Source organism: Nelumbo nucifera, chromosome 8, assembly GCF_055504915.1.
Source record: "Nelumbo nucifera cultivar China Antique chromosome 8, China Antique-T2T, whole genome shotgun sequence".
Lineage (NCBI taxonomy): Eukaryota > Viridiplantae > Streptophyta > Magnoliopsida > Proteales > Nelumbonaceae > Nelumbo > Nelumbo nucifera.
The window spans coordinates 22746282-22797839 of record NC_142656.1 but is presented as its reverse complement, the minus strand read 5'-3'; the positions used below and the strand labels follow the sequence as shown (position 1 = coordinate 22797839).

At 42.1% G+C, this 51558-nt stretch overlaps 4 protein-coding genes across 5 annotated transcripts; 2 read left to right on the top strand and 2 right to left on the bottom strand.

Annotated features, from left to right (window-relative positions):
- Window positions 1–19384: 19384 nt before the first annotated feature.
- On the bottom strand, window positions 19385–24783 carry LOC104609203 (vacuolar protein sorting-associated protein 60.1-like). Its single transcript, XM_088893694.1, has 6 exons — window positions 24043–24783; window positions 22379–22472; window positions 21893–21964; window positions 21685–21796; window positions 21365–21517; window positions 19385–20229 (listed from the first exon to the last, which is right to left on the bottom strand). Exons 2-5 carry the CDS (start codon window positions 22451–22453, stop codon window positions 21513–21515), a joined length of 264 nt encoding a protein of 87 aa, XP_088749820.1. The 5' UTR covers window positions 22454–22472; window positions 24043–24783; the 3' UTR covers window positions 19385–20229; window positions 21365–21512.
- Window positions 24784–26063: 1280 nt separating this feature from the next.
- On the bottom strand, window positions 26064–29945 carry LOC104609202 (putative disease resistance protein RGA3). Of its 2 annotated transcripts, none has more exons than XM_010275457.3 (2): window positions 26990–29945; window positions 26064–26436 (listed from the first exon to the last, which is right to left on the bottom strand). In XM_010275457.3, exon 1 carries the CDS (start codon window positions 29718–29720, stop codon window positions 27057–27059), a length of 2664 nt encoding a protein of 887 aa, XP_010273759.3. In that variant the 5' UTR covers window positions 29721–29945; the 3' UTR covers window positions 26064–26436; window positions 26990–27056. The 2 variants fall into 2 exon arrangements, with proteins under 2 accessions (XP_010273759.3, XP_019055274.2); XM_019199729.2 differs by having other exon boundaries at window positions 26064–26432.
- A 3226-nt stretch (window positions 29946–33171) lies between these two features.
- Window positions 33172–35892, top strand: LOC104609201 (putative disease resistance protein RGA3). The gene has a single exon (XM_088893769.1). The coding sequence runs from the start codon at window positions 33172–33174 to the stop codon at window positions 35890–35892; it is 2721 nt and encodes a 906-aa protein (XP_088749895.1).
- A 1702-nt stretch (window positions 35893–37594) lies between these two features.
- Window positions 37595–38835, top strand: LOC148789738 (uncharacterized). Its single transcript, XM_088893768.1, has 2 exons — window positions 37595–37912; window positions 38008–38835. Exons 1-2 carry the CDS (start codon window positions 37595–37597, stop codon window positions 38833–38835), a joined length of 1146 nt encoding a protein of 381 aa, XP_088749894.1.
- The last annotated feature ends 12723 nt before the right edge of the window (window positions 38836–51558 follow it).

The following is a 51558-nucleotide window of genomic DNA, read 5'->3' as shown; positions in this document are numbered from 1 at the left end:
AGCTTAGGCCAAGATGGCTACCTACCAATAAAGGATGGAAAAGTAATACAACAACAAGGTTCAGGGAAGGAAATTCAAAGGAAACCTTGTACACTGAAAAGTCAAGCAATCGGAAAACAAATTCGCACCAAACTACAAGAGCTCCTATCGAGTCACAAAGGTGATCAACCTAGGCATTTATTAGTTAGAGATTTTGGAGGGAAAAGATGTCCCTTGCAGTTAGAACTCTTCTAGCTTTGAATGTATTAACAATAGAATTTACTTAGGTTATTTAATTAATAAAATTTGGTTTTCATTCCATCTTGGTTCTTCCTCTTAAGGCAAGATTGGGGAAATGCAATGTCCTATCTTATGCCCTAATTAGAGTTAGGTTCAATAGGGAATAGTGGGTGAATCGATCTCAATTGAAGGTCAACCAACCTTGACTCTATCAATCCACTAGTCAAACCGACCTCGGAGGGATAGTCATTCGTAAGGACCCAACTCGGTCACGAGGATAAGTGGTTCAATAGAGGAGCCAAATGGCTGAACCTCAAAGAAAATGTGATACTCGAACTTCCGCCTTTGGCAAATTGACCTTTCACCTCTACCACCTTCTCTTCAGCCTGCCGAGCCCCTGTCCTCAATGGCTTTAACCTTCACCTCTAACTCTTCCTATGCCACCAGGAGCTTTGCCCAAAGTCTTTTCTACTCAACGTATGTTGAGGGTCCACTCCCTCAACATTGTGGTATGCTGGTGAGTAGGGGTGATCATGGGTCGGGCTAGGCTGGGCTTTGCACTTATGATAAGGAATATAGCTTAGGCTCAAGTTCGACCCAATCCGGGGTTTCGAGTCTGAAAATAAGCCCTAGTGCAGATATACATTGGCCCGGGCTGGGTTGGGCCAGATTTTGAGCCAATGTCATTCATATGTAAAACATTACATATCTATAACATTTTATATTAAATGACATAACATGCATATAAACATATTTTATACATTATATAATATAAAATGTTACATATAGTATAAATTATACATGTAATATTATAATATTTATATATAAAATATAATATAATTTAAAATAACATATATACAAATGTATACACTATACACAAAATGTGTATGTTTAAATATATGCGGGGTGGCCCAAGCCTGGGCCAGGCTTGAAGTATTAAGCCCAAGCTCGGCCCTAAAATTTGCAGGCCTGATGTGGGCCCGAGCCCAGATTGGGCCTGAACACAAAACCCAGGCCCAAGCCCGGAATTTTCTGGGCTGGGCTTGTGCAGACCGAGCCGAAATGATCACCCCTACTGGTGAACATGTTGGTAATTCTCTTGTAGAGGGCATTGATGGCAAAGACCACTATAGGAGAAAAATAACTTAGCGTGGTGTAGCAAAGGAATAGTACTCAAGTTTTTAAATTTTGTAACGTATTGACATTCCAATGAGGGTCCACTATGTGCATGGAATACTACGAAACCGATTTATATTGGACTAATATGCCCTATTTCAGGTCGTTCCAGGTTTGTATCGGCAAGTACAAGCATGATATGAACTTTTTCTTTTTGAAAATAAATCAAAATGTACTACACACAACGGAGGGTAGTACGTCCCCAAAATTCAACAAAACAAATAAGAAGAAGAGAAGGGGGAAGAGATAAGATGCTAAAATCTAGAGAAGAAGAAGAAGAAAGAGCCTAATCAGCCAATTAGCCACCTGATTTGCTTCTCTATAGACATGTTAATAGTGAAGATCTCCTCCAAACAGATCACTCTTCCGTAAGCAGCTTGAGATACTACCTTCCAAACTCCAAGGAACCTCCACCTTTCTTTTGAGGCAAGAGATGACAAGAGATGAATCTCCTTCTATGATGATAGGAAACTCCCTGAAATTTGAAGCTTGGACATGGGCTTCCCATGCAATCCAACCTTTAGCCTGGTCAATGGAACAAATACCAAGTTTATATGCTTTGACCGCTAGCACCTTACTAAGATGGTTCTGAACTATACAGGCACTGAACATTTTCCTTCACTACTGTGAGAGGCATCAAAGTTTATTTTGATAAAACCATATTTTGAAGCAATCCAATTGATTTGCTTCCACCACTTGTAAGATGTGGTAGAGGTACTGAATTTATTCCCATCAAGAATTTCCGTGAACATATTTAGAACTCTATCTAATAGTATTAGAATGGGAGTAATACCATCATTAAAAGTTTTAGAGTTCCTATTTTTCCAGACCACCCATAAAACAAAGGCTACTTTTTCTTTAACTAAAACAATTTTACTTTCTTCTTTAGTGCACATTCTTATCCACTAGTCACTTAGATTTTCATTTTCCCTTGATCCTTCCAAGGGAGCGCTTAAAGTCAACCAAACTTGCCTTTACTAGGCAATCTATTACTAAACAGAAAAAAATTGAAATACTTTGATCTTTGGAGGGCATTTTAAGTTCCAGATGCTATTCAACCAATTAAAGTTGCTAGGAGAATTTGATACAAAGGAACATTTGAGTAAATAAGTTGATTTGATAGAAAAGGTCCCCTTAGGATTGCACCCTCAAACCCTTTTATCGTCCACGTTATTTGGGGCAATATGAATAGTCTTAATATTTTGCCAAACATTTTTAGAGACTCCACTTTTAATTTTGTCTTCCTTTTAGCAAATGCTCTCAAAATCAATCATTTCTGATACTTTGATATTAATATTTGTGATATTTTTAGGTTCGAAGTTTCAATTAAAGGTTTATCATATACCCAATTATCCAGTCAGAAATTTATAGAGCTTCCATCACCCACTTGCCTTTATTAGGTTTATCATGATATGAACTAATACTGTGTATCAGCCAATGCATTCAGATTTTTAATATTATTTAATGTTATTCCTTTTCTCTCTACTAACTCATATAATCATTCCCTATAACCACTATAACTACTACTCTCTCTAATAACTCTAATAAGCCTTACTATAGTTGTTTGTTATGCACATATGCATTTTTATTCATATGTATTTTTTTTATTCTTAAGGGGTTGTTTTTGCACTAAATACTAAAATTGATTGTTAAAATTTATATACTAATAAATATAACATGTTTATGTTGATTTATGAAAATTAAGACATAAATATAAACTTTAGTTCCTCCATCATTCTTTAATGATTGACAATTGTGTCACGATATCTCACAATGTATGTTAACCATTAAAGTATGGTTTTTTATGTTTAAATAATTCATTTATAATTATATAAAACTTATATATGCACATCTTGATTTCTTGTTTGCATCAATGCGTATGTAAAACATATTCCGATATCTCTTAAAATTGCTTTATTGATACATCTTATTTTTCCGATATTTTAAACTTTGATAATAAGTAAGCGCAGAGCCAAGTTAAAGGGTGGGGAGGTCCTTATTGCCCCCCTCCCCCCCCAAATTTTTGTAAAATCTAATAGAACTACTATGTTAGTGGGGCCTATGGGTGGAGCCACATGAAGTTTCCAGGCCCCCGAAATTTACGATTTGTAATATGTAGGAGACAGGTAATTGATGGTTGTTTTTGTATTTTTTTTTTTTGGAAAATCGTAGTTTTCTCTTGTTTAAAACTACCTTTCTGATATTAAATAATAAAATCATAAAATAAACAGACTTTCCCAAAATTAAAAAGAACGTCTTTCTTTTTATATATATATATATATAAAAAAAAAAAAACTTTTGTAATAGATCCAAACCCTCATGCCCTCTTTCTCCATTTTCCCCTCCAAATTCTGGCTCTAGTCCCTATCTCATCTCACTGTTCTTGTCAAAAAGACATCCCATGGAAAAAGAATACACATATAAAGTAGTCTAGTGTTTTCCCCCGGCCCCCGCCCGTCTGAATATAGAGGGTTTAATATAAAGTAATTAACTTTTTCATCAACCTTAGTAAAAAAATAAATAAATAATTACATGACTTGGCCCTTGAGAGAAAATCTTGGCTCAATAAAAAGAAAAGAATGCCAACACCCCCATGACCTTGGGATAAGAGTGGCTAAGGACTTTAGATGGATGAGACATGACGTTGAAGCGGTCAATGGGGCATGAACACTCGTCGAGTCAATATCTCATCCACGAGCCGTTCCCAGCGCTATTGCCCCGCCGTATATTGGAAATATCTCCTGATGATATCATCGGGAATGATCTCAATAAACGGCGGAGATATACTGTAGGACGTTGTGGGGGGCTGATTCGGTCTTAACTATGACCGACCACTCGGGAGTAAAGACCCGCCGATCATGGACCATGGGCATTGGGGCATCATCTAGTGTTCCTCCCATCACGCTATTCTCCTAGGCCACAAGGACCCAATCATCATTGAATGAGCGTTGACTTATATAATGTTCAACGAATAGGGGTTTTAGTGGTACGGGGTGTTAGGGTTTTTTATTTGTGAAGCCATTTGGCCTAAAAAAACCAAAAGGAAGACAATGCAAACAAATTAGGTCTTAGGTCCTGTTTGAGCATATAGAACTTTTTCAGTTTTTTGAGCATTTGAGAACTGTTATAGATGGATGGTATATTAGCAGTTTAGAACCAAGTGCAAAATTTGACTTGCATTAACAGATGGAAATCCAAAAATTGATCCAGATTGGCAAATAAATTACAGTCGTGAGTGATGAACATATTTGCTTCCAGTTGATTCCTGATAATGAGGAAGAACTTATTCTCTCTATTTGTTGTTTTCAAACATTTCATTGTTCCTTGCCAAGTACAACAGTGGCACTGACAGATTCTTTTAGATGCCGGAAACGAGAATGGTGCTTGAGATTTCCAGCTTCCTCAGGGAGTAATGCCCAAGACTTGTGCCGTAGTAATATGGTGAGAAACTCTGCATCCAACAGATAATCGGCATTTAGTCTCTGTAAGCCTTCAATACGGCACATTAAGGATTGAGTTTAGTATGAATAACTTGAAAAGAAAACCTTAATTTTGAAAACTTACTTCTGGTATATATTCACTATTCGTTGTACATTGGAAGACTCTGCTTAAGCTCCAGATTTCAAAATCGAGCTTGTTTTCCATTAACTTATACATGGAAGAAGATCACTATGAGGTCTTTTACCGGGAAAAAAAATGAAAATCAAAATGAGGTGGGATATCAACACATGTATGAAGGTTAAAAGAAGGAAAATGAATCCAAACACTTGAGGGTGCATTCTCCAATTTGAATTGCTTTTTCTTGTTGCAAGTTGTAAAAACAAATCAAAACATGTTCTTGGTTGCATATCTGTTTTTTTTATTCTTTTCAGAACTGGTTCCAATTCTATATGGTTTTAAAACCATTATTTTGATGGTGGAGGGGGTGATGTTGCAACCTATATACAAATGCAAAATCATTTATGTTGTACAGCAAGAACTGCTAGGAATTAATAAATAACTCTACTATATATAATAGAAAACTAAGGAGTGTTTGCCAGCATGTTTGATTTTGTTTTTGTATTGAAAAACAACACCAATTATGTTGCCTAACACCCCTTGAGTTGTGAAGGAACCTTTTCACAAAGTCTATTATACTAGATTGATTACTGTAAAGAATTGTGTGTCAACTGACTAACTCATAATATGGATAAGCCTAGCAACAAGAGGAAAGGTCCTCTGATATTCAAATCAAAAGCATAACTAACTCAAAATATGGATAAGCTAAGAAATAAGAATAAAATGTCCTGATACTAAAATCAAAAGCATTAAGTTACTCAAACTTCTTTTTGTTAATATTTTATTTAATAGGAACAAATTTTGTTGCATGAACAAATGAATTTTATTAACTTTTGAAGATGATGGTGTGCAATCCGGCCGATCTTAGCTGTCAACGACCTTGCCTTTGAACTGAGAAGCAGGGAACCTGAAACGGAGAAGATGAGGAAGCTCCGGGGGGAACCCGATGTAAAGGCTCCGAAGCTCAAGTTAGAATCCTTCAAAGACAAGATAAAACCAGATAGAGCAAAGTTTGCATACCTCTTCTTTGGGGGGGGGGGGTGGAGAGCCTTTTATAACCACCTCGCGCACTCACTCCTAGACTTCTGTCAGGTTGGGAATGATTACTTTCGTGCTTCTGCCAGTTCGGGTGTCATTGCCTCTGCTGGGGAAGAACCGTCATTGCTCTTTTTGTTGGAGCCGTCTCTGTAACTGGAGATGGCGGTGGCAGGTGACGGTGGCAGATGGCCGTTGAAGTGCGGCCGTCAAGCGTCAGATCCCAAGTCAGTCAGGTGCGCCGCCCCTGGATACGGACTCCTTCGGTGTCAGGTACAGTGTGGTTTGTCCAGTTCAATGCTCTGGAGGTGAAGTGCTTGGAGCGGTATGCGAGGCAAAATCTTGAGTTCGGATAGGGGGGTGTCTCGAACTGCCATGAGACGGGCCAGTTCGGGTCACTGCTTTGTGTGGCTCGGGGCCAAAGGGAGAGTTCGGGCTCCTCGTAGGGAGTTTGAGCTCTTAGTAGGGAGTTTGAGCTCTTAGTAGGGAGGTCGGGCTCCTTTTAGGGAGTTCGAGCTCTTAGGGAGTTGGTCTTCTCAAGGGGAGTTCAGTCTCCTCGAGGGGAGTTCGGACTACTGGTCTCTTCCCTTTGGTGTTTGCACCTAGGGTACGCTGCTTTAAGTGCCGAGCTACTTGTTTTTTGCCACGTGGCGTGTATGCGAGGTCGGGCCAAATCTTCCTTCATCAATTGCCCCCCACTCCTTGTGCTAAGGGTCTTGCCCTGGCGCGGGGAGTTCGCAAGGTGTCAGGTAGATTTGCCCTGCACTTTGAATCTTGGTTCTGACGGCGCAAGGTGCGTTGTCAGGGTTCCTTGGGTTTCTTCGAGCGTCCAAAAGGCGGGAAGCGCGCCAGCCTGCCTAAACGCTGATAGATGCGGCGACGCGCGCTTTATTTCGAAATTTCAAAAAAGCGCGCCACTTGGGAGGCGCGATAGCGGGCGTCTTTTCAAATTTGAAAAAGGCGTGCCGCTGCCGCTTTTATTGAGGAGACGTGCACTGGCGCTCCGTCAGTTTCGAAAAGATGTGCGCCGACGCTCTGTCAGTTTCAGAAAGACATGCGGTCAGTACGGCTGTTGGCCGTCGGATTGGCTTTGATCTAAGCCGTCGCTTTTCGGTCACTGTGAGTATAAATAGCGGGAGGGACCCCAGTTGTTGTCACTTCTGTATTTCTCTCGAGCTCGCATCTGAGTTTCAGCTCGCATCCAGTTCGCGTTCAAGGTCTTCTGCTCGTCCGAGCTCCTGTGGTCTACAGCCTTTTTCCGGGTGAGTACTTTCCTAGATCCCATCTCACTCCCCGATAGCTTGGATGGCTCAGATAGTCCTTTCAGCGGGTCTGATGCAGGTTCTACGAACCGAGTTGCATCCCCCGATAGCCCTAGCGAGCCGGAGGTAGAGCTCGAGGAAGAGTTCGAACTCGTAGGCCGAGGCACTTTGGGTAGTTTGGCGTCCACCTCTCGTCGGGGTCGGATGTTAGACAAGTTTGGTCCTTCGACCATGACACCCGAGGGGCTCCAATCCCTCATTACCTACTATAACTTGCCCGGGGAGTACGCTTATTTCATACATTCGGGTAGCTTTCCTTGGGAACATGGTCTTGATGAGATCGTGATATTCCAGGAGTAGCTTGCCGCAGGGCTGCGATTGCCTTTCCATCCCCTCCTTGTCGAAGTCTTGAACCACTTTGGTGTGATGGTCGGCCAGCTTCACCCGAACTCCATTCGAAATTGGGTGGGGACAATCTCCTTATTTTGCGAAGAGAGCTTTCCGTTGGACTTGGAGATTTTTTCTTCAATCTTGATGTTTAAGAAGCAAGCGGGTCCCCTCCCCGGGCGTAGGCGGGCATACTACCTGTCTCATCGCCCGGGTTTTAAGCTCTTACATGAACTCCCCAACAAGGTCCCAGCCTGGAAGCGGGACTATTTTGGGGTGCGAAGTGTGCTGGGGTGGCCGTTTCAGACCGGGTGGGGGATGGCCGCTCCTGACTCCGGGGTCACGCTTGACAAAGAGACGGCGAAGGGCCACCGGCAATGGGCGCGGTTTGGGCTGAAGTGTCAACAGTATCTGACGGAGGCCAAGCTCATTGCAGCCGGCCTGAGCTCGGGTAGGTTCTTTACTTAGAGATTCTGTCATGCTGCCTTTCTTGCTTTTTTTTGATGGCGAACTTCTTTTTGTAGGTGTGATGGATTCTCGAGGGACCCGGGGTGGGCACTTGTTCCAAGGCATGAAGAGGAGAAAGCGGGTTGCCAAGCGAACTCGCACCGAGATGCCCCGGGATGCGGAGCCCGAGGTGCCAGACTATCCACCAGAAGATCTGCCCAGGGAGCCCGAGATGGTTCCTCCAATGCAGGAGCCGGTAGGGGGCCCTTATGCTAAAACTACTTACACAGGGGCTCCCACATACTCCGGTGCTCCTGCTTATTCCGGGTCTGCTCATACGCGAGCCGGGCCCTCGGGCTCGGGGGCCCCGGGGGATTTCAGGAGTGTGCTGTCGCCGACCCATGCTCTTCAAAAGAGTAAGGAGGCTATTTTCCCCGAGGAGGTCGCGGCGTGGACTGATCTCCCTCTGCATCAAGTGGTCTGTCGTGCCATTACCCATGCCATGGTGGTAAGTGCTCCCTTTTTAGGAGTTCTTTGGCTTTCGTTTTGTTGGTTCTTTTGATCACTCGGTTCCTTTTGGTAGGTGAATTCTTCTATTCACGCCTTGGCGGCTCAGGTGGAGAGGAGCTCGAGGCAGGCGCGAGCTGCCGAAGAGGCTCGTCGCGCTGCCGAGGAGGCTGCCCGCGCTGCCGAGGAGGTTGCTCGTTTTTCACGGATCAAGCAGGCAAGATCTTAGAGAGATGTCGAGGCCATGGGAATGGTGGTGAAGCACATGGCGGACTTGAGGCTGGATCTGCAGCATCAGGTCGAGTACCTTCAGGAGGATATCAGGGAGAGGACGCAGATCTTTTCTCAAGGTATTAAAGATGCCAAGAAGAAGGCTGTCGATGAGTACATTGCTTCGCCGGGCTTTGATGATCTGATGGTGGATTCATACAGGAGGGGTTTTAAACTAAGCCGGTGGATGATCCGGAATACGTACCCCGAGCTCGATATTAGCGCCATATCCACTTTGCGCATAACTCAGGAGATGGCCAATGCTGCTGACGGTGAGCCAGACTCCGAGGGCGAGGCGGGGCCTTCGTGTATTGTTGAAGTGCCTTCTGATAATGAAGAAATAGCTCCAGGCTTGTAATCTTTTTTTATGTACTACCTTACTTTTGAAATGGAATGACTTTTGGTTAAGTGTTGGTTGTTCTTTCTCCCGAACTGAGCATATTTGTTGAACTAATCATACGTCCGATCTGTTTCCTGTCCAGGCTACCGCACTCGCGCGGCCTGTTTTGGTGGTGATTTAATCCACTTTGCTTTGCGGTCTATAGGTAGTATCGCCTTAGGTTGACGATGTTCCATGCTCGGGGTACTTGCTTACCCTCTAAGGTTTCGAGCTCGTATGCCCCCCCGAGTGCTTTCTTTACTCTGTAGGGTCCTTTCCAATTTGGTCCGAGTTTTCCCATGCCGGGTTCGGGAACCATGATCTTACGGAGAACCAGGTCGCCGACGCGGAAGCTCCTCTTCTTTACTCTGGCATTATAGTACCGAGCTACCTTTTGCTGGTAGGCTGCAGTTCGGATGTGCGCGAGGTCTCTTACCTCATCCAGTAGGTCGAGATTGGTGCGTAACTCGTCTCCGTTTGTCTGCTCGTCGTATGCTTCTAGTCGCAGTGTAGGTACTTCGATTTCCACCGGGATTACCGTGGTTCGGTTAAAGGGGGTCTCTCCCATAGCGGTTTTTTCCGTGGTTCGGTGAGCCCACAAGACACTTGGTAGCTCGTCCGCCCACAACCCTTTAGCTCGGTCTAGTCGTGCTTTCAGTCCGCGGAGGATGACTCTGTTCATTACTTCTGTCTGACCGTTTACCTGCGGGTGTGTGACCGACGTGAAGTTCTAACGAATTCCCATATTTTGGCACCATTCTTGGAACTTGATATCCTCGAACTGTTTGTCGTTGTCGGAGATCAGTACCCGAGGTAGCCCGAAGCGACATACTATGTTCTTCCAAAAGAAGTTCTGTATGTTTCGGGCTGTAACTGTTGCCAGAGGTTCAGCTTCTATCCACTTTGTGAAGTAATCTACTACCACCGCTAGGAACTTTCTCCCACTTGTTGCTGGCGGGAATGGCCCCAGAAGGTCGATGCCCCATTGTGCAAATGTTCATGGACTGGTGAGGTACTTGAGGTCGGCAACAGGCTGATGGTGGATATTGACATGCTTCTAACACTTGTCGCATTTTCTGACGAGCTCGACGGCCTCTGCCTTCATCGTTGGCCAGTAGTATCCTTGTCGAAGTGCCTTTTGAGCGAGGGCTTTGCCCCCCAGGTGTCCGCCGCACAAGCCTTCATGAGTGTCGCGGAGTATGAGCTCGGCTTCGGCAGGTCGCAAGCAACGCAGGTAGGGGAGCGTGTAGGATCGTCGGTACAACCGTTCGTCTATTATGACGTATTTGGCTGCCTGGCGCTGCACCCTCTTGGCTGCATTGCGGTCCGCAGGGAGGGCTCCATCTAGCAGGAAGCTCACGAGTGGGTCAATCCAGCTCGGCTCTACTTCAAGGACGGGAGCGACCTCTTCTGCCCCATCGAGAATGCTGGGCCGAGGTAAGTCCTCTATGTACACAGTTCTCATGGCGTTGTGACTCGTGCTGGCTAGCCGGGATAGGGCGTCGACCTCAATGTTCTTTGACCTCGGGATTTGCCTGATGAAGTGTGATTGGAAGTTGAGCAGAGCCTCCTTTACTTTTGCCAAGTATGCAATCATAGTGAGCTCGCGTGCTTCGTACTCACCTGTAACTTGGTTGACCATGAGCTGAGAATCACTGCAGATAACTACGTGCTTTGCTCCGACCTTGTGTGCTAGGTTCAGCCCGGCTATCAGTGCCTCGTACTCCACCTCGTTGTGGGATGCCGCGAACTCAAAGCGTAGTGCGTATTCCACTTTTGTTCCGCTCGGGCCGCGTAGCACTATTCCAGCCTTGCTGCCCTGCTGGTTCGAGGAGCCATCTACGTGAAGGATCCAGTGCTCCTCATCCCAGTTCGCGTTTGGCCTAACCAGGAGAGATGCTACACTGGCTGCTACTTCACGGGGTTCGGACTCTATTGGCTTGGGAGCTCCGAGCTCGCCTGAACTGGGGATCTCGGGCTCGACTAGCTCAGGGGCTTCGAGGCTAAACGTGCACTCGACGATAAAATCTGCCAAGGCTTGGGCCTTAATAGCAGTTCTTGGCTTGTACTGGAGGTCATACTCGCTGAGTTCGATGGCCCATTTCGCCAGTCGACCGGAAACCTCGAGTTTGAGTAAAACTTGCCTCAGAGGTTTGTCAGTCAGGACGATGACGGTGTGAGCCTAGAAGTATGGGCGGAGTTTCCGAGCTGCTATCACCAGTGCGTATGCTACCTTTTCTATCTGCGGGTACCTTGTCTCTACTCCTTGCAAAATTTTACTAACATAATAGATGGGTCGCTGGACCCGGTCTGCTTCTTTTATTAGTACCGAACTGACCACCTCGTCGTTTGCTGAGAGGTACAGTTCTAAGACCTCGCCCTCCTCGAGCCGGGCTAAGGTTGGCACACTAGCGAGGTAACTTTTTAGCTCGTCAAACGCGAGCTGGCAGTCTTGGGTCCATTCGAACCCTTTGCCTTTGATTGCTTTGAGGAAGGGTAGGCAGCGGTCTGCTGATTTGGAAGACATAATCTAAGTCTTGTATTAATTCCTATGAAAACTGTGTCTTTATGACCATGTCGTCTACATAACATTCTATTTTCGTGCCAATCAAGGGCCGAAATAGCCTATTTACAAGTTTTTGGAAGGTCGCCCCGGTATTTTTTAATCTGAAGGGCATGACCTTGTAGCAGTACAGGCCGAACTCGGTTATGAAGCTGGTTTTTTCCTCATCGGACTGGTCCATCCTGGTTTGGTTGTAGCCCGAGTAGGCGTCCAGGAAGCTTAGCAACTCATGTCCCGAGGTCGTGTCCACTAGGCGGTCAATTCTGGGGAGGGGGAAGCAATCTTTCGGGCAAGCTCGGTTCAGGTCGGTGTAGTCAATGCACATGCGCCACTTGCCGTTCACCTTTTTTACCAGCACTGGGTTGGCCACCCAGCTCGGGTAATGGACTTCCCTTATGAAGTCTTCTACGAGGAGCTTCTCGACCTCCTCGTCGACCGCCCTCCAGCGCTCTGGGGCTAAGTTGTGTTTCTTCTGTTTAACGGGTCTCACTACAGGGTCAGTATTAAGTTTGTGAGTTATCAGGCCGGGGATAATACCGGGCATGTCAGCCGCAGACCAGGCAAAGATATCTAAATTTTGAAGTAAAAAACTCACCAGTTCGGTTCGTAGGGGTTCCTCGACGGAAGCACCGATCTGGAGTGTGCGAGCCGGGTCCGTAGCCGAAGTCGGGACTGCGACCGTTTCCTCTGTGGGCGAAGCTCGTTCCTCGCCTTGCTCCGCAGGCCGCTCCAGTTCAAGGTTGTCGGCCACCTTGGTTTTTCCCTTCAGGGCGGCAACATAACACTTGCGGGACTCGAGCTGGTCGCCCCGCGCTACCCCCACACCGAAGTCCGTAGGGAACTTCATGGCCAAATAGTAGGTGGAGACCACCGCCCGTAGGATATGCGTGATTGGTCGCCCAATTATGGCATTGTATGGGGAGGGGGTCGCGACCACCAGGAAATCGTGGTTGAGTCTGACCGCACAAGGCCATATGCCGACTTCCACAGGTACTGTTATTTTTCCTAGGGGCCTGACTTCCTCTCCACTGAAACCCACCAGAGGAGTGTTCGCGGGGTTCAGCTCGCTCCTCTATAACTGTAGCTGGTCAAATGCTGATTTGAAGAGGATGTCCGCTGAGCTGCCCGAATCTACGAGTATGCGTCTGACCTCGAAGTCGCTGATCCTTAGTTTAATGACAAGCGCGTCATCATGGGGGTAGTGGACCCCTCGCGCATCATCTTCCATGAAGAAGATTGGTTATTCGGTCTTTGGTCTTTTTGGGGGGTTCCGTTCCTCGAGGGCCGCTTCGCGAACTAAAGTCCGGGCTGCTACCGAGGTACACCCTGCTACCACCAAACCTCCCACAATTACATGGACGGTTCCCCGAACTGGCCTCTCTTCCGGAGGCTGTCGCTGCAACGGTTCGGCGGGTCTGCTGCTAGATTCGGGGGCATCCTTTTCGTGCTCCTCTTGCCGACCTGCCTTATTGTTATTTTTGTTATGCTGTACAAAATTTCTTAAGTATCCGCGATAGATGAATCCCTCTATCTCGTCCCGGAGATTATTACACTACTCGGTACTATGACCGTGGTCTCTATGGAAACTACAATACAAATTCTTATTCCTCTCGTTCGGAACGACTGGTTCGGTTTCGGCTCCTGGGCCGGGTTTTTCCTGTCGACTGGGTTGGAGGGCTCGCCTTCCCTCTTTCTTTTCTCGTTTCCGCCTTCGGTTCGTTGGTTGATTTCTTCCTCTGTCCTCATGAACTTGTCCGCGAGCTTGAGGAATTCGGCCACGGTTGCGGGCTGGTTAGCTACCATGTGCCATTTGAACTCTTTGTGCGTTACTCCTCTTTTGGCCGCCGCGAGCTGCACCGCGGGGTCTAACTGCGGTATCTGCAAGCATGCTTCATTGAATCACTTGATGTAGCCCCGGATGGATTCTCCTTCCCTCCGGACAACTCCGAAGATGCTTTCCTCTGTTCTGGGGCACCGTTTGCTGGTGACAAAGTGTGCGGTGAAGACCTGCACGAACTGGGCCTAGCACTTTATCGACCCGGGGGCCAGGTTCCTGTACCAAGCATGGGCTACCCCTCTGAAGGTGGTGGTGAAGGCCACGCACATGCACGATTCGCTGGCCCTGGCGAGATGCATTTGGGACTGGAAAGCGTCAACGTGGTCGTTGGGGTCGAAGAACCCGTCATACTTGTCCAAAGGTGGGAGCTTGAAATCTCTGGGCAAGAGGACCGCCAGGAGTTCTGATGCGAGGGGGGAAGGAACTGAGAGAATCGGGGCAGCTCCTACCTCGTCCGAGCTCGTCTCTTTACCTCTGAGCTCTGACAAGACACAGGTGGCAGTTCGGCGACTTCGCCGGCGCCTTCGTTGTTGAGTGGGCCTGGTACTGGCGCTGCTGGCCTCCGTGTTGCCGAGCTCGATGGGCCCGGAATGCTGGTAGTCTGCTGCCTGGGCGCCGAATCGGTTTTCTGTGAGCGGGAACTCAGGCTTGGAGCGTCGAGGTGCTGATCTTGCGGGCGAGGTTCCCGACCCGCCTGCGAGCTGCGAGGCGGGGATGATTTTTCTCTCTCTTCGGCCTAGGGACGAGGCCTGGCTGTTAGGGGGGTTCTGGGGCTGGGAGGCCTTTCCTTGGTGGGGGCGTCCATCCTGCGGGGAGGCCTTAACCGGCCTCGGAGCAGGGTGCCGAGGTGGAAGTAGTGGTTGGTTCAGCGGTAGTTGGGGGAACTGCTGTTGATAGTGATACTGGGAGATGTTGTGCAGTACTTGATGCTGATGAAGCTGGTGTTGCTGGAACTGTTGCATTTGGGCTTGCATTGCCCGCATGCACTGCATCAGGTCGTCCAACCGGTTTTGGCTGGCTGCCAGGGGGACGACAGTTGGTTCAGTAAAGGTTGTGTCAATAGGGGGAGGAAAGGGGATGCTCGTGGCAGGAAGGTTTACGGGCACCACTGCTTGTGGCGCATTCAAGCTGGGGATCCCATCCACTGAAAGGGGGATGGTGAACTGTCCAACGCACACCACGGGGACTTGAAGTGGTTCCCCGATGGTGTTTGTCTCCGTGCCACGTCCGGCGTTGCTGGAAGAAGCCATGAGTGTTGGGGTTTTTGAAGAAAAGAGGTTATGAGAGTTTGGAGGGAGGCTTTTTGAAACTTTCCCACAGACGGCGCCAATTGATGGTGCGCAATCCGGCCGGTCTTAGCTATCAACGACCTTGCCTCTGAACTGAGAAGTAGGGAACCTGAAACGGAGAAGATGAGGAAGCTCCGGGGGGAACCCGGAACGGAGAAGATGAGGAAGCTCCGGGGGGAACCCGGTGTAAAGGCTCTTAAGCTCAAGTTAGAATCCTTCAAAGGCAAGATAAAACCAGATAGCGCAAAGTTTGCATACCTCTTCTTTGGGGGGGGGGGTGGAGAGCCTTTTATAACCACCTCGCGCACTCACTCCTAGACTTCTGTCAGGTCGGGAATGATTACTTCCGTGCTTCTGCCAGTTCGGGCGTCATTGCCTCTACTGGGGCAGAACCGTCACGGCTCTTTTTGTCGGAGCCATCTCTATAACTGGAGATGGTGGTGGCAGGTGGCCGTTGAAGTGCGGCCGTCAAGCGTCAGATCCCAAGTCAGTACGGTGTGGTTTGTCCAGTTCAATGCTCTAGAGGCGAAGTGCTTGGAGCGGTATGCGAGGCGAAATCTTGAGTTCGGATAGGGGGGTGTCCCGAACTGCCATGAAACGGGCCAGTTCGGGTCATTGCTTTGTGTGGCTCGGGGCCAAAGGGAGAGTTCGGGCTCCTCGTAGGGAGTTCGAGCTCTTAGTAGGGAGTTCGAGCTCTTAGTAGGGAGGCCGAGCTCCTTTTAGGGAGTTCGAGCTCTTAGGGAGTTGGTCTCCTCGAGGGGAGTTCGGACTACTGGTCTCTTCCCTTTGGTGTTTGCACCCTGGGTACGCTGCTTTAAGTGCCGAGCTACTTGTTTTTTGACACGTGGCGTGATTGCGAAGTCGGGCCAAATCTTCCTTCATCATAAGCCATCACTCTGAAGCATTTAAATATATACAACAAAATTAGCAAAAAGAAACCTCACTTTAAATATAAGAAAAATAACCCCCTTGTATTTCCGTGAAAAACATTTAATATTTCTTCCCACTACACATGTAATAACCAAACGAAACAAAATTAATGTGGTTGAGCAGGTAATTTAATTACCGAAAAAACTAAGTTTCCTTTTATGCAACATTTTTCTTCAATTCAAAGAAAGTAGAAAGAAAAAAATAGTATGGAAAAGAACAAATTAATTTAATTACCAAACCTTCAAACGAATTCATTCTATCTAAATGAAAATGCAAATCAAGTTAGAACAATCCATTTGACTTCTGAAATTCTCTTAGAAAGAGAGCAGTAAGTAGAAGGTGAAGAACCTGATCTGCTTTGATGTCAGTTGACGAGGCTCCCCTGTTTCGCAATCACCATGGAACTTGAGAGGTGGACAGAGCAGCAAATGCATGAAAAATCCTTTTTGCAGTGCTTGATTAATTGTGCAATCAACAAGTGATTGAAGCATGATCCACCAAATCCATATGTTTGTATATATATTTTCCATCTATGTCTATATTGGGGATGTGGTCTATCTTGGACCAGTCTCTACCTTTATTCTGTAGAAGAGGACCAATCTCCTCCTTCCCAATTATCCATACACTTTATTATCAATCTATAGAGTGAAGGTAGCTTTCCATGATGGGTAAACGGGATAGTTGTACATGATCGACATCTCTTCAGTCTCAAATCGATCAAATTGGACATGTCTACCAAGGAGCTAGGCCTCGGGAATCTTTCACCATTATACCCGTAGATATTGAGTTCAAGTAGCTTTGCACGAGATGGATGAAAACAATGCCTATGTTTTCAGGTAACCCATCTAACCAAGGCAAGCCTTCAAGTAACAATGTCTGCAAATGGTAGAGTCTGCAAACTGATTTTGGTAGCCTTCTAATTTTAGTGTAAGAAAGATCGAGGTATCTTAACAGTTTTAAGTTACCAATGGAGTCTGGCAACGCACAACCGTCTAGATCAAAACCATGCAAGCTCAACACACATAAGCATCTCCATATATCAAATATATAATCAAGCTTTTCTATGTTCCATCGGATATAAGAGTTGCCACTTATATGAGAAGCATCATCTAGCAGAAATGTGTGTGGTGAATCACTCATACTCTTAACTAATTGGTCAAAGGAATTACGTCTATAATCAAGTGATCAGTACTGACCAACATTCTTTATAAAACAACGACAAACGACGAGCCTTGATATTATTTTATTTTTATTCATACACTTATCATCGTGTGCCACTTGTAGTCTGAAACATGTCTCCTTTGAAACAGATTGTGCTAAATCATGAATTAAGTCGTGCATTACAAACAAAGATTCGTTGTTTCCAGAATGTTGGAAAAATTACCTGAAATATAGCTCATCACAATACCCATTCCCTTTACGTTCCATTTCATTGGAATGTTCAATAAATCCTTCCTCCATCCATAATAAGACCAAGTGTTCCCTACTGAACTCATAGTCTTTGGGAAAAATGGAACAATAAGCAAAGCAACGCTTCAGATTTGCTGGGAGATGGTGGTAACTCAATCTCAGTGTTGGCATTATTCCTTCTTTATCTGCTAACTCACTTGCAAGCACGTACTCAATCTCTTCATTATTTCCTTACCAATCACTTCCATATTTGGATTTGCTTTCAAAACATCATCGTCTACGGCTGCCCGCTGCTTTAATAATGACCAACAATGTTTATCTTCTAACCCACCTAGACGATGGGCAAGAAGGGTACCCATGATTGATGAAATTCTTTCACTTCGGGTGGTCACTATAATTCTACTCACTTTTTCTCACATTGGAATGGTTTCCGCAGTTGTTCCCAGTCCTCCAGTCTCTCGTTCCAAACATCATCTAAAACGATTAAAAATTTCTTCCCACGTAATTTGTCCTCAAGTTTGACTTGGAGTGGTTGTAGAACGTCGAGCTGACAAGCTTCTCCAGTGGCAGACTGTGTTATGGATAATGAAAACCAAGAGTCCTCTGGAGATCCGGATCTATATATCCTCCTAGGATAATCCCTACTTAGGATAATCTCTATCCTAATCCTACTGTAACCCATCCATCTTGTGATTATCCTCTTATTTATACAATCTCTCAATTCTTGTAGAATTCCACTCTAATGTAAACATCCCATCTATAAATACCATACGTCTGATGGTATCAAATACACCATCGACAGTATTCTTACTTCCATTATTTTCTTGTTTTTTCAGTTCTATTTTTCTAACTTGGTATCAGAGCCATGGCTCACAACAGTGTGCACTCGGCAGCAAGCTCAAACACAGGAAGCTCCAATCAGTTCCTGAGTTTTGTGTTGGGAACACCAGTGATCAACGTCCCCAACATCTCTCATTCACTTCCCATCAAGTTGAGTCACAACAACTACTTACCTTGGCGGGCGCAGATGATTCCACTCCTTAGAACTCACAAGTTGCTGGGTCTCGTAGGAGGAACCATGCAGGCTCCTCCAACCTACATCGATGGCCTTGATGTACAAAGAGTGGTGAACCCAGAATATGATAACTGTGTGCAACTAGATCAACTTGTGCTCGGGTGGATCATCTGTTCTCTCACTGAGAGTGTGGTGATTGAAGTGATCGGCTTAACCACATCAGCCGAAGTCTAGAAGGCCTTATCTACAACCTACTCGCGATCTCAAGGTCGAGAGCACTCCATCTGAAACGACAGCTACAGAGCATCAAGAAAGGGTCAGAATCAATAACTAAGTATGTCAAAGAGCCAAGGTAATTACCGACAGCTGAGCAGCTTTTTCTGAACCGGTAGGCAAAGAAAACCTTATACTGTGCATTCTTTCTGGACTTTGGGACCGAGTATGAGTCCATAGTCATTGTGATCACCAATAGGGCTGATTTTGATTTTCTTACTATTAATGATGTATTGGGACTTCTCATAAATCATGAGGCATGGTTAGAACAACTCAACCTGCTCGCCACTGATAACCTTCCTTCAGCAAATTTTGCTGCACATGGCAAAAATAAAAGTAATTGGAAGTCCAAAAATACAAACCATGGAGGTGGTTCTTCTCCCGGTAATGGCAGAGGTCGCGGCGGTGGTCGCAACTGTGGTGGTTATCCTAACCAGTATAATAGCGGAAAAAATAATTGTGGTGGTCATGGGAAAGGTAATTTTTCCCAAATCATCTACCAAGTTTGCAACAAACCAAGCCATCGTGCTCTTACCTGCAAGAGGCACTATGACTTGTCGTATCAAGGAGAACAGTAGACTCCCCCAGACACTGTTGCGTATCAAACAAGTGTTGGGAATGAAGTTGTTCCCACGTGGTATCCAGATTCTAGCGCCACTCATCATCTCACTCCAGATGTAGACAATTTGCAAAATTGGTTCGAGTACATGGGTTCGGACCATGTTATAATTGGTAATGGATCAAGTTTGTAAATTTTACATTCCAGATCTTCATCATTGACACATAATAATCATATTGCTCCCAACTCTATTTATCATGTTCCACACATCACCAAGAATCTGCTTTCTGTGAGCAAGTTTACCAAAGATAATGATATTTATCTTGAGTTCCATTGTGATTTCTTTCTTGTGAAGGATTATACGGGGAGAGTTCTCATTAGAGGAACCAATAGAGATAGACTCTATCAATTTTCTGGAGGGACTCAATTCAATAATAAAGCAACTGCCTTCGTTGGAGAACACACTACCTTTTCAGAATGGCATCAACGGCTAGGTCATGCTACATTCAAAGTAGTGAGTCAGGTTATCTCCAAATTTGGTTTACACCTTGTCAGAGCCGTACTAGTAGTACTGTGTGTGAGCCATGTCAAATGGGCAAGAGTCATAGACAGCATATTCCAGTTTCACATTTTACTACAACACATCCTTTAGAAGTCGTTTATTCTGATGTATGGGGATCAACCCCAACTATTTCTAGTAAAGGTTTCAGATATTATGTTATTTTTGTGGATGGTTTTTCGAAATTTACTTGGCTGTACCCACTCAAAAAGAAATCTAAAGTTATGGATGCTTTTCTAAGCTTCAAATGGCATGTGGAATATTTGTTGTCCACAAAAATAAAAATCTTTCAATCTGACTGGGAAGGGGAATTTCACTCTCTCTCATGGTACCTTGACTCTGAATGGATTCATCATCGGCTGGCGTGCCCACACACTCACAAACAGAATGGTACAATTGAAAGTAAGCATCGAAACATTATTGAGTCCGCATTATCTCTATTGGCTTCCACCTTTCTCCCATTTTCCTTCTAGACTGACGCCGCACATATGGCAGTGTACCTGATCAATCGTCTTCCCACTCTAGCACTTCGTAATCGTTCTCCATATGAGGTACTGTTTCAAAGAATCCCGGATTACACATTTCTCAAAATTTTTGGTTGTGCCTGTTATATATATATATTGAACTTCATATAGTTGAACAGGTAATTACCCTTTTTCCTTGAAAGCCTTCTGGGATTAATCCATACGCATATCAAGAAAAAGGTTGTCATGCTTGTGTTTCTCAACATTTTAAACTTGAGACTTCTTGGATGAGAGGGTGGTCAAAAAGGGAAGAATACGATAAAAAGAAAGCAATTGGGGAAGGGGAGGTGTGAGAGGAAGGAGAAGGGTGGGAAGAATGAATGGAATTGCTTGAAAGCTAATAAGGGAGGGGTGGGGTGTTTGAAGGTGAAAATGAAATTAATGTCTTGGAATGTAAGGGAATTGTAAGAAAGAGAAGAGTTCCAGTGAGGTTTATGCTGACATGCATAAGCTAGACATTTGTGACTTTAGTATGAAGAATGAAATTTGGGGTTTTAGTAATGGGGAGTGGGTGGCGGTGGCCAGTGAGCACAGAGGGCCTATAGGGTGGGTTGGTGGTTACAAAGATAAAGCTTGGAACAAGGAAGGTTAGGGGCAGCTATTGGTAAATCTGCATCAGTTTGGGTCCTATAGTGCCAGAATTTGGCTAAGTAAACAAGGACCTAGGGAACAGTTTTGGGGAAAGTCTTAGGGTTACAAATATGTAATTTGGATGATTTGTTCTGAATTGGTGCTTCTCATTTTGCTGTTATGTTTGTAGGTGTTGCCTTAACACTTACCCTGATTGTACTTTTTTTTTTCTTTTAATGAATTTTTTTATATTTACTTATCGAAAAAATAAAAACAAATACCCAACAATCAAAAACAAGCTAACTAGCATCCATATCATATAAACAAAAAAGACAAAACAAAATATCTGACTGGTAATCAGATATTGTAGGAACTATTGGATAGGCACAACCATATAAAATTAAATAGCAAAGAAAACAATGGTTTGCTTCTTTCTCAAGGATTAATTGTGTTCTGGGGTGCCATGTGAAATAGAATCATTTCACTTCAGTCTTGCATGGTACTTGATCCCACATTGTTGTCATATGAAATAGATTTGAGGGAAGTTCATTTTCAGAAATCTTTAAGTTCTTACTTAATGTTTACACAGATGTACCTGGGCTCTATTAGGTGGGACTGCCACATGTCCAGATGGTGCTGAAGGCAAGTTGAGTTCCTCTTCCGCATCATGTTCCTTCTCAGGTTGAAGATAACTGGGTACCCCATCCGACTCTGTCTCCATTCCCATATCAGCTTCCAAGGCATCAAGCTTTGGAAACACCATAACAAAATAAATAAGAAAAAAAAGAAGGTATCAATAGACATTAACAAAATTCCCTTGATTTTCCTGATAGAGAGAAACATTCCAATATCTCCTTTATGCTAGGAATTGAAAAAAATTATCAAGATCATGTGAAATAAAAAATATTAGTTTACCACCCATGAGTTCTTCCTCATCAATGTCATCAAGTACATTGTAGCTTCTACCAAGAGATTCTTGAATTTCAGTACTTGTATCCATCAGGTCCATCATTTCATCTTGCATGCTCTACAAATCACAAGAACCAGATGTCTAGTTTCCGAAATTGGCTGGGTAGAGGATACTAGTTAAGATGGAAATTAAGGCAGGCAAGGAAATACATACTTCTATATCTTGAATCTTCACAGTCTTCATCATTCCTTTCAACTCCTTGTTTGCATATTTCAAAGCTGACATCTAAGTAGCAGCACAAATTAGCATGTCATGAGCTTCTACTGAAAACTTAATACCACACCAAAACATCAAATAATGGGAGAATAAAAGGTGTTGATTTGGGTTCATCCCACTTCTTTTACAAACTGTGCACATTTGCAGTCAGAATCCAAGAGGTTGTCCCATTTATACTGATAACAATTAGTAAATAGAAATAATATTTGATAAATAATAGAGGGTGTCCTCAATATATCAACAACAAATTATAATCAAAACGCATCCCTTAAATATGTGTTCTCTGTATCCTGACATTTGTGAATAGAGTTTGTCATATACATGGAAAACCTATTACCAACCTCAATCTTACCCACACCCAATAGCACATTATAGAAAATTTAAGAGAATCATTTAAAAAAATAGAAGCATTTTAATACATACAGTTTGCTGAGCATCTTTGATCCCCTCAGCAGAAAATGCAACCTGATGAACATTGAAAGTTTGGTTGTAGAGCATATCACGCTGTCCTTCATACCTGATCAGTAACTAGATTAAGTGAACGAATATTGCAGAAAGAAGAAACATAGGTAGGAAACTATTACAATACATCCTATAGGTTTGTTCATTTGATCATAAGTGAAGTCAACATGGTGAAACCAGCATGTTTCCGCCCAGCTCAGCTTTGACTTTAACCATCAATCACTGAAAGGCTCATTCCCAAGCATTAGCATTTCATAATAAGTGGAGATGGCATCTAGCCCATTTAATATGTTTTATAATCAGGAAATGTAACTTGATCAGGTCTCATCTGCAACCACTTCAAATGCTTCGGGTAAATAACTAAATTAAAAGTTTCTAGGGCCCTTCCCCTTTCATCCTGTGGCATAAATGGTTTAACTGCAGTTTGTTGGTATACTCATTTGAAAACCCAAGCCAGCTTCAATATGCATAAACTTCCTTAATAGCATCATTTAGACCTTCAGTGACACCTTCGAGATGCAGATTCTACAATGGTCAAGGTGGTCACCTTTTTCTTAGAGGGCACAAAGATCTAAGGGTCCGTTTGGTTCAAACTTGGAATCAGAACTGGAATCGAAATCCTTCAGAATCGGAATTGGAATGATCTATTCCCATAATCTGTTTGGTTCATACAAGAATCAAAATGGGAATTGAAGACAAATAATCATTGAGAAAGAAGCAAACCACTGTTTTCTTTGTTATTTAATTTTATATGATTGTATCTATCCATGGGATAGTTTAAGATGAATGCAAGCACTAGGAAAAAAAGGTACCAAGAACCCTCTAGGTGAGGCAACAACGAAAACTGTGGAATGGCATGAAGTAAAAACTACCAAGCAACAAAAAAAAAAAAAAGAAAGAAAGAAAGAAAGGCTATCTAAATGCAAACTGTGAACATGAGAGCTACTCAAGCTAGCCGAAATCACATTTTATCAATAGCCCATAATACAATTCTTTTATAACAAGGGTTTATTTTAAAAATAATATGAGATTTAAAAGATTTTCCCAAAACTAAGGTGAATGGTAAATGCTTTCCAATTAAAATGAAAAGAAAGAAACAAAAACGAACATGAAGAAATTGCTAAAAGAAATAGGATTTACCAAAGACATTCAATAATTATAAAAAGCAGAAATAACTTCATCAAATAACCATAAAGAGATTCCTTGGGAATCACATGATTAGAAACATGAATGGGTCATGTTGACTATTTTCCCCCCACTTCCCAAACCGTTGAACTGTATCAAATAAATTAAAACTTGATCACTTGATTGATTTTAACAAAATAAAAGAAAATAGATTAAGATAAAGTACAAATGCAAATATATACTGTGCAAATACATAAAAAATAATGCAAAATATAAGGTTTTGCACTCTAAATATTTGCATTTGTACTCCTTCCAAACTGAGCCTAAATATACTAAATCGTATCAAACAATACACTAAATAGTGATTAGAAAAAGAAAATAAAAATTTACAATATCTAGTGATAACCAAAAGTGAACAGAAATAAGAGGAAGAAAATTGAAGTTAAAGGAAAGAATATTGGGAATCGACAAAATTAAAGCTGAAACATGAAACATGAAACCTGGAAGAGTCATTTGATTGACAGCTGGACGCGTGCCTCCTTCAAAACTCCCATTAGGTGCCGCTAGATGCAGAGTTGGGCTGTTGCAAGACCTGAAACTCTAAGCTTAGCATGGTTGGAGGTGTATCCGATTATGGGGACTATTGAGTAGAGGGTGAGAGTCGTTGGATGTCAGAGATGGAATGGGATTGTAAGATGGACAAGATTGGTTCTAAGGTCCAGCCAGGTGATCTTAGCGATATGGGGGCGGTGATGCTCTGTTTCTCGAAGGAGGAAGGTGACGAGTGATGAGGTCGGCTGGTTCGGGTTACAGCAGGGAGGAAAAAAACAATAAAATGACTAAGTTAAAACCAAAACTTATGCAACTATATATAAAAAAGACTAAGTTAATGGAGACTATAGGTCGAAATAATACCTAACTAGGGGAATGATATTGTTGGAAGCTAAGTGAATCATGTTATCATACTAAACAACTAAATACCAATTGGTGAAAGCTGAGTTGCCCCTTCTTTTGGAACGGCTGCATCTAGAATAAAGGTTTAACGGCTGCATCTAGAATAAAGGTTTAGGCTACCTATGTATCTAATGTGAGATAAAGTCAGCGTAGTTCCAAGAGAAATTGTTTCTAATCATAAGTGGTTGGTAGCCTATTGAAGTTTAAAATTGACTTTGTTTGACACGAAATGTGGTTTAGCATTTAGGTTAGGAAAGAGGGAGGGGATAAAAAGGCTCAAAGACAAAGGATCCAACGTTGCTTTGATGATTTGTGGGTTTGTGAAAATGATAATGGGGTATAAGTGTTTAGGGATCACCTTCTCATTAAAAATTGTAGGGCTATTTTTTTTTTTTTTAAGCAAGGGAGTTTCTTAAAATCATACCAACTACTTCCTTTGACTTTAGGCTTTCATTACCCAAGGGTCTAAGGAGGAATTTTCCTTAAAACAAAATGTGGCTTAGGGCTTGGGTGTAAAAAGAAAAGGATGGATTATAAATGCATTATTATATCACCAAACACAAAATGTTGTGTACGGTTGGATATGGATTGGGCTTGCCCAAGTTCAGTTCTAGTATTTATTACATCATAGATTGAGTTTTAATGAAGAATAATTTGGCCCTCTAATTATGGGTTGCCACATGGTAGACCCAAAATTTTTTATCCGATGTGGTTGGACCTCGTCTGAGTACATTGGCTCATGCCGCCCTCCAGGAATCGGACCTCACTTGATTGCAATTTAAGAAATAGCCTAACCACAATCCAAGTCAGATTGCCTCAAGGGCATGGACCTAAGTACTCCGAGTATTGACCTACCTCTCCGACCTGGTCAACTAATAAGTTGGGGAATTAGCCAACCTCGATGGAAACAACCTACGTTGTGCATTCTTCCTTATCCGCCCGCTTCACTTAGTGCCTCTGAAATGCATCAGCACGGCGACATGCTACCCACTTAGTAGTGATGAGCCCAATTCCTCCTGATGTGTTCTTCTTTTGCAAAACCAGCCTACTGACCTCACTAGCCTTTGTCCGAGCTGTCAAAGCCGACAAGGACTTGGTGCAATTTGTGCATCCACAAGTTTCAACTTTCAAAGTCTATTAAATCATGCAAGTAGGTAGAGAAATGGTAATTGGATGCTATTGTTAACGAAATGAGTAGGAAATGGAGTGAGGATTCTTTTGTACCTATGGTTGTGTTTGGTTGCTGTGCAAATTTATTTGCACTAGTACAAATGCATGGGAGTGCAAATGTAAAAAATACAAATTTTTGTTTAATTTTATATTGGATTTTATGTTATTCTGCTTCATGTCTTAATTTACTTCATTAGTAGTGCAACCAATCAAAAAGCTAAAATTTAAAACAAAAATAGGTCAGAATTTATACTCAATTCATTTGCACTACCATGGTTTTGCATAAATATAAATTTATTTGCATTGCAACCAAACACATCCCATTTAAAAATTATATTACCATTCTCATGCATTTTTTGAAGAGTGAGCTTAGAAAGTACAATTGGAAATTGGGAAGTGCGGCAAACAGGAATATTTATTCTTCTACTCATAGAACAAATAAAAGATCAATCCAAGAAAAGCATACATGACAAACGTTTCCATAATTAACATATCAAACTTGAGCTAGTTTTTCATACAACAAAAACATAGTTGAAATTATTAGATAAAACTTCTGCACACGAAACCTGATGTTACATCTTATTCATCAGCACACTCAATCTGTAAATTACAAACAACAATTCACCAAGTGGATACTTCAGATTTCGAATTCAAATCTTTGACTTATTCCATTGCACCATGTCGTTCTCACACGATTTGCTGTAGATGAAGAAAGACCTGTTTCCTTGGAAAGTAAAAACAATAATCCAGCATATCGATCTTTCTCCTAGCTTCACATTCAACAAGGCACAAAAGTTAATGTGGTATTAAAGATTATTTGGTTACCAAATACCATTGAAAACTAAATTTCCTTTAGGGTGTGTTTGGTTTGATAGAAAATGAAAGAGAGAAGTATAAAGTTGAGGGAATGTTATTAAGAAATTTCACAAAATTGGCTAAGAACTTTTCCTTGGGAATTCTACAGAATTACTTGAACAACTTTCTCTCAACTTCCTGTTTCTATTTACTGATAAACTAATTGGAGCCTTAAAGCACTATTCATTTTACTCAGAATAAAAAAAAGGAAAGAAGAGAAGGCATTTATTTTGGGAAAAAATAATGATATGCATATCCTTTCATTAAAACAATTAGAATAATAAAATATTTCCGGGAAAAATAATTTGGAGATTCAAGAATATATAGTGTAGTATCTAAATGAATTTTTTGACAAGATAACAGACAAAAAATAAATAAATAACAATCTGTTACCTTTAAGTGAATGGAGTAAAGACGATAAATGAAAACAAACGAAGTTATAAGAATTAGGAAGACGAAGAAGCATACTGTTGCTTTAGTGTTTGCCTCAGCGCCGGAAATTGTTGGGACGTTGTTGAAGCACTGTAGTATACTCCTATCGTAAATTGGGACAGCGAAATATATCATTTGTCTCAAGGGTTGAGATCCTTTCAGGATTTATACTTGTTCTCAATTCCTCGCAATCGGATATTCTCAACGTTCTTAGATCAGGAAAATCACAGGGAGGTAGCCCCTTGAGCTTGGGACAGTTGGAAATCTGAAGATTGACAAGCTTGAGGAATAATTGTTCACTTGTTGAGGATCCTTCACCATTGTCCATATCTTCTTCTAAGGACCATTCTCCTTCCCAATTATCCAAGCTACTTATTATCAGATGCTTGAGCGAGGGTAGCTTTCCAAGAGGTGGGAGGACCTTACATCTACAATGGTCCAGTTCTAGTCTCTCGAGATTGGACATCTCTGCCATCCATCTAGGCAGTCTTTCACCATAATACCCCTTGATCTTGAGAATACGTAGGTTTGTAGGAGCTGGTTGAAGACATTCCATTATTGCTTTGGCCACATCTCTATCCCTGGTGGTTTCCCATTCTAATGTCAACGTTTCAAGCTGTTGATTGTTCTTGAAATTGTTGATGTACTGGCTGACATCTGCATTGCTGACCACAACATTGTCTAGTCCTGATATGGTAATAGAATTACATCCCATGATGCACCCCCACAACTTCAAATCGCCGACTCCATAGCGTCTTCTATTTTCTTGTGGAATTCTGCATTTATAGCTCAGTATCTTGACAAGTCGAATGTTAACAAGGCTGCTGCCTATGTTCACCGGTAATTCCAACTCTAAGCCCTCTAGTAACAATATTTCTAACTGGTAGAGGCTAGAAATTGATATTGGTAGCTTTCTAATTCCAGTGTAGGAGAGGTCCAGGTATCTTAAGAGTTTCAAATTACCGATCATATCAGACAAGTCATTATTACCGAAGTATAGATTGCGCAAACACAACACACGTAAGCATCTCCATGCATCAAATAAACGATCAAGGTTTGTTACAAGGCATGGAATCTCTACCCTATAGAAAGAAGGTCCACGTAGTAGAAATGTGCGTGGAGCCCTAACTTGGTACAAGGCGTCCAATCTTTCTGCCGTGTTATGATCTCTGTTAAGAAATAATGACAAATAACGAGCCTTTGTACCAATGTTGTTCCACAATTTATCATTATCGTGTTGTTCCATTCTCAAATAGACATCCTTTAAAATAGATTGTGCTAGATCGTGGATGAGGTCGTGCATCACAAACATTGGTTCACCACTTCTATTTAAACGCTCAGACTTTTGGAAAAATGACCTAAGATATAGCTCATCAAAATAGTCCCTGCTGATGTCCATTTGTCTATTTCCTCGGGGAGGTATAAAACCCTCCCCTATCCATAGCAATATCAACTCCTCTTTCTCAAAGAAATAGTCTTTAGGGAATATGGAACAATAAGAAAAGCATTTTTTCAGATGCGCTGGGAGATGGTGATAGCTCAAGCGTAGAGCAGGCATTATACCGTTTTCATCATTTTCTAGCTCCCATATTTCGCTAGTCAAGACAAATTCCCAGTACCCCTTTTCAACTTTAGAATGTAAAAGGCCTCCTAGTGACTTTACGGCAAGAGGCACGCCTTTACATTTCTCTACAATTTTCCGACCGATTTCTTCCAGATGCGGATATGTTCCCAGAACAACAGTATCATCAACAAATGCACGTTGCTTGAATATTGACCAACAATATTCATTTTCTAAGACTTGTAGGCGGTGAACAGGAAGGGTACCCATGACAAGTGAAACTTTTTCATTTCGTGTTGTAACTAAGACTTTACTTCCCTTTTCTCCAAACATTAACGGTGTTCGTAATTGCTCCCATAGTTCCCTTTTCTCATTCCAGATGTCATCCAGGACAATAAAAAATCTCTTGCCAATCAGATTGTTCTTAAGTTGGATTTGGAGTGTGTCTAGGCCTGTAAAACTACATGGTTGCCCGGTGAGCGATTCAATAATGTCTTTTGTTATTTTAGCACAGTCAATTTCTTCAGACACGCAGACCCACGCTCTAACGGCGAAATGCTCTTTTACCCTAACATCATTATAGACAGACTGAGCAAGGGTGGTTTTACCTAAGCCACCCATACCAACTATGGGAAGCACTCCAAAATTTGTTTCAATAGGACCATCCGACGTCAACAGGGTGACAATATTGCCCTTGTCGGTCTCTCGACCATAGAAGTCAGACTCCTGGAAATTCGAAGTCGTATCTCTTCTGATTTCCATTCTTGGCCCATTTAGCATACTCCTATCCAACCCCAGCGCATTTGCATTATTTGTAAGCTCATCTAGTTTTTTGTTGATTTCCTCAATTCGTCTTGCTATCCTATGTTTAGCAACAATAACCTTTGGACTACAACAAGGGATGAGGCAGCACACCTGGTTTGCTTGCGATTCCATTGTAAGAACATGTGCAACATATTCCTCCGATATGTCTTCGGTTTCAAAAGCCAGATCGTTGAGTCCATCCAGCCATTCCTTCACTCCTTGCGTTTTTATCTGTTTCTCCTCCGCATCGATGAGTAGACTCTTGATCATTTGAAACTTTTTTTTCAACTTTTGAACATCGTTGTGGATGCCGCGTATGGATGAAATATCCTTGATAATTTCGTCGGCTGTATTTTTCAATAAAATTTCAATGGTAGCTGATACAAGTAATTCAGTCGCCATAAAAGTTCTGTTCAGAACTCTCGATTGAACGAAACAAGTGACTCGCCAAGAAAGCAAAGATATAAATATACCAACTGATAATGTCTCAGATGGAAATTTCTCTTGCCGCTGTCAACAGGTTGGGAAGGTTATGGGTATAGCAAAATAAATAAAAATAAACAAGGAAGCAAACATGCATGGATTCCTGCAACTAAGAAGCTCAAAGAGTGGATTGAGATCGAAGGAGCACAATCCAGCTGCCTTTTATAACATTTCATCTGTTTACTATGGTAGAGGTGCAGTGCGTGGTAGATCCGGACTCGCCCGTGGGCTCCATCTGGGACCCATCCGTATTGACACTGGCGTGTTCAACCGTGATACGTAGTTCAGCGAGGGTGTGTGTGTTTTCTTTTTTTTTTTTTTTTTTTGTCTCCGGCTTATTCTTTTATAAAAGAATTTTCGTAAAAGTATCTTCATAAAAGTGCTTTTCGTAAAAATGCTTTCATAAAACTATTTTTACAAAAATGCTTTATTGTATTAACACTTAAAAAAGCTGAAAATTTGGGCTTAAAAAATAACTTGTTATTTTAAAAATAAACACTTATTTGGGGCTTACTTTCCAAACACAAATAAATGCTTTAATAATGTGGTCTCCGCCCAAATAAACACTTATTTCTAAGCACTCCCAAACATGACCTACGTACAGTAGCATCCCATTGTAACAAAATAGTAACAGCCACCAAGTCCTTACTCCTTAGCTTCAATATCATTTCATAGCTATGGGTAATTTTATTTTTCTATTCAGGAACCACAAGAGAACCGACATTGCACAATGCCATTTCCTCTCCATTTCGAGATAAAGCACCAACTACCTTATTTTTTTAATCATTCTTATAATGAAAATGACATAATCTAGTCTAAAAGTTTAGTCATGCCCTTCTATTTCACAGCAGTGATGAATTACTACTCCAATAAACGCTTCAAACTTTCAAAATCTATTTTGATTATAAAATAGCCATTTTGTAAATAATGTCTCCACTAAGAAGAGGAACTCTAGATCCTCCATGTGGATGGCTTGTCAAACTAGAGAGGCAACAGATCTAGATTGATCCTACTGGAGCTTGATGAGGTGATTCTAGAGTATGCCCTTCAGTTTGGATTCCAAGCGTAGAACAACGAAGCAAAATACGAGGCATTGGTAACCGGTAGGGGTGGATGCGAACTGAGCTTTTCACGAGCTATTCAAGCTCGGCTCTGTCCAGACCGAGCTTCGAACCAAATTCGAGCTAGAATACCGAGCTCGTTTAATAATCGAGCCAAGCTCAAATATTATGCAATTCGGTTTGTTAGGCTCGCGAGCCTATTCGAACCTTGTATATATATAATTTTTATATTTATATATAATATTCGTATATAATTATATAATTTATATTTAAATTTATTGGTGTACACACTATTGTGGTCCCTATTGTATTTTATATTTTCTTACTTTATCTAATGCCTAGGGTGGGAGAGAAAGAATAAACCCTCGATTGAATCTTGAAGATTTGAACTGTCGAACACAAACTGTTTTGAGACGAAACTGCCGAACACGAAACCGCAAGTCTGCAATTGTGAGAGACGAGTAGAGAGCAAGTGCGAGTGCCATTGTGCGAGTGTGCAACAAGTGAAGACGGTGGTGGCGTCTTCACTTGTTGCACACTCGCACAGTGGCACTCGCACTTGCTCTCTACTCGTCTCTCACAATTGCAGACTTGCGGTTTCATGTTCGGCAGTTTCGTCTCAAACCAGTTTGAGTTCGACAGTTCAAGTCTTCAAGATTCAATCGAGGGTTTATTCTTTCTCTCCCACCCTAGGCATTAGATAAAGTAAGAAAATATAAAATACAATAGGGACCACAATAGTGTGTACACCAATAAATTTAAATATAGATTATATAATTATATATGAATATTATATATAAATATAAAGATTATATATATACAAGGTCCGAATAGGCTCACGAGCCTAACGAACCGAATTGCATAATATTTGAGCTTGGCTCGATTATTAAACGAGTTCGTTATTCTAGCTCGAATTTGGTTCGAAGCTCGGTCTGGACCGAGCCGAACTCGAATAGCTCATGAAAAGCTCAATTCGCATCCACCCCTACCGGTTACCATGGCCTTGTATTTTGCTTCATTGTTCTACACTTGGAATCCAAACCGAAGGGCATACTCTACAATCACCTCATCAAGCTCCAATAGAATCAATCTAGATCTGCTGCCTCTCAAGTTTGACAAGCCATCCACTTGGAGGATCTAGAGTTCCTCTTCCTAGTGGAGACATTATTTACAAAATGGCAATTTTATAATCAAAATAGATTTTGAAAGTTTGAAGCGTTTATTGGAGTAGTAATTCATCACTGCTGTGAAATAGAAGGGCATGACTAAACTTTTAGACTAGATTATGTCATTTTCATTATAAGAATGATTAAAAAAACAAGGTAGTTGGTGCTTTATCTCGAAATGGAGAGGAAATGGCATTGTGCAAGGTCGGTTCTCTTGTGGTTCCTGAATAGAAAAATAAAATTACCCATAGCTATGAAATGATATTGAAGCTAAGGAGTAAGGACTTGGTGGCTGCTACTATTTTGTTACAATGGGATGCTACTGTACGTACGTCATGTTTGAGAGTGCTTAAAAATAAGTGTTTATTTGGGCGGAGACCACATCATTAAAGCACTTATTGGTGTTTGGAAAGTCAGCCCCAAATAAGTGTTTATTTTTAAAATAACGAGTTATTTTTTAAGCCCAAATTTTCAGTTTTCTTAAGTGTTAATACAATAAGCACTTGATCAAAATTTTTCTCCCAGAATTGTCCTCGACAAAATTTAGAATACCAATTGTACCCTTTTGCAGAAGCAATTGTATAAAGACACTTTTATAAATGTAATTTTATGAAAAGTATTTTATGAAAGTAAAGCATTTTTGTAAAAATAGTTTTATGAAAGCATTTTTACGAAAATCACTTTTATAAGAATACTTTCACGAAAATTCTTTTATAAAGGAATTAGCCGGAGACAAAAAAAAAAAAAAAAAAAAAGAAAACACACACACCCTCGCTGAACTACGTATAACGGTTGAACACGCCAGTGTCAGTACAGATGGGTCCCCGATGTAGCCCACGGGCGAGTCCGGATCTACCACGCACAGCACCTCTACCATAGTAAACAGATGAAATGTTATAAAAGGCAGCTGGGTTGCGCTCCTTCGATCTCAATCCACTCTTTGAGCTTCTTAGTTGCAGGAATCCATGCATGTTTGCTTCCTTGCTTATTTTTATTTATTTTGCTATACCCATAACCTTCCCAACCTGTTGACAGCGGCAAGAGAAATTTCCATCTGAGACATTATCAGTTGGTATATTTATATCTTTGCTTTCTTGGCGAGTCACTTGTTTCGTTCAATCGAGAGTTCTGAACAGAACTTTTATGGCGACTGAATTACTTGTATCAGCTACCATTGAAATTTTATTAAATACAGCCGACGAAATTAGTAAGGATATTTCATCCATACGCGGCATCCACAATGATATTCAAAAGTTGAAAAAAAAATTTCAAATGATCAAGAGTCTACTCATCGATGCGGAGGAGAAACAGATAAAAACGCAAGGAGTGAAGGAATGGCTGGATGGACTCAACGATCTGGCTTTTGAAACCGCAGACATATTGGAGGAATATGTTGCACATGTTCTTACAATGGAATCGCAAGCAAACCAGGTGTGCTGCCTCATCCCTTGTTGTAGTCCAAAGGTTATTGTTGCTAAACATAGGATAGAAAGACGAATTGAGGAAATCCACAAAAAACTAGATGAGCATACAAATTATCCAATTGTGCTGAGGTTGGATAGGAGTATGCTAAATGGGCGAAGAATCGAAATCATAAGAGATAGGGCTTGGGCTTCTAATTTCCAGGAGTCTTACTTCTATGGTCGAGAGACCGACAAGGGCAATATTATCACCACCCTGTTGACGTCAGATGGTCCTATTGAAACAAATTTTGGAGTGCTTCCCATAGTTGGTATGGGTGGCTTAGGTAAAACCACCCTTGCTCAGTCTGTCTATAATGATGTTAGCGTAGAAAAGCATTTCGACGTTAGAGCGTGGGTCTACGTGTCTCAAGAATTTGACTGTGCTAAAATAACAAAAGACATTATTGAATCGCTCACCGGGCAACCATGTAGTTTTACAGGCCTAGACACACTCCAAATCCAACTTAAGAACAATCTGATTGGCAAGAGATTTTTTATTGTCCTGGATGACATCTGGAATGAGAAAAGGGAACTATGGGAGCAATTACGAACACCGTTAATGTTTGGAGAAAAGGGAAGTAAAGTCTTAGTTACAACACGAAATGAAAAAGTTTCACTTGTCATGGGTACCCTTCCTGTTCACCGCCTACAAGTCTTAGAAAATGAATATTGTTGGTCAATATTCAAGCAACGTGCATTTGTTGATGATACTGTTGTTCTGGGAACATATCCGCATCTGGAAGAAATCGGTCGGAAAATTGTAGAGAAATGTGAAGGCGTGCCTCTTGCCGTAATGGTAATAGGAAGCATTTTACGTTATAATGTCAAAATAACGGACTGGAAATTTGTCTTGACTAGCATCACAAGGGAGCAAGAAAATGATGAAAACGGTATAATGCCTGCTCTACGCTTGAGCTATCACCATCTCCCAGCGCATCTGAAAAAATGCTTTTCTTATTGTTCCATATTCCCTAAAGACCATTTCTTTGAGAAAGAGGAGTTGATTTTGCTATGGATAGGGGAGGGTTTTATACTTCCCCGAGAAAATAGACAAATGGAAGACATCAGTAGGGACTATTTTGATGAGCTATGTTATAGGTCACTTTTCAAAATGTCTGGGCGTTTAAATAAAAGTGGTGAACCAATGTTTGTGATGCACGACCTCATCCACGATTTAGCACAATCTATTTTAAAGGATGTCTATTTGAGAATGGAACAACACCATAATGATAGATTGTGGAACAACATTGGTACAAGGGCTCGTTATTTGTCATTATTTCTTAACAGAGATGATTACACGGCAGAAAGATTGGACGCCTTGTTCCAAGTTAGGTCTCCACGCACATTTCTACTACGTGGACCTTCCGACTATAGGGTAGAGATTCCATGCGTTGTAACAAACCTTCACCGTTTATTTGATGCATGGAGATGCTTACGTGTGTTGTGTTTGCGCAATCTATACTTCGGTAATAAAGGCTTGTCTGATATGATCGGTAATTTGAAACTCTTAAGATACCTGGACCTCTCCTACACTGGAATTAGAAATCTACCAATATCAATTTCTAGCCTCTACCAGTTAAAAATATTGTTACTAGAGGGTTTAGAGTTGGAATTACCCGTGAGCATAGGCAGCAGCCTTGTTAATATTCGACTTGTCAAGATACTGAGATATAAATGCAGAATTCCACAAGAAAATAGAAGACGGAATGGAGTCGGCCATTTGAAGTTGTGGGGGTGCATCATGGGATGTAATTCTATTACCATATCAGGACTAGACAATGTTGTGGTCAGCAATGCAGATGTCAGCCCGTACGTCAACAATTTCAAGAACAATCAACAGCTTGAAACGTTGACATTAGAATGGAAAACCACCAGGGATAGAGATGTGGCCAAAGCAATAATGGAATGTCTTCAACCAGCTCCTACAAACCTACGTATTCTCAAGATCAAGGGGTATTATGGTGAAAGACTGCCTAGATGGATGGCAGAGATGTCCAATCTCGAGAAACTAGAGCTGGACCATTGTAGAAGTAAGGTCCTCCCACCTCTTGGAAAGCTACCCTCGCTCAAGCATCTGATAATAAGTAGCTTGGATAATTGGGAAGGAGAATGGTCCTTAGAAGAAGATATGGACAATGGTGAAGTATCCTCAACAAGTGAACAATTATTCCTCAAGCTTGTCAATCTTCAGATTTCCAACTGTCCCAAGCTCAAGGGGCTACCTCCCTGTGATTTTCCTGATCTAAGAACGTTGAGAATATCCGATTGCGAGGAATTGAGAACAAGTATAAATCCTGAAAGGATCTCAACCCTTGAGACAAATGATATATTTCACTGTCCCAATTTACGACAGGAGTATACTACAGTGCTTCAACAACGTCCCAACAATTTCCGGCGCTGAGACAAACACTAAAGCAACAGTATGCTTCTTCGTCTTCCTAATTCTTATAACTTCATTTGTTTTCATTTACATACTACACTATATATATTCTTGAATAGTGCTTTAAGGCTCCAATTAGTTTATCAGCAAATAGAAACAGGAAGTTGAGAGAAAGTTGTTTAAGTAATTCTGTAGAATTCCCAAGGAAAAGTTCTAAGCCAATTTTGTGAAATTTCTTAATAACATTCCCTCAACTTTATGCTTCTCTCTTTCATTTTCTATCAAACCAAACACACCCTAAAGAAAATTTAGTTTTCAATGGTATTTGGTAACCAAATAATCTTTAATACCACATTAACTTTTGTGCCTTGTTGAATGTGAAGCAAGGAGAAAGATCGATATGCTGGATTAATGTTTTTACTTTCCAAGGAAACATGTCTTTCTTCATCTACAGCAAATCATGTGAGAACGACATGGTGCAATGGAATAAGTCATAGATTTGAATTCGACATCTGAAGTATCCCCTTGGTGAATTGTTGTTTGTAATTTACAGATTGAGTGTGCTGATGAATAAGATGTAACATCAGGTTCCGTGTGCAGAAGTTTTAATTAATAATTTCAACTATGTTTTTGTTGTATGAAAATCTAGCTCAAGTTTGATATGTTAATTTTGGAAACATGATGTTTTGGGGTCTTGGGAAATTAAAAAGTTTGTCATGTATGCTTTTCTTGGATTGAACTTTTATTTGTTCTATGAGTAGAAGAATAAATATTTCTGTTTGTCGCACTTCTCAATTTCCAATTGTACTTTCCAAGGTCACTCTTCAAAAAATGCATGAGGATGGTAATATATAAGATTACTTAAGTATTTACATAAGATTACTTTTACTTAAGGATGATCATTTATAACTTAACCCAGCTTGACTACACCTACAAATTTCCAGGATTAAGTAATTATTTTTTAATAAGCTTGGTCTAGTTCAAATTTACACCAAGTCCACACATAATGCGGGCAGTAGAATTAGACCTAATAGCATCTGCATCTATATCCAATTATGAAATCTCTAGATCCGCATTTGCATCATATTATTATGTCAGATTATGGATCAAATTCAGATTTAATCTGTAACCGTCTTATTGTATTTAAAATGATCAAAAGAGAAAGACAAAAGTGCCCAATTATTCTTTTTCCATTAGATGGTTTCAAGGGAAATTTTGATCATTTTAAGTTTGGTATTTTAACACAACACACTAATTAACTCTTCAAGGTAGGTACTAACGGAAAGTGAGACTCGAATTCACATCTCCGCTAAGACTACCCAGCTAATGTATCAATATCGAAGGAGTTTACTGCAGTTTTTTTGTTAGAATAATTTCCGGGTTTTTAGGAAAGTCCTAGTCTTTAGGGATAACTACATGTATTTGAATTGTTCCAAGAAAGTCCTAGTCTTTAGGGATAACTACCTGTATTTGAATTGTTCCAAGTCTCTGTTACCACTTAGCTTTATTCTCGCTAAAGTGGGTTGCTTTCCAATCGTGTATTGAATGGCTATTTAAGCCAAGATTATTGTTAATAAAATTTAGTCATTCAACCCAGTTTGTTGTGTTCTTATTTTTAGCTTTCATATTAGATTAAAGGTCCCAACAATCTGGTATCAGAGCTTCCACTGGGCCTGACAAAATCAAAGCAGCAGTCTTTGAAGTTCTTGCAGTAGCACAGAAGATGACTACTGAAGGGAGTTTTATACAGCCAGCCATTCCTCGCTTTGATGGTCACTATGACCATTGGAGCATGCTGATGGAAAATTTCCTACGATCTAAGGAATATTGGGAGCTGGTGGAGCCTGGCTATGTTGAGCCAACAAGTGGATTATTGCAGATAGATGCACAGCGAAAGAAGAATGATGAGATGAAGCTGAAGGACCTAAAAGTGAAGAACTATCTCTTCCAGGCCATCGATCGCACAGTTCTCAACACAATTCTCAAGAAGGATACTGCCAAAGAAATATGGGATGCCATGAAGAAAAATTTCGAAGGGAATGTAAGGGTCAAGATGTCTCATCTTCAAGCTCTCCGCAGAGAATTTGAAACTCTTGAGATGAGGTCCGGTGAAGGAGTGACAAAGTATTTCTCTAGGGTGGAGTGGTGGAGAAAAATCTACGTTCTTTAACTAAGAAGTTCAACTATGTTGTTTGTTCTATTGAGGAGTCAAAGGACATTGGTGCTCTCACTGTTGATGAGTTACAAAGCTCATTAATAGTACAAGAACAGAAATTCCAGAGGCACAATGGTGAGGAACAGGCCTTGAAAGTGACATATGAAGGAGGAAGAGGTCGTGGTCGTGGTTCCTACAGAGGAAGAGTACGAGGGAGAGGTCGAGCAGGTTTCAACAAGGAAACTGTGGAGTGTTACCGATGCTATAATCTTGGACATTTTCAGTATGAAAGTCCTTTTGGGAACAAAGAAGCAAACTATGCAGAGCTTGATGAGGAAGATGAATTGCTTCTGATGTCTTATGTGGAGCTGTATGATTCCAAAAGAGAAGATGCATGGTTCGTTGATTCAGGGTGTTCTAATCACATGTGCGGTGATCGAGCTATGTTCAGTGAACTTGATGAAAAATTTCGGCATTCGATGAAATTGGGGAACAACACTAAGATGAGTGCGATGGGAAAGGGAAGTGTGAATCTGTTGTTGAATGGAGTCAATCATGTTGTTGATGTATACTATATTCCAGAGTTGAGAAATAATCTCTTGAGTATAGGGCAGTTGCAAGAAGAAGGCTTGGCTATTTTGATCAAGGGAGGGATGTGCAAGATATTTCATCCAAAGAAGGGTTTGATCATTCAAACCAACATGAGTGCCAATAGGATGTTTATCTTGTTGACTCAGTCTCAAGCTCCTTCTCAAACACATCTGATCAAAACTTGTCTCATCTTTGGCATCGGAGGTATGGGCATCTGAGCTACAAGGGTTTGAGAACCTTGCTGAACAAGAACATGGTACGTGGACTTCCTCAACTCTCTGCCTCAAGTGTGACATGCACTGATTGCACCAACGGGAAAAAACATCCTGATCCTATCCCAAAGAGGAGTACTTGGAGAGCAACTCATAAGTTGGAACTTATTCATGCAGATATTTGTGGTCCGATCACTCCTACTCCAACCAGAGGAGGCTTGGAGTGGAGTGAAACCCTCAGTAGATCATTTTCGGGTCTTTGGTTGCATAGCACACGTCCATGTTCCAGAAGCAAGGAGGACTAAACTTGATAGTAGAAGCATTACTTGTGTATTATTGGGAGTTAGTGAGGAGTCAAAAGGTTACAGGCTATTTGATCCTATTGCTAAGAGGGTTGTTGTGAGTACAGATGTAATTTTCCAAGAAGGGAAGCAATGGATTGGGATGTGAGTTATGAAAAACAAATAGTAGTAGACTTAGAATGGGGTGAGAGTGATGGTGAGAATGAAGAAGGGGTGAGTGAAAATGGGAATGGAGATGATTCTGATGGAGAGATAAGAGAGACTAGTGATGAGGGAGTTAGAGAAGAGGAAGATGGTCCTAGTGAGGGTGAAGAGAGAGTGAGGGAATTGAGGCAACCTCAAGAGAGGCAACCTCCTACGTTGATGGGTGATTATGATAGTGGAGAAGGTCTATCTGAGGATGAAGCTCATAGAGCACTAGTGGTATCAACTGATCCATTGTATTTTGAGAAAGCTGTGAAGAAGGCAAATTGGAGATTGGCCATGGATAGTGAAATCAAATCCTTCGTGAAAAACAAAACATGGACACTCACTGAGCTGCCAGCTGGAGCCAAAAAATTGGAGTGAAGTGGGTTTACAAAACTAAATACAATGAGCATGGAAAGATTGATAAGCACAAAGCTCATTTGGTTGCTAAAGGGTACTCTCAAAAGCATGGAATAGACTACACAAAAGTTTTTACACCAGTGGCAAGGATGGATACTGTAAGGATGATTATTGCTCTAGCCGCACAGAAGGATTGGAAGATTTTTCAGCTGGATGTCAAATCAGGTTTTCTCCATGGTGAGCTGAATGAAGATGTTTATGTGGAGCAGCCAAGAGGGTATGAAAAAAAAGGCATTGAGCATTTGGTTTACAAGTTACACAAAGCCTTGTATGGATTAAAACAAGCTCCACGAGCTTGGTTTAGTCGAATGGAAGCACATTTCATTGGTGAAAGGTTTCAGAGGTGCGATAGCGAGCAGACATTATTCACAAAGAGAAGCAAAGAAGGAAAAATTATCATTGTAAGTGTTTATGTTGATGATTACTTTTTACTGGTGATGATGAAGTTATGATGTCTGAATTTAAAAACTCAATGTTAAGAGAGTTTGATATGTCTGGTTTGGGGAAGATGAGGTTTTTTCTTGGGATCGAGGTGCTACAAAAGTCCGATGGTATTTATATATGCCAAAGGAAATATGCTTTGGAGGTTTTTAGAAGGTTTGGTATGATGGAAAGTATTTTGGTGGGCTATCCAATAGTTTCAGGTTTCAAAGTGAGCAAAGATGGAGATGGAGTCCCTGTTGATGAGACGTACTACAAGCAGTTGGTGGAGAGTTTAATGTATCTCACTGGCACGAGACTTGACATGATGTTTGTTACTTGTTTCATAAGTATATATATGGCAAAACCAATGGAGATTCATCTACAGGCAACTAAGAGAGCACTTCGATACTTAAAAGGGACTGTGAACTGTGGAATTCATTATAAGAAAGGAGGAGATGGTGAGTTATTGGCATTTATAGATAGCGACTATGCTAGAGATATGGAGGATAGGAAGAGTACATCTGGGTATGTGTTTTTAATGAGTTTAGGTGTTCTTGCATGGTGTTAAAAAAAGCAGCCTATTGTGACTTTATCAACCACAGAAGCTGAGTTTGTGGCAGTTGCAGTTTGTGCTTGTCAAGGAGTCTGGATGAAGAGAATTTTAAAGGAGCTGGGACACTCTAATGGAGGATGTACTACTGTGATGTGTGACAACAGTTCAACCATCAAGCTATCTAAAAATCCAGTTATGCAAGGTCGCAACAAGCATATTGATGAATAGGTAGACCTATTCATGGCCTGGGTAGCTGGTGGGTCGGCCCAACCTAGCCCATTTTAAATTGGGCTTGGATATGATTTTAGGTCTATGGGCTTGGGCTTAAAACACCGGGTCCAATCTTTTTTTTTTCAGGATGGGCTCAGGCTCGAATCGAGCCATAGCCCGACTTGATCAATGCCAGCCCATTCATTGGTCTCTTTCAGCTGTCAGGGAGTTTTTGGGGATAGTTGATCATTGCCTAAGAAATCAGTCGAATTTGTCCACATTTGATGTCAGGGAGTTTAAGTAAACTTCATCCACATTTGATGTTTTATGCAAACAGCTGATTGCTAACCAGAGGCTTTTGTCCATTACTTGGCATTGATAAGGAAGGTCTTAGTATATTTTGAATAGGATTGTTGGAGAGGGCTCAAGAACCAGAACCTTTAGGATGCCAACATCATCTTCCCTTCACGTCGAGTTGCGCTTCTATGGTCGACAAACTGATAAGGACAATCTAATCAAACTGTTGATGTCGGAGGATCCTAATAAAACAAACTTTGGAGTGCTTTCCCATAGTTGGAACGGGTGGTCTGGGTAAAACTGCTCTTGTTATGTCTTTATACCATGAAGACGAAGTAAATGCGCATTTCAACATCAAAGCGTGGGTCTGGGTGTCGGAAACATTTGACAGAGCTAGGATTACTAGAGGTATCCTTGAATCGGCCACTAAGGAACCATATATGCTCACACGCCTAGGATACTTCAAAGCCAACTTAAGGACAAACTGAAAGGAAAGAAATTTTTAATTGTTCTAGATGATATCTGGAATTTTAAACGAGAAGACTGGGAAGTACTACAGAAACCATTAATGTTTGGGGAGAAAGGAAGTAAGGTCATAGTGACCACACGAAATGAAAGCGTTTCATTACTCATGGGTACCCTTCCTGCTCACGGCCTTGGAGTCTTAGAAAATGAATATTGTTGGTCGAAGAATAGTGGACAAATGTAAAGGCATGCCTCTTGCAGTGAAGTCACTCGGACGCTTTTTACATACTCCATTCGTAAAGGAGAAGTGGGAATATGTATTGACCCGCAAAATATGGGAATTAGAAGAAATGAGCGATGTAATGTTAGATCTAATGCTGAGCTATCACCATCTCCCAGCGCATTTGAAGAAGTGCTTCGCTTATTGTTCCGTCTTCCCCAAAGACTACATGTTTGAGGAGGAATTGGTTTTATTACGGATAGGGGAGGGTTTTTGATGAAGGGGAATTTGGCCCAATTTGGAGACGCGTGGACATGACTCAACACGGGTGATAATTCAGCATAAATCAGTTCGCTACAAAGCGACCTCGGGTACATTAGTACCGTGAACTAAAGTTACTTCGGGCTAAGATCGTTCCGGTATCAGTTCGTGAGCATGATCACCTCGGTACTAAAGCACTTCGGCATTCGGGGTAGATTAAGTTTGTGGAACGCGAGCTCAAGCAACTCGCCACCAAGCAGCCCGGCACTTCGTGAGCAGCCCGCTACCTAGTCTGATTGACCTCCGCATGGCAACCTCGAGGAGCACACCTCCGTACTTTGTAACGGCTACATTAGTTCACCAATCGCCCGATTCAGATGGAGATGGTCAACCTCACAGGGGGAGATGTTACTCCCAACTAACACGGTAACGGGACCTGACACAGCGGAAATTTAGGACCTGCTCCACCAAACCCGTCAGGACCCCAGTATATAAAGATCTCACCTCCCCCCAGGGGAAAAGGTAATGCGTAATCTTGCTCTCTAGCCCTCTAATTTACTGTCATCATCTTCAATCTCTCCACTATCAAAGTGTTAACTTAGCCATCGGAGTGTCCCTGCCGAGTAAGCCACCTCGAGATCTCTGACTCACCTCTTTCAAGAACCTCAGTCCTCGTCGTTACTGGCAGTCAGGTTGTATCCAGCAGGGAGCAGTCGGATTACGCCACATCAATTGGCACCGTCTGTGGGAAACCGTTACTGAAAGCCTCATCTTCATTTCAAAAACCTCAAGCTCATCCATGGTTGCCTCCAGCAACGCCGGACAGCACAACGAAGCGAACATCTCGGGGGAGCAACCCCAGTTCCCGTCCGTCTGCATAGGTTAGTTTACCATACTACTCTCCGCGGGTGGGATCCCAGCACTGACTGTGCCCCAGCCAACTGTGCCTGTGAGTGCCCCACTTCCTCTTGTCGTGAGTGCAACTTCCGTTGAACCCTTCGTGGTTCCCCCCGGAGTCAGGCAGAACCAACTAAGCGACCTGGTGAACTGTGTGCGGGCTATTCAAGCCCAAATGCTGCAAGTTCAGCCGTTCCAGCATTACCAACAGCAAGTTATACATCACTTTTACCAGCAACAGTTCCCATCACTGCAACAAAACCAGTAGATAGCTCCACCCCGATGTTCGATGACGCCGCAAAACCAACAACAGCTCAACCACCGTCTGAGCAACCGCCCCCCTCGCCGAGGAGAGACTTCCCAGGTCTCATCCCGCAGCAGAAGAGGAAAACAAGTAGCCCTTCCCACCTCGCAGCAACAAGGCAGGTCGAGAGATACTCGACCCACCAAGGCCAATTCGCCCTAGCGCGCACAACTGGAAGCTTCACTCATAGGAAACCAGTTTGAAGCCTTGGCCATGGACTCTGCGTGAGACCCTTCAGCTTGAGAAAACCAGTATCAACAGTCTTATTCTCTTCAAGCTAAGACACGGTTTGACAGCACCAATGCAGACCCAATCAAGAAGCAACGAAGACGGCGTCCTAAGGTGTGCCGGGCAATAGTTCCAGATCAGCTCGCAGAACCCAGTCGACCCGAGCAGCCCAAAGGTAAGGCAGAGGCGAGCTCGGAAGCCACAAAAGCCGCCCCTTTCTTCTCTGTGTCGTCTCCTCTGTCCTCCGAGCTCTTAGCCACTCCAATGTCGAACGACTTCAAAGTGCCCCCATTGGACAAATATGACGGATCTTTCGATCCGAATGATCATGTGGACTCTTTTCCAGTCCCAGATGTACCTCGCTGGGGCTGACAAAGCTTGTATGTGTGTGGCTTTTTCTACGACCTTCAGGGGAGTAGCACGCACCTGGTACAGAAACCTCCCACCCGGAGCTGTCAAGAATTGGACGCAGTTCGCACAAATGCTCACCTCGCACTTCATCACTAATAAGAAGTGCCCAAGGTCACAAGAAAGCCTCGTTAACATAGTCCAGAGGGAGGGAGAATTCATTCAGAGCTATATCAAGCGCTTTAACGACACCTGTTTGATGATCCCGGACTTAGACCCCGCTGTAAGACTCGCAGCAACGAAGAAAGGAATCACTCACAGGGAGTTCAAATGGCACGTGGTGGCGAACAAGCCTAAGGACATCACTGCATTCCTCAAACTCGCTGACTAATTCATCGAGACTGAAGAATAAATGAACCAAAAAATCGAAGCTCCAGTGGAGAAGAGGAGGAGGGAAGACGACAAGTCGCACAATGGTGGCGGCAAAAGAAAGAAAAGCAAGTCCCCAACCAGGGGAGGGAACATGTCAGATTTTCATCCCCGAGCTCCCCCGGTTGAAAGAATTTCACCGCCCTCAATGCAAAGCGAAGGGAAATTCTTATGGCAATTAAAGACGCCCCTCTTGTAAAGTGGCCAGCCCGGTTGAAAGTGGACCCAGCTACTAGAAATAAAAATGTATATTGTCACTTTCATAGAGACCACTGTCATAGCACCGAAACTGTAAAAACCTCCGCGACGAGATTGAAGAGTTCATCCATTGTGGATACCTATGAAATTTTGTACAAAAGAATAATAAAGGCTAGACAGATCAGCGAGGGGAGCAAATGAGAGATGCTCCTGAGCCCAACAACAGGCCGAGCGAACAAAGGCAGCTGCCTGAAGAAAGACTAGTCCGTGGGGTAATCAATACAATCACCGACGGATCGGTTGTCGCGGGCTGTTCCACAGCAGCAGGAAGGACTTCAGTCCGCGAGCTAGAGCACGAAGAGCAGAACCCTCCAAAGCGACTGCGGCCTGAGGACCCCATATTCTTTACCGAGGATGACGCGCGCGGGATTCAGTACCCCCACGACGACTCGCTGGTCTTAAGAATGAAGCTCAACGACTTCGAAGTCAGGCGCATCCTGGTAGATTCAGGGAGTTCGGCCGATATCCTGTTCAAAAGCACCTTCGACAAGCTACAACTTCGGGAAAGCGACATCTAGCCCGCAAGTACATCTCTAGTGGGCTTCAGTGGAGAAGAAGTCAGGCCCCTCAGGCGAATTTCATTACCCGTAGAGGTCGGGACATGACCTTACATCACGAGGTTTGAGCATGCCTTCCTAGTAGTCGCAACGCCTTTGCTATAGAGTGCCATTATAGGATGGCCCATCACCCATGCACCTCGCACGGTGGTATCTACCTACTACCTGGCCATGAAGTTCCCCACGGTCTTCGGGGTAGGGGTAGTTTGGGGCGACCAGCTCGAGTCCCGGAAGTGTTACGTTGCGGCCCGCAAGGGGAAAGCCAAGTTGGCAGAAAGCGTCGAGCTCGAATGGCCCATAGAATATCCTGAGGAGCAAGCTACACCATCCAAAGGAATAGTCCTCATTCTGACCTCGAAAGGAGATCCGGCCAGGACTCTCCAGATCAGGGCAGCAATCGAAGAACCTCTTCGAGCTCAACTAGTAAGTTTTCTGCTAAAAAAATTAGATATATTTGCATGGTCCGCGGTAGAAATGCCCGACATATTCTCGATAATAACTCACAAATTAAATACTGATCCCATAGTCAGGCCCGTTAGACAGAAGAAACGCAACTTCGCCCCAGAATGCTAGAGGAAAGTCGACGAGGAGGTCGGGAAACTTTTTGCAGCTGATTTCATCAGGGATGTCCATTACCCGAGATGGGTAGCCAACCCCGTTCTGGTAAAGAAGGCCAACGGTAAATGGCACATGTGCGTCGACTATACCATCCTGAATCGAACCTGCCCGAAGGATTGTTTCCCGCTCCCCAAGATCGACCGTCTAGTGGATGCGACCTCCGGGCATGAGTTGCTGAGTTTTCTAGATGCATACTCAGGCTACAATCAAATCAAGATGGACCCCGCTAATGAAGAAAAAATGGCTTTTGTTACCGAACTGGACCTGTATTGTTACAAGGTCATGCCCTTTGGGCTGAAAAATACCGGGGCAACCTACCAAAGACTTGTGAACCGTATTTTTGAGCCGTTGATCAGCGATAAGGTTGAATGCTATGTAGACGACATGGTCGTCAAAACCCAATTTTCAAACTGTTTAAAAAGTGACTTGCAATGCATTTTTGAAATTTTGCGCAAGTATAATATGAAACTAAACTCTAACAAATGTTTTTTTGGTGTCACCTCGGGTAAATATTTGGGTTACATAGTTAGCCGATGTGGCATCGAAGCAAACCCCAAAAAGATAAAGGCTATCCTAGATATGAAGCCACCTCGCAAGTCGAAAGAGGTTCAGAGGCTGAATGGTCGTATGGCTGCCCTAAGCCACTTCATGTCCAAATCAGCAGATCGCTGCCTGCCTTTTTTCAAGGCAATTAAGAAAAGTAAGGACTATGAGTGGACTGAACAATGCTAGCTCGCCTTCGACGAGCTAAAAAAGTATCTAATAAGTGTCCCGATTTTGACCCGACCCGATGAGGGTGATGTTTTAAAGCTGTACCTCTCCGCGAGTGATGAGGTGGTCAACTCGGTACTAATAAAGGAAGTAAATCGGGTCCAACAACCAATCTACTATGTCAGTAGAGTTTTGCATGAACCTGAAACTAGGTGCCCAAAGATCGAGAAGTTGGCGTACGTGCTGGTCACAGCAGCTCGGAAGCTTCGACCGTACTTTCAGGCCCACACAATCGTCATTCTTACCAACCAACCTCTGAGGCAAGTCTTACTCAAGCCCGAGGTATCTGGAAGATTGATGAAGTGGGATATAGCGCTCAACGAATACGACATCCGGTACGAGCCCCGAACAGCAATTAAGGCCCAAGCCTTGGCCGACTACGTAGCAAAATGCACTTTCAGCACTTCAGTCCCTGAATTGACAGAGACTGAGCATGGGGAGAAAACCTTAACCAGTGCAAAACCAGTCCCAGTACGGACGAAGCCAACCTAGCACAAGGAGCCCTAGATCCTTCATGTAGACGGTTCATCAAATCAGCAAGGAAGCGGAGCCGGAGTCATTCTGTACAGGCCAAGCGGGGCGAAACTGGAATACGCACTTCGGTTCGAGTTGATAGCATCTAACAACGAAGCAGAATACGAAGCACTGATAGCCGAGCTCATGCTAGCAAACGAAGTACAAGCGAAGCACCACATCATCTGTAGCGACTCCCAACTCATGGTCAACCAGGTAACTGATGATTACGAAGCTCGTGACCCCAACATGGTTGCTTATCTAGCCAAGGCCAGGGAAGTTCTACGCGGAGTCCAGTCATACTTCATCAAGCAGATTCCAAAGTCTGAAAACGCTGAGGCGGGGACCTACTGCCGACCTGAAGTACCTCACTTCCCTCTTGCAACAGGATAGAGGAGATTTCTAGTAGTAGCAGTGGATTACTTTACAAAATGGGTAGAGGCGGAACCCCTAACAACAATCACAACTCGAACTATACAAAACTTCTTCTGGAAAAGCATAGTATGTCGTTTCGGACCACCCCGAGTACTTATCTCTAACAACGACAAGCAGTTCGAATATATCAAATTTCAAAACTGGTGTGCCGAGATGGGAATACAATAGAAGACATTAGACATTGGCAGGGAGTATTTTGATGAGTAATGTCTCATGTCATTTTTTCAAAATTCTGAGCGTTTGAATAGAAATGGTGAACCAATGTTTGTGATGCATGCTCTGATTCATGATTTAGCACGATTTATTTCAAAAGATATGTGTTTCAGATTGGAACAGCATGGAGATGGTAGGCTGGGGAGTAGTATTCCTACAAAGGCTCGTTATTTGTCGCTTTTTCCTAATCATTTTACACCTGAGAGATTAGAAGATGCCTTGTACAAAGTTAAGACTCCGCACACATTTCTACTGGAGATGCCTACGTGTGTTGTGCTTGCGCAATTTACACTTCAGTAATGACTTGTTTGATTCGATTGGTAATTTGAAAATCTTAAGATATCTGGACATATCCTACACTGGAATTAGAAAGCTACCAAAATCAGTTTATAGCCTCTACTATTTAGAAATATTGTTACTTGAGGGCTTGGACTTGGAGTTACCTGAAAATATAGGCAGCACCGTCGTTAACATTCGACTTGTGAGGATGGATGCGTACAAATTTAGAATTCCGCATAAGAATGGAAGAGTTGGAGATTGGTTGTCCGGTTTCAAGTTGTTTGCTAAGTGTGTTAGGGTGTATCAACATCTTATGGTGTCAGGGTTAGAAAATCTCGCTGACATTAACGAAATTGTAGGTGTCAGTTTCAACAACAACCCGGGCCCTAAGCAGTTAACATTAGAATAGGAGAACCATGTTGTGGGAGAAAGAGCAGCAGTTGTAACTTAATGAGTACATCATTTATTATTACATTTCTTCCTTCTCTCTCAGTGGCTGCAAAAATCGAATCCACATCTATGATCAATGCCGGAGCGAATCATCTAACATACCAATTGAGCCACCTCTTAGTTGGCTTTCTACTGGTTTCTATGACATGGGAAATGCATACAAATATTTCTTCCATAAATCAAATTTTCTTTCTATTTTCTTTTAGATTAAATAAAAAGATGCATCTAAGGAAATCTTACTTTTATTGCTAATTAAAATACCTTCTCCATCGGGTTGACTTTATTTTCTCTAGTTTATTGCATGTGCAGGGAAAAGAAACATTGAGGCCCCATTCGCTTTTCGATAAGTTATTTATCCGGGTAAATGCATTTACCCATAAACACTTACTCGGGTAAGTGAATTTATCCATGTTCTTTTATTTCCTAGGTAAATAAGGCAATGACCATTAGCCATAATAATTCATTATTAAAAGAGACATTTTTGTTACATTCAAGTGTTAATGACTTTCCTCCTAGGTGGGAAAGTTATTTACCCACCTAGGAGAGATGGATATCATTTACCCAAATATGTGATATAAAGATTATTGATACACAAAAAAATAAACTTTCCATAATCGCCACATAAATGTGAAAAAAGAACATGAGTTTCTTGACCAATGTTCCTCTATCTCAAAATCCGAAAAAAGAACATCCCTGAATCTTCTTCATTAAAAGGCAAGGGTTTTTTTCTTCTTCTATACAAATCCATGAGAATAACATGTACAATATTTTGGTAGATGAATGCTGAATAAAATTATACAAATCCATGAGAATAACATGTACACCCCTGAATGTTTTATGGAAACATGGGTGAGAATACGAACCGCATACAGGAGAAAATATTATAAAATTACCAATACGAGCCGAGCTAGTTAAACTCTCGCAATCAAAAAATTTCAACCAAATAATAAACCATTATACTTAAATTGAAATGGAGGCAAAAGGAAATCATTATACTTGGAGAAATTGAAAAATTGGATTGGGTCATTAATAATTACCAATGGAGACATATGTTTCCTGAAGCCTATATGACCAATTAGCCTTTTCTAGTGCCGATCACACCCCACTTCTTTTATCAACTCAGAATCTAGGGTCCTAAATCGTTCAAGTTCGAACAAATGTGGACAATGTGTGCCGGGATTGAAAAAATAACTGAAGAATCGTGGCACCAAAATTTTAGAGGTTCTTAAGGTCACCAATTTCACTTGAAGTCAAAGACATTGGCAGACAAACTAAAATATTAATTGGAACTAAATGGAATTTGGAAATTTCTTCCTACAAAAACAAAAGATCTTAGAAGGAATACAAAAAAGTTCTACTCATTATATATAATAAAACAAGGTGATCTATGTCAGCAGTCCTCTCCTTGCAATACAGGTATTTATCTGTATTTTTTTTCTTATTTTTTATTTAAAAATATAAAATAATAATCATTGTCATTAATAAAGTTGTATATCATTAATAAAGCTGTACATTGTTACCAATATATTATAGGAAAACGACGGTTCAGCACAGGGTCAGAATTTTTAAGCCCAAAGTACAATTGGGATGAGTGCCAACTCGGAATTGATGTGGCAATAATATTTGAGGAGATACTCACTTCCTAAGGTTGCTTTGATGCCTTAGGTCCCCCTCTTACCCCCTTGAGTAGAGGAATTCACGGGTAGGGGGAGGGAATATTCTGATCTAAGAGTTGGCACATTTGGGTGGTCAAGATTACCTTTGAAGTGGTTATTGTGTAACGTTAAATCACAGGAGGGTCATGAGGGCTAGTGATAGCTTGAGAAAAAAAAAATTGTTTTGTCAGGGTTAATAAACCCTAAAATTATTTTTCATATCTACTAAGATAAATTAGATTCTTGTAATGATTTCATGTTAGATTATCAAATCATGGACTAATCGATTCTAATGGTTTACCAAGAAAGATATTTTTGTTTCATATATTTTCAAATGCCCTCAATAGTTTAAAAACGAAAATGCCAACCATAATAAAAGGTTGGGTGTTGCAAATCATATTTAATAATATTACGTGTACTTGCTACGTTGGTTTTTCTGGCACTATACATTGTATTTATCCACTAATGGATATAACAATTTTCTAATGGAGTACATGGAAGAATGAAGAGACAACACAATAGTCTGCTACTCCTATCAGAAAATCTGGGTTGCTTTATTGGCACTTCAACATGTACATTTGTCCCAAGAAAAATAGCAAAAATGGTCATTGATGTCTATCAGGCAACCACTTTGTTACGATCCATTTTGTCCCATGTTAGTAGTATGGGATGCTAATGTGAGGTATCCCACATCGGTAGAATAGGATGCTGTTGTGGGGTATATATGTGCTTGGGTTCCCTCCCTCTACTTCTACCTATCAGCATGAGAATACCTTGAACAGGAAGGTGATTTCGTTCGAAAGAAAATAAATTTTTTGTCTCCTCATGCTTCTCCTCACCGATTCGTTGTAAGATTAGACCGGTTTAATTGCAGTTCATTGTAAAATCCGTCGAATATATTATTATAGACCGTCGTGTCAGCTTTTAAAACCATTGTAGGCGGCGGTCTTTGAAAGACAACCGCCTTAGATATCCCTATAGCGGTAGTAACAAGGACCTCCAGCCCTAAACCACTGGGTCAGACCAATATTCTTGTAGTGAAGGATCGTTAGTGATGAAGAAGATTTTTTAGCAGACAGTGAGGAATTCAGGTTCGATGGGCTTCCCAATAGTAGAAAATTGCGAAGACTTGTGGACTTCTACATGGATAGTTTAGTGAAGGTAGATCTCAGAGGTCTGGAGGCAGTACAGAGCAAGGGGAGAGGGGGTAGAGGTAAGTTAGTTGCTAATCTTGTTTGAAAGGAAGTTCTCTTGGAAATTATAGCTGGTTTGGTTTTTTTGCAATTGTTTTGTTAGAATTGTAGTTTGGAGTCTTTTTGGATTATTCCTAAGGGCCTTGGAACCCTTGTGGCAATCTGGATTGTATCTTATTCTGTTTTTTCTTTTATTAGATTTTCCTTTTCATTCTTTAAAAAAATATCATACATTGATTGCTTC

Coding starts and splice junctions, on each gene's coding strand:
- LOC104609202 (XM_010275457.3), bottom strand. CDS start 29,720: ATGGCGACTGAATTACTTGTATCAGCTACCATTGAAATTTTATTGAAA.
- LOC148789738 (XM_088893768.1), top strand. CDS start 37,595: ATGACTACTGAAGGGAGTTTTATACAGCCAGCCATTCCTCGCTTTGAT. Junction 37,913..38,007: donor AGAAAAATTTCGAAGGGAAT/GTAAGGGTCAAG, acceptor GTATTTCTCTAG/GGTGGAGTGGTGGAGAAAAA.
- LOC104609203 (XM_088893694.1), bottom strand. CDS start 22,453: ATGCTCTACAACCAAACTTTCAATGTTCATCAGGTTGCATTTTCTGCT. Junction 21,965..22,378: donor TCAAAGATGCTCAGCAAACT/GTATGTATTAAA, acceptor GCTGCTACTTAG/ATGTCAGCTTTGAAATATGC. Junction 21,797..21,892: donor TGAAGATTCAAGATATAGAA/GTATGTATTTCC, acceptor TGTGATTTGTAG/AGCATGCAAGATGAAATGAT.
- LOC104609201 (XM_088893769.1), top strand. CDS start 33,172: ATGGCGACTGAATTACTTGTATCAGCTACCATTGAAATTTTATTAAAT.